Source organism: Notechis scutatus, chromosome 4 (assembly GCF_049901735.1).
Source record: "Notechis scutatus isolate UNSWTSFEM ecotype Mainland chromosome 4, rNotScu1.2, whole genome shotgun sequence".
Lineage (NCBI taxonomy): Eukaryota > Metazoa > Chordata > Lepidosauria > Squamata > Elapidae > Notechis > Notechis scutatus.
This window is the reverse complement of record NC_142012.1, coordinates 71,450,226-71,511,173: the sequence shown is the minus strand read 5'-3', so window position 1 is coordinate 71,511,173 and position 60,948 is coordinate 71,450,226. Positions and strand designations below refer to the sequence as shown.

Sequence of the window (60,948 nt, the reverse complement as noted above, 5' to 3'; positions counted from 1 at the left end):
GCTTCGCTATCCCCTGCCGTTGCCTTCTCAGGCCAGGTGAGGGAGGGGAGGGTGAGGGGCAGGACCAGCCACTTCAGGCAAGGTGAAGAGGCAGTGACCAAGCACGGGAGTAGAAGCCTGGGAACGGCGGCTCCCCGCTCAGCTGGCCCGAAGGGCTGCTGCAGGCATATCGCGACAAGGGGGGCGAGAAGCCCCGGGGACATCCGCCCACCCACCTGCTGGCTGGCTGGGCCGAGCTGGGCTGGAAGAGGCGCGTCTGCTGGTAGAAGGAAGAAAACTTGCTCCGGGAGGGAGGGAGGGAGGGCAGGCGGATGTCCCGGGACTGCTGCACATGCACATTGCATGTGTAGCAGTTGCACACACAGTGTACATGCCCGAGCTGCGTCACAGCCACCACATGGTAGGGAAAGCTAGGAGAGCGACCGGTTCAGCAACCCACACCAAATCACCGCTACTGGTTCACCTGAGCATATACAAACCAGTTGAATACCTCTGCATGAGCTGCAGTTCAAGTGGCCCCTTGTCCTCAGGGGCCCAGTCTCAGCCCAGGCGCTCTTTCTTTGTATCAGCCCCCTGAAACGGCTCTGGGAACTCTGTTGCAGCTTTCTCAGGTTAATTCCCTTTGGACTTTTGGCAGGGTTATTCGATATAAATATCTCATTGCTCTAAAGGCTGCTCAAATAAACATGCTTGGGAAGAGCAGCCCCATCTTGTTGGATTTCCAGATCTTTGTGGCCTTGTTTGAGTTCACTAAGTGCACTAACTCATCCCCCATCATTAAAAGCCCTTCCCTGGAGAAGCCCAGATGCAGGAGGTTTTGTAAGATGGCCCCGAACTTGTAAGATAGTCCTGATTCAAAACTGTCTTCTGTAAGGAGAGAACTGAAACCTGTAGGGGAAAAGAGGAGTTTTAAGCAAGGTGCAAAAATGTAAATCTATGCATCTGTTTTTATTTTGGATAGTCCAGCCTCCCTCCTTAGTGCTACATTTGGGACGCAGGGCACTACCTGAAATATTCCTCCTAGAATTTGGATTGCACCCTTTACAGAGGAGTAAATGAGGAGTATGGGGGCTGAGTACCAATGAGTAGTTGTGTGTTCATTTTCCCCACAACAACCCTGTGAGGTGAGTTGGGCTGAGAGACTGACCCCAAATCCCCCAGCCTGCTTCATGACCAAGGCAGCACTTGAACTCACAGCCTCTTGGTTTCTACTTCGGGGGCTTAATCAGTAGAGCAAACTGGCTCCCTTATATACTTATCAAGCTTGGCACAATCCTTCATCCAGTGCATCATTAATGTTCTTATATGAGATACTATAATTTATCGAATCCTAAAACCCAGATAGTTTTCTACTGCTTTTTAGTCATACAGTTGTTTTTAGGAGGAAATCATAAATATTTTTCTTGAAATTTGGTAATGTTTAAATAAGATAAAAGTATGTTTGCATGAAAATTGTTATAAATCTTGTATGATAGCGATTGATCAACCCTATTATATTAATGACAACATACAAAAAATTGATGACTTAACGACAAAATGTTGCATCTTCCCACTTTCATGACAAAGACTAAAAAAAATAAAGATTATTTGAGTACCATTTTTAAATGAGTTTTTATCCACTTAATTATCATACCATCCACCCCTCACTTAACTGGGTTTCTGATCACAGCACAAAATTGTTTCTTACTCTTTCCTGAGATCAAGTTGTATCAGCATATTTCCATAATATATTTAGTAAATGAAATAATATGTGAGGATGACTTGCATAGAGCACATGAGTTATATCCCCCCCCCCTTTCCCACAATCCATTTAGAAAGGGCAGTGATAGGAGGGAATGACTTTTGCGGGGTAGAGGAGATATTCTGCCTGGGGAAGAACCAGATAAGAGGAGGAAACCCACAGCTGCATAAAAAAAGGGTCGGTGGGAGATTTGTACCTTCTGATTCCCCAAATCCTGTCAGTGCAGCATTACAGCGAAGTGGGCCTAGCTCAGGTTTCCTGTCTGGGCTTCCTGGGAGAGGATTACCCTGACAATTTTCTTCTTGACAAATCCGTGTTTCTGATAACCAACCTGTTGCTTTCAGGGAGTTCATAAATCTTTTTTCTGTTGTTCAGCTATATTTAGTCAAAATCTATATTGTCGGGATATGATCGACAAATTTTTGTGAACTTTTTTCGTTCACTTGTAAGATAGTGGGAACACCTATTTTCCTAATGAAGCATGTCTGTAAATTAGGCAACTACAGAAGAAAGATTCAAATGTGAAAAAGCGTCTGGGATAAGAAACAAAGTTTTCCTGTTTTTAAAATTGCTGCATGTTCGCATTCTAGTTCCATCCTTTCCTGGAGAAGAATGAGTTTGTCAATATTTCAGACCTTAAACTCTACATGGACCCAAATGGAGAGGTAGCAGCAGATGTGGTCATTTCCAGCTTCTTGGTTCTTCCCAGGGATGATCCCAGGAGGGAAACCCTGGCGTATTTTGAAAGACAGAGACTTTCTATCAAGCAAGATGTTCTTTCACGGCTAAAGTTGCTCAACAAGGTAAGAGAAAGTTTGGTGTCTTTCCTCTGTTTTCCAAAGCCTGAGGTCCCATTTCAAGAGGACTGATGCTATTCCCCAAAGGTGGTTGACCTTCAGCAAGAATTGAATCTGGGCAGTAGAAACTGGATTTTTTCCCTAAGGCTGCTTGGAAGGCTTCAATATTGTTCCATTTTGTGGACCACGTACAATTAAGGGCCTCCATCAAATGGGTGAGAAACCCACAAGGGCTGGGGAATGTGTCGCTAGTAGCTTCTGGTTGTTTGCTCCTTGTGCCCAGAATAGCAACGAAGGCGGCAATTCTGCTGACCGGGGCCTGAATCCAGGCTTGGACCGTATCGAAGGGGATTGAATCGTGAGTGGACGGAGGTCCTTTTTGCCCCATTGGGGAAAAAAAGCTTCCTCTCCTCCTGCTTGGGGAAAAGTGTCCCCTAAAGAGGCAGATTCATAATCTGGGAGGCTCTTAAGGAGGCCAGACCTGGCCAGAGCTCTCCATGCCTCCCTTTCACCCTCCCTGGGATGGAGCAATGGGCCTTCTGCTCCTAGGAAGCAGCTCCAAGGCTTTCAGTTCACGTGAAATAATCAAGATTGTTCTGATATCACACCTTAAAATTATGGGTGTAAGAAGAGGGGAGAAATGCGTGTTAATGGGGTCATGAGAAGGAACCGGCTGGTTATCACTTAATGCTGAAATCTTTTCTCAGTTCCATCCAGGGGTGGGATTCAAATTTTGTAACAACCAGTTCTGTGGGCGTGGCTTAATTTGTGGGTGTGGCTTGGTGGTCACATGACCAGATGGACATGGCCATGTGGCCATGTGACTGGCAAACCAAATACAAATGGTCCTCGCTTAATGGCCAGTTGCTTAGCAAGTGTTCGAATTTATGACTGATCTCCCCAGAGCTCCTTGACCTGTTTTTGGAGTTTTGACAACCATAAACACAAACACACAAACACACAAGCACACACACACACACAGCCTTCTGACCCTGCTATTCTTTGATTCTGTAAGGATCTCCTGCTGGAGCAGGGGGTTGGACTAGATGACCTCCGAGATCCCTTGCAGGCCAGCCCTAGATTGCTGTGCTGCTTCAAAGAGTCTTCTGAAGCCAGGGTTTGTGTCCTTCCTTCCTCTCCTTTTTTTCTCTCTCCTTCCCTCTTTCCTTCCATGTATTTATCTATCCATTCATATATCTCATTCACTCTCTTCCCTCCATCTCTTCTTTTCTTTTTCTTTCCTTGTCCCTTTCTTCCATCTCTCCCTTTCTTTGTCTATCCCTTTTCCTCCTTTTGCTTCCTTTCTCTCTTTTCTTTCTCTTTCCTTTCTTGTCTCTCTCTTCCTCTTCTCTCATTCCCTCTATTTCACTCTTTCCTTCTCTTTTTCTCTCTTTCCCCCTCTCTGTATCTCTCTCTCTCTCTTTCTCTAACTTCCCCCACTCTCTCTCTCTCTCTCTCTCTCTCTCTGTGTGTGTGTGTGTGTGTGTGTGTGTGTGTGTAAAAGAGAGGCATGGATAAGTCTGACCAGGTCGGGTCTCTTTAAGAACTTCCCCCACTATGAACCGGCCCTTTCAGGGGACACTTTTCCCCAAGCAGGACGAAGCTTCTCTCCCAATGGGACCAAAAGGACCTCCACCCAATCATGATTCAAATTCATCTGAATTCAGGCCCTGGTCAACAGAATTCCCTTGTTCTTTGCTATTTTGGGCACAAGGAGCAAACAAACCTGAAGCTCTTAGTGACACATTCCCCAGCCCTTGTGGGATTCTCACCAGTTTGAAGGAGATACTAAACCATAGATGGTTCACAAAATGGAACAGTGCGAGAAGATAAGGGGATAGCAAAGTGGCCAGGTCCCTATCTTCCCCTCTCTCTCCCCCACTGTGTGTGTGTGTTTGTGTGTGTGTGTTTTTCTCAATCAAAGCTGTGGCTGGGCCAAGCCAGCAAGCTCTCCTTGGTGCTCTTCGCTACTTCTTTCATTTCTTCTTTTGGAATCCAGACAGGCTGAACAACAATCACCAGACCGCAGTGGAAGCATCCCTTCGGGCGACCCTCCTCCTCCTCCTCTCATGCCCAGCGGCCATGGTGGGGCCGGGAAGTTGCACTTGTGTGGGGAGAAGTTCGCTCCTCAAGTGAGCAGCCACCCACCCCATACCAGGTTTTGCTGTGCTTTGGCATTTGCGGAGCATTTCCCCGTGCGCCTGCACCCTCCTGGCCCCGCCACAACCGCCGGTTGTGAGAGGAGGAAAAGAAGGAGGCGGAGGAGAAGAGGAGAAGGGTCACCCAAAGAGATGCTTCTGGCAATCATTGTTCAGCCAGTCTGGATTCCAAAAACAAGAAATGAAAGAAGTAACGAAGAGCGCCAAGGAGAGCTTGCTGGCTTGGCCATGCCATGGCTTTCAGGGAGACACACACACACACACACACAGAGTGGGAGAGAAAGTCGGGAAGATAGGGACCCGGCTGCTTCGCTATCCCGCACTGTTGCCCTTACCTTCTCAGGCCAGGCAAGGGAGGGGAGGGTGAGGGGCAGGGGCAGCCGCTTCATCAAGGTGAAGAGGTGGTGACCAAACACAGGTGAGTAGAAGCCTGGGAACGGCGGCTCCTGAGGTGCTTTGAGGCGGACGACTTGGAGCGGCCAAGATCCAAGTGAGCATTGCACCACAGGTTCACCTGATTGACCACTTCTTTGGTGTTGGCTTTATGGAGCCACGGGGTGAGAACTGGGCTGACATGCGACAGCAGTGCCTTTAGCTGCGCTCGCTTGTAAGTGTCCAAATAATCTGGCGAAGACACTGGGGGAGATGCTCAGTTAGACCTCCCCCCTCTGCAGTCCTCCTCCTGCAGAAAACGGCTGTTCCCTGAGCTAAGAAGGCAAGGAGCTGTGGCTCGACTCATCCAATTCCTAGGACTACCCCAAATGGTCCCAATTCGGCATGGCGAGGGTGGCTCACCCCGCAATCCCCCTTACCCTCGGTGCGCTGATTTCCTGTAGCGCGCCTCCAGCCTGAATGCCAGGTCAGACCACTAGAAGGCTACTTCCCTGCTTCTCAGTGATGCTGCTGTGCTGGCCACTGCAGGACCCTCCACCTCTTTCCCAAAATTCTCCCTCAACTTCAAAATGATGACGCCTGTTTCCTTCATGGGTGCGTGGCAGGGCCAACCAGGGGTGATTGTTCCGGGTCCAACAAAAGGGCTCGACCCCTGCCTGGATTCACCGCAGCTGCTGGGCCTTACCTGCTGGGGGTTAGGGAGGTGGGTGGTGGCAGAAAAAGGCAAATGGGGTGGGGTGGGGGTAAAGGTGACTGGCAGTGGCAGGTAGGCGACTGGGCCCTGGAGCTTGCAGAGCCTCACTGACCCAGGGAGATCAGGCAGGGCCACAGTGGAAGGCATGCAGCAATGGCTGGCCTGGCGAGTGGACAAAAGCAGGCTGCAGGCGATGCCGCGTATGCACGATAAGGACTGACTGGGAGCGGAGGGGAGGAGCGGGCAGAGAGGGGCGGGGCCAGTCAGTGGTGTGATTTGCCGGTTCTCCGAACTCCACAGAATCATAACAACCAGTTCTATAGAACTGGACAGAACCAGTACAATCCCTCCACTGGTTCCATCTCTCCAGACTTTTCTATTTAATAAACTCCTTTTTTTTTTTTCCAATGTGAGATGCCCAAAGCAAAAGAGAGGAACTAAAGGAAGAATCTTCCAAAAGTTATATCTCCAACCATTTGTAAATAGTGAAAGATTTTGTATTTACTTTAGTGAAGACCAGAGGCTAATATCTAATACCTTGTCTAATATCCATTTTTACCTCCATTTTCCATGGACGGAGAGTCCTAACACATTTCCTTTGGCAATCCTATTTTTTTTCTGCTCAGTCCTTCCCTCAATCTGAATGTGTGGAAAGTTGTCGTCCTGGATTTGTCAAGAGGACTCGAGAAGGAGAGCCAGTTTGCTGCTATGACTGTGTTCCTTGTCCGGAGGGGACCTTCTCCACTCAGACAGGTGGGTGACACCAGAGGAAAATGGGAGGCCTGGTGGATCTGGATCCATCCAGAGCATTCTCATGAAGGTGTGAATTAAAACACACTTTGAAGCTTAATTGATTTCTTGTTTATTTCCAAAATGCCTCATTTCTTATCTAAACAGAAGAGCAAAAAGACTGTGAAAGAAGGGCTGGATAGAGAGAGGTGGCTGTGGCAGATTGGGCAGGCTTTATTACTGCCAGAGAAAATATTTCTTGTTTTTAGGTTGGATGTGTCCTTCCTTCCACATTTTCTTCTCTAGGAACACCTGAGTTCCTTGAAATGTGAAGAATGGTTTTAGGTCCACCTCCTGAAAGGAGGATTGCAATGCAGTCTACATGGTTTCCTTTTGAGGAACACTGAAAGGGTATTGATGATATATGATATACACAATGTAGTGGTATGGACAGTTATGCCTGTATGTGGCTGCACCCGTATCACCACTGCTCCAATGGCCATTCCAAATTGTTTGGAGGAATCACTTGATCCGCCAGCATCCTCTGAGGCAAGTATGACAAGAATTGTCACCTGGCAGGTAAATTTCTCTAGAAAGATTAATTGATTTGTTATTTACCTTTAGTAATGGAGGTTCCTATCAATATTCTGAACACTACAAAGGAAATCTTTCAAGTCCTAAGCCTTCCCTCAATCTCATAACCTATCAAAAATATTTTGTAGCTATATTTTTTAAAAAAGTGATGCACTTATTTTCTTTCTCTGGAGATATTAAGAAATCCACCCTGGAAAATGCTCCTGATAATCACTTGTTCCCAAAGAATGTACAATATATATTGAAATGCAAAGGACAAAGAAATATGGGGTTGTTTTTTTTCTCAGCTACAGAAAAATGCACCGTGTCCAGATGATAAATACCCAAATAAAGAAAGAGTCCAATGTATCCCCAAACTTATAATCTTCCTGTCTTATGAAGAACTTCTGGGCACCATCCTGGTCTCTTTTGCCCTATTCTTGTTCCTAACCACAGGCATTGTTTTAATCATCTTCATTAAGTACCGAGAAACTCCCCTTGTCAAAGCCAACAACCGGGACCTCTCCTACATCCTCCTGGTCTCCCTCCTGCTTTGCTTCTTATCTTCTCTCTTCATTGGTCAACCAAGGAAAGCCATCTGCCTTCTCCAACAAACAGTTGTCAGCATCATCTTCTCAGTTGTTGTTTCTTCTCTCTTGGCCAAAACCATCATGGTGGTGCTGGCCTTCCTGGCCACAAAACCAGGAAACTGAGCAAAGAGATGGTTGGAGAAGAGCTTGGCCAACTCCATCATCCTTTTTTGTTCTGCTGCCCAAATTATCATCTGCTCCATCTGGCTGGGAGCATCTTCCCCCTTCCCTGACTCTGACCTCCACTCCCAGCCTGGAGAGATCATCCTGCAATGTAACGAAGGGCCCGTTGTCATGTTCTACGTCACCCTCAGCTACATGGGCTTCCAAGCTGCCATCTGCTTCACAGTGGCTTTCTTGACCAGGAATCTGCCTGGGGCCTTCAACAAAGCCAAACTGATCACCTTCAGCATGCTGGTCTTCTGCAGTGTCTGGGTGACTTTTGTGCCCACCTACCTGAGCACCAAAGGGAAACACATGGTGGCTGTGCAGGTCTTCTCCATACTGGCCTCCAGTGCTGGTCTTCTGGTCTGCATCTTCATCCCCAAGTGCTACATTATCCTTCTGAGGCCAGACCTGAACACAAAGGAGCATCTCACAGCCAGAACAAATGTAAAAACATGAGATATAACATCATTATGATAGTGGAAAAATTGTGAATGTTTCTTTTATATGCTTGCCATTTAGATAGTAAGCAGGCATCAAAGAAAATGATATCTATATGTTTCAAAATGGGGAATTGTTGAATGACTGGAATTCTTGTAGTTCCCTCCCCTTTCAATAAATATTGCTAAAGAGACCTCTGTAAAATTCAGAGGAATTCAGCTCTTCAGAAACAGCTACTGAATGTGACACTTTATAAAAATTATTGATGCATTTGTTCCTACTGACAGCAGCTAAAAGTTTGTGTGAGAGAGATGAGTAGGAAAAGAGGTCAGGAGGAAGCTGTGGGAACCAAACAGCAGCCTAGATGCCTGTTCACCTCCCTGAGAATGCCAGAATGATGTGAAATGCCATGTTTGACCGGCTCTCATTTGGGGAGGTAAATCTTCATCCTTGTTGTATGAGTCTTTCTTGATTTCCTGATAAAACCTCCTTTGCAGAAAGAATTCAGCAGAACAGCTGTCTGGGATTTCAGTTTGGAATTGTTTTTATTTTGGTGTATACTTCACAGCAAAAAAAGAGTACATAAATAAATAAAGTGTATAAAGAAATTTCCTTTGTATATTTTTTTTTCTTTCATCCACCAGAAAAATAAAATAGCAGTTTTCAGGCCCTTTAATTTTCCACTCTACAGTTTGTACCTAAAGCCTTTCTCTGCTCCTGCTCCAAGCTTGACTTGTCTGTGAAGGGCTGAAGAAGATGTCCAGAGAAAGGGGTCCTTGGGACTCTTCCCAGGAGGAGGTTGCAGGGATCCTGTCTCAAGGCATTGACCAGGTCACAGTGCTGCATAATGTTCATCCAGATCTGCCCTATAGCACTTCACGGGCTGGCTAGTTGCCCCCCATCCAGCAAGGATCTCCCCCTCCGTGGTCCATCACCCCCCATCTCCCTCAGGTAAGCAGTCTAAATCTTCTGGGGTCCATTATTAAGTATCACAACTTTTCATATTATCATTTTATTATGTGAACAAATCAAGCTGAGAGATCAATTCTCTCACATAACAGATAACCTCATGAAGTACCCATTTTTCTTTTAACCAGGAGAGGATTTATACCTGAACATTTGTTTCATGTCATCATAAGATGTGAGGGTAGAGATAGTGGAGGGTGAGTGAACTGATAGATAAGTATATTCCAGACCTGTTATTGATTGTAACTTTTCCAGGCTCCTACAACATCAGGGCGAGAACCGCTGAGGGGTGCGAGGGAGAAGAAGGGCTATCATAGCAGCCATGGCAGGGAATTTCCTGCAAAGGATGAAAACAGGTGAAGCAAACAAATGGAGGTTGGATACAATTAAAAACAAGAGACTTGTTATCTACTTAACTTTAGCAGCAAGTGTGAAGAGTTTAGGTGCCAGAAATTTCAGCTGGCACCTAATATTTGAGAATGAAGAACCCAGATAAAGCTCTTGTTGTAAAAATGAAGGTCTGTGGAATAAAAAGAGGAAATTGGAGGGGGGATTTAAAAGTGCCCATTTCCAATGTTTTCTTGAAAACCTCCAGTAATGGAGCCTCCATTAAGAAGAAGCTTTATTATTGCCCTTCAGAAACTAATGTACCAGTTATATTTTATTTTATTTTTCTTCAATCCCCAGAAAAAGGTGTCTGCAAGTGTCACCAGAGCAACCAAGTGAAGATTTGGAGGCCACCATAATCATGGTGGAACCCTATAATCCCTGAATCCATCAACCCCAACATCACCATTGATGAACGGAGGATGTCAGGCCTTGCACGACAGTGTGATGGTTGGTAAGTTTTTGAACTAATTTGGTTGTCGGTTTTTCTTTATTTTTCTATTTTAAATATATTATTTTATTATTGTTGCGATTGTTATTTAACTCTTAATGCCTTTTGTTTTGCATTCCTTGCTTTGGGGTTTTGGGTAGGAGTGGTTGGACTATGGAAGCTAACAGGAAAGAAAACTAGGAGGCTTTAATATGATGGGTTGCTCAGTTTTATTCATTGTTTTGTTTCTTGCTTACTATTTCATTATTATTAAAATATTCAATCTGTGCTTCTTTTGCCCAAGGACAAATCACGGCCATGGCTGAAATCCCAACCATCACATTGTTGACCAGGGCTGAAGGTCTCACATCTTCTCCCATCAATGATGGTGATGTGGGAATTGGTAGATTCCGGTATGTAGGTTTCACGATGATGGAAGCCGCCTCACCATAATGGATAAGAGAAGAAGGATGTCAGGCATTCTACCTTGCAACAAAATCTTCCTCAGTCATTTTTTCTTATTCTTCACCTCCTTTTTTCATATTGCTTGACATTTTCTGGATTTATTTATTTATTTTGCTTCTGTCATCAAATTGATCTCTTCTCTGACAAATATCCTGTACTTTGGAAAAGGTCTCAATACAGGAATTTGGAATTAGGCCAAACATTATATATGAGCTAGGTATCTTTCCCATCACAAATCTATTCAACTGAAAGCTTTTTTAAATTTTTTAAATTTTTAAATTTTTTATTGATCTTCAGTTTTCTGAAATTGGCAATTATTTTGGCAGCAAGGTGAGTGGCTTTTACAGTGAATGAGCCAATTCAATAAACACAACAAACGTGATCGAGTTCATGCCATTTTTTTCATCCTAAAGATTGCATCAAAAGAAATTCAGGACCGCGTTATTGGGAAGAAAAAGAAATTTATTTGCATTTTTTTTTTAAAAAAAATCAATGAATAATTTACAGGATTTACATCATAACACCCCATCCAATTGCCACACAAATGCAATAAGCTGGAAAGGGAGACAGTGTGTTTGTTATACGCTTTCTCTGTCTTTGTTCAGATTTTCATTCAGACCCTCTTGGGTCTTCATAGGCTGAATTCACTCAGAAGCCGAAATTTGACTGAGGATAATAGAAAATAAAGAATTTTGCTAATAATTGGAGGGTTAAGAAACAATATCCCAACACCTGGTAAATGGTTTTAGAGTTCACCATAATCAGAGAAATAAGTTGAGGGGACTGGAAGATGACAATTGGTTTAGGAAAAAATCTCCCAATTTGTTAAATTTTACCGTTTTCAAGAATTTGATTTAGCATTTAAGAAATGCTAAAATAAAATGCCATTTTGATAGTGGCCAGTTAACTTGCATTAAAATCCCCCTCCTCTTGTAGTGACATCATTGCTTAGGGGTTATAGGAGTTGTAGTTAGCATGGGTTATGAGGTAAACCATTTCTGAGGAAAATTTCATGTGAAGGATGAATTCCTACCTTCACTGCAAACAGGGTAATAACTCAGGTTTCCATTGCTGAGCTGTATCAATTCAGCCAAAGATTCCCATACATGGTTTATCCAGATCCCTAAATGCTACTTAGGCATAAGCATTTTTAAAAAATCACACTGCATTTCAGCTTGGAAGCCGTAAGAGATAATTGATGGAAATTTGGGGAAAATGTCTTGGAAAAGCTGGCTGACTGTTGTGTGAATGGATTCTGTGTTTCAGAATTGAAGGAAATGGGTGCAGAGGGTTTATCCAAGCATGCCTGAATGACGAAGGCAAAGCTGATCTCCACTCTTCACGGTCAGTCATCCCTGGGATCTACCTACCATCCAGGATTTCTACACCAAGCCAACTTGCCTGAAATGCCATCTAAATAGGGCCAATGGAGATAAAACTTGGCAACCAGGCGCTGTGTGGAGAGCATGATCCCGTCCCCCCCCACCCCCCAGTCCCCCCAGTCTCTGTAGTGAAAGGGAAAGTATGGCAGCCAACCTGGGATGCCTCCTGAACTAGAGTCGGATTTCCCATCTTTCTTCTCCAAATGTTTTGGGATCTCCACCTACGATCAAAGAGGCCACAGTAGAAACCACCTCTTTGCACAGCTAGTGACCATTCAATGTTACAACGGCCCTGAAAAAGTGACTTATGACCGTTTTGCAGAGTTACCATTTTGCATCCCCATGATCAGGTGATCAACATGCTTGGCCTGTCAGCCTCAAGATATCTTCACCCCTAACTATCAAGATATCTTCACCCCTAACTATTGCTTATTTGTTGCTATGCTCTTTTTCTCTCTTTCGGCTGGCATGAAACGGTGGGAGGGGGGAATCTTGGAGGGGAAGAAGGCAGGAGGTGTTTGCATTCCTTTGCTGGGTTAAGAAAGGGAGGGGGGATTCTTTGTTTTAACTTTCCATTTCTTCGCTAGCCTCTGTCCTTTCTCTGCGCAGCTGCGAACTTTTATCAAAATATGTCAAGGTCACTGACAGTAGCCTCATCATCACCTGGAGATGACCACATGATCCTATTCAGAAGTTTTAATTGGAAGAATCATTTGATCTTTGGAGGGGGGAGCAATTCTATCCCTTTGTATATGCATTTTACCCGCCAATATCTCAGTTTCGAATTTATTCTGTTGCTACCATTCAATTTCCAGTAAAAGAATAATTCTGCTCTACACCATGGAGTCTGAGTATTTCTTTCTTGGGATTTAGAAGGAGCACAGTCTGACATTATTCCGAAACTCAGACATCGACCCACCCGGAGAAAACAGCAACTTTTCTTCTGAGGGGGTTTCATCTCATGTCGTCTCCAGCCAGCGATGAAGAGGACCAGGGAGCTGTGGGGGGGCAGCCAATGCTGCTACCAGAGATGCCGGCTGCTGACCTACTGGCCGACCTGACTCTGGAAGAAACCCCAGCTGAGATGCCCAGATGGTCGTTGGGGGTTGGTTGGAGAGATCGGGACGACCCCCCTCCTCCCAGAATCACTGTAAGACGGAGGGGTGCGAAGGAACGGCTGTGGCAGGAGGGGGAGGAGATGGAATGCAAGCTGGATCAAGGCGGCAGATTCCTTATGGATGTTTCTGAAAAGCCCGGCACGGCTCCAAGGTATGAGGGGGAAGAGGGAGCGAAGTCAGCCCGGGGAAGTCGAGCTACCCCCACCCCCCTAGCCCAGCCTACGCCGGCGCAGCCACCCGCGGCTGTCTGGGGAGCCCCAGAAATAGGTGTGCTTCCTGGAAGACGCCCCTGCCTCCCTTAGATGTGAAATTTGGAGGAAATCCCAGAGACTTGGGGTTTTTCCTGGTACAAGTGGGAAGCTATATGGCAGAATTTGAAAGGGAGTTCAATTCTGAAGCAGCCAAAGTGAGATGTGTTACCAGGACCCTGGAAGGGATGGCAGCAGACTGGGTGGTGACTTTGTTCAATGATAACTCCCCCCAACTGCGAAACCTCGATGTTTTCATGACTGCGTTGAGGAGAAGATTTGAGGACCTCCTGGCAGAGAGAAGGGCTAGAATCAAAATGAAAACCTTAACCCAAGGGGTTAGATTACACCCAGGAGTTCAGGCAGTTGGTCTCCTGTCTCCGGGGCTGGCCCCAAGAGGCCCTGGTGGAAACATACAAAGATGGCTTAAATGAAGATGTATACCACATGTGCATCTCCCGGAGGGACCCACGTGATTTGCAGTCGTGGTACTTGCTGGCGGAAGAGGTGGATATTGATCTGGCTCAAAGCAGACGCAGAGGAGGCCTTGGCTGGAGAAAACTACTCCCCCCACGTCTCCAAGAGACCTCCACTCCCCAAAGAGGAGGGATGGCGGCAAGGGCCAAGACCACAGCCTGCTTCCGTTGTGGGAAGGGGGGCCACCGGATGGCGGAGTGCCGAGTCAAGTTGGTCCCACCGAAGATGCAGGGTCCAGGGAGGAAGCCCGAAAAACCCTCAACCAAGCCCCGCGAGACCGGACTGAAGGCGAGGGTGGTTGTAGAGGTCGCCCTCCCGGCGGGAGAGGAGCTGGGACCTCCAACCCTACTCAACAAGAACGAGACCGATTCAGAGGATGACGCCTCGGTAAGTCCTACCCAGGGCCCATGACCATCCCAATAAAGTTAAGGGAGCCTACATCGGGGACCGAGGAGAGATGTTGGCCTTGTTGGACTCGGGTGCACGAGGTGTGTAATTAACATGAAAGTAGTTAAAAATATGGGCATCGGACTGAGAACTTTAAGAACACCCATAGCTTTCTGTCAATTGGACAGATCTGTGGCGGGAGGTTGCCCGGCGAGCTTTATAACGGAACCCTTAGAGATGACCATGGGAACTCACCCATGAGATCTTATGCTTTATTTTTTTTTAAATTTCTTATTTTTTTTAAAGGTTTTTTTTATTGATTTTAACAACAAACAAAAACACAAACAACATAAGACATGACATAAAAACATCATTATTCTTCATATATTTACAGACAGTGCATCGGTTGGTTTATCACTCCTTTTTGTGCATCTATTTCATAACCATCATAGTAGTTATATTACATAGTAACTCATATTATCAATCAACAATTGTATATCCTAATATTGTTATTAAACAATCATTTAACTGATTTTAGTAATTCATACTTAAACGAGATGACTATAATTTATTTAGCTTATCTTATTACGAATCATAAAATCATACCAGGTCTATCGTAGTGAAATATTCTAAAAAAATGTTATCAAAGCCAAGAAAAAAAAAAGAAAAAAAAGAAATATATATATTCATTATTTCCTAAGTTTCTAAGTATTCTATTATTATATTGCATTATCTAACCATTGGTAAAAAAGATCCCAAATTTCATAAAATTGTTTATCTTCTTGCTCTCTAATTTCAAATGTCAATCTACTCATTTCAGCACAGTTCAATATTTTCTTAATGATTTCTTCCTCTAATGGTATTTTCTCACTTTTCCAATTTTTAGCAAATACAATCCTAGCCGCTGTTAATACATTTACAATCAGGTACTTTAAATTTTTATTAAATGTATCAGGTAATATTCCCAATAAAAAAATCTCTGGTTTCAAATCTATATGTTCCTTTGTCATTTTTTCCAACCACATGCGAATTTTAGTCCAATATTTTTTTGCATCCTCACAAGTCCACCACATGTGGTAATATGAGCCAGGAGTCTGATGACATTTCCAGCATTTTTCAGATTTGTTCTTGAACATTCTTGCTATTCTTGTCGGGGGAAAATGCCACCTGTAAAACATCTTATACAAGTTTTCTTTATATGCTACTGACATTGTCATTTTATCATTTTGAGACCACAATTTTTGCCATTTCTCCAAATCAATCCCATATCCAAAGTTTTTCCCCAAGCAATCATTGTTTCTTTGACTTGTTCTTCCTCTAGTTTAATTTCCAACAAATGACTATATAGTTTTTTAATCACCTTTTCATCAGAACCTGTCAAAATCCTATCTAAGTCAGTCAATTTATCATAAAATCCTTCTGTTTTAGAATCTTTAAGATACCTTGAGTGTTTGCGCATATGAAAACCAACTCATCTTTATATCTTGTTCTTCTAACTTTTGCATCGTTTTAAGTTCACCCTTTTCATCCAATATTTCCCATATCTAACTGTTTGTTCCTTCTTATAAACTATAGGATAGGAAAAAGCTTCGATAGTTGATAACCAAACTGGTATTTTCAAATAACATTGTTTCTTAATTTTCTCCCAATTCAACCATAACGATTCCCGTATATAGTGCCTTCTAAAATAGCCCTGCGATTTAGTTCCTTTATACCACAAAAAGCGTGCCAACCCAACAATAAGTCATGTCCTTCCAATGTCAATAATCTAGTCTTTCTTAATGTTATCCATTCTTTAGCCCACATTAAGTTTGCAGCTTGATAATACAACTCCCAGTTAGGAAGGCCAAATCCTCCTCTAATTCTAGCATCCTGTAAAAGTTTTAATTTTATTCTCGTTTTCTTACCTTGCCATATGTATTTCAACACAATTTTATTTAATTCTTCAAAATAGTCCTTACTTAGCTTGATTGGTATTGTTTGAAACAAATATAAAATTCTAGGTAGAATATTCATTTTAATTGTTGAAATTCTACCTATCAAAGACAATTGTAGATTTTCCCACTTTTTCAAGTCGGATGCTATCTGCTGTTTAAGTTTGATATAGTTATTCTCTTTCAATGTAATACATCTTGAAGTCAAAATTATCCCCAAGTATTTAACTTTATTCGTAACTTGAATTTTCAATAGGTCTGCCAACTCTTCTCTTTGTCTCAATAACATGTTTTTTGTCAAAATCTTTGTTTTCTCTTTATTTATTTTCAAGCCAGCCATCTCACCATATGTCTCTATCTTTTCCAGTAATTTTAAAGCTGTCTCTAAAGGGTCTTCCAAAATAAAGACCAAGTCGCCTGCAAAGGCTTGCAACTTAAATTCCTCCTTTTAACTTTCATTCCTTTTATGCTTGTTTCCTCTCTAATATTTCTGTTTAGCACTTCCAAAGTCAATACAAATAGCAGAGGGGATAATGGACATCCTTGTCTTGTGCCTTTTTAATATTAATAGAATCTGTAAATTCTCCGTCTATCATCACTTTGGCTGTCTGCTTATAATATATAGTTTCTATTGCTTGAATAAATTTTCTAGCAAAACCCATCTGTTCCAGTAATAATAACATAAATTTCCAATTCACGTTATCAAATGCTTTTGGGCATCTAAGAATATCAAAGCCATTTGTTTTTCAGGATGTACCTCATAGTATTCCAAAGTATCCAGAATTACTCTCATGTTGTCTTTAATTTGTCTCTTTGGTAAAAATCCATTTTGATCAGGATGAATAAAATTATTTAAGTATTTTTAAGCCTTTCTGCCAAAATTGAAGCAAAGATTTTATAATCTGCATTTAATAAAGAAATGGGTCTATAGTTCTTAATTTGTAGTGGGTCAGCCCCTTCTTTTGGGATGAGCGTAATATAAGCTTCTGACCATGTTTTAGGCATTTTCTTGTTTATCATAACTTCATTCATAATTTCTAACAATGAGATACTCAACGATTCTTGTAGTGTTTTGTAAATTCTGCCGGAAAGCCATCTGGTCCTGGTGCTTTCCCGTTATTCTGCCTATTAAGTGCTTCAGTTAATTCCATCATTGTTATAGGATTTTCTAACATTTTCCCAGTTTCGTCCAGTATCTTGGGTAGGTTGGCATTTTGTAGGTACTGTTTGATTTTCCCTCATCAAGATCCTCCTGCTTATATAATTGTGCATAAAAGTCTCGAATAATTCTCTTTTTCTCCTTATTACCATAACAGACTTGGCCTTGTTCATCCATTAATTGTAGTATTTTCTTGGATTCTTTCTCTTTTCTCAATTTATATGCTAACCATCTACCTGGCCTATTTGCATCTTCAAAGTAGTTCTGTTTAGCACTTCTAATTTTTTGCTTAATTCTTCTTTCTCTGTTTGGTCCATTTTATGTTTAATTATGTCCATTTTGAATTTAATATCTTTTTTCTGCTGTGTTCTCTGTAATTCTTTTTCCAATTTTTTATAATCCTCTTCTAAATTTTTAATCATTTGCCTCTTTCTAATATTCTTTTTCTTTGTATAATCCATTATCAATCCTCTTGCATAAGCCTTCATTGTGTCCCAGACATTCTGCATTGAAGTATCTTCTTTTCTGTTTTCATTAAAGAAGAAGGCCAGTTCTTTTTCTATCCATTGTATAAAATCTTTTTCCTTTAAAATAGTATTATTTAATGTCCATCTAGATCTTCTTTTTTGTCCTTTCCATTTAATTGTCAATGGATTATGGTCTGCCTATGTACTTGTTTCGATGTTTATTTCTTGAATATTAGATAATAATTCTGTTGACGTCCAAAACATATCTATTCTGGACCATGATGAGTGTCTATTCGAATAAAAAGTGTATTGTTGGGTCTTAGTATTTCTTTCCCTCCATATATCTTTTAAATTTAGTTCCTCTATCATTTCGAAAAAAGATTTAGGGAGGGTCCTCCTATTTTGTCGTATTGTTTTTGCTGAATAGTCCAGTTCATTGTCTACAATTCCATTAAAATCTCCCATTATAAATTAGCATAGTCCAATTCAATTATTTTCATATGTAATTTTTTATAAAATCCATTTTGTTTATCATTCGGGGCATAGATTGCAACCAAGAGTATTTTTGTATTATTATCCACTATTTCAACCATTAGTACTCTTCCTTCTTCATCCTTATAGATCAGTTTTGCTGGAATGGTTTCTTTAATATACAAAACCATGCCTCTTTTCTTACAATATGTCAAAGAAGTAAACATTTTCCCTATCTTCGGTCGAACCAATAATTGTTGATGTTGTTCTTTAATATGTACTTCTTGTAAACAGATTATGTCAAATTTTAATTTCTCTATTTTATGAAAGATTTTCCTTCTTTTAGTAGCTGAATTCAGTCCATTTATATTCAAAGAAATCAATTTTTTTCCTCCATGATTATGATTTATATTTAGGTCTAACCGCTCTCGTTGATCTTACTTCACGTTGTTCTTTAGTCTCCGCTTGTCCACCTACTGCACCTTCTTCTTTTCCCATTTCTTGAAATTCGGTTGGAGTAATCTCTTTTTCTATCTCTGTTTCTCTTCTTTTAAGAAATTCATTGTAAAACGCTTCTGCTTCGTCAGTTGAGTCAATTCTGTATCTCTGGTCTTTCCATGTAACCGTTAATCCTTCTGGAATCAACCATCTGTAGTTCACCTCCTTTTCCAGTAATATTTTAGTCAGAAATCGATATTCTCTTCTCATCTCTCTAACTTTTCTGGGAACTTGTTTTAAAACCAAAATCTCTTTATCTTTATATTTCAATGTCTTCTCTCTTGCCACTTGTAATATCTGTGTTTTAATAGATTTTTAGTAAATCTGATATGAACTTCTCTTGGTAACTTATTCCTCGACGCATATCTTGTAAAAACTCGATATATCTCATCTATTCCATCCATCATCTTTTCATCTGTTATTCCCAGAGCTTCAGCCAAGATTTCTATCATTACTGCAGCAAGATCTTGTCCTTTTTCTTCCTCTATATTTTGAAATCTGAGATAATATTCTGATCTGTCCATCTCCAACTTCAACATCTCATTCTTACTTTGTTCAAGCGTGGTCACTCTGTCATCAATATTTCCAATTTTTCGTCTCTTTGGTTGTCTTTCTCTTCCATTTTTTGCAATTTCTCATCTCTTTGGTTATCCTTCTCTTCCATTCTTTGTAGTCTCTCATCATATTTCACCATCATTTGTTGGATGCTTTCAATTTTTTGTTCAATGCTTCCCGTACTCATTTTGAGCTCTTGAATTCCTTGTATAACCGTCGTTAAATCTGTTTGTGCTTTATCTTGCTTCGCCATTGTTGAAAGTCGTCCTCCAGTTGATGGTGAGGCAGGCGCAGAAGTTGAGGTGCCAGAAGGTAGAATTTTCTTACTCATTTGAATAGCTCAGAATCTTCCCACTCTTTAATCCAGTTGGCAGAGTGGTACTTGTAATCCAATTAGGGAAAGGAAAAACGTAAAAAAAAAAAAAAAAAAGAATAGCCAGTAAAAAATAAAAGGCCCAAAATTCAAAAAGAAAAAGGTTTCCAAAAAAAAAAAGAGAGAGATTTCTTCAGGTTCTTCTAAACCTTAATCCTCAGTTACGATAGTCAAACAAAAAAAAAAAAAAAGAGTAAAACCCAATAATATTAAATAATAATAATAATAAAGGAAAAAGAGAAAAATTCTTCAGGTTCTTCACACCCTAATCCAATTGCAAGGTCTCCAAACAATAAAACATAACCATAAAAGGAAAAAATATATGTATGTATGTATGTATGTATGTATGTGTGTGTGTGTATATATATATATATATATATATATATATATATATATATATATATATATATATATATATATATATATATATATATAAAAAACAAGAATCCCCTCAAGGAAAAGAAAAAAAAGAGAAAGGAAAAAATATTCTGAGGCTTTCCCTTTAGAAAAAAATAAATGAAAAATAATAATAATAATGATGAGCGAAAATGTAAGATTATTACAAAATGCTGTGGGGTTGAGGAGGAGGGTAAAAGCTAGCAACCAGTGAAGCAAAAACACACTGCATTTTATTTAAACGTCCAAGGCTCTTATTATGGCAAGCTTGAAGCCAGACTTCAAATATTCAGTTGATTGTAGAAACCCCAAGAGACACCTGTGAAAATATTTTTCAGATTTCTTCCTCTATCTTATCAACTCCGTGTCCTTGGGAAAAAGTTTCTCAGAGTTCTCACAACTTCAAATAAACTATCTTCAAGCCTCTAGTTGGCAGTGTTACAAAGTTACAAAGTTTCTCTACTCCACTCCCCCTTCTTCCTCCAAAAAAGACAAACCCAATAAAAATTATATATATATATATATATATATATATATATATATATATATATATATATATATATATATATATATGTATGTATGTATGTTGTGATTCCGGCATCTGCTACAGGTTTTTTGAATGACAGCTCCAGTGAGGAGGACTTATATGAATCAGCAAGTTCTAACGATGAGGAGGAGATGAATGCATTTGATTTGCAAGATCGGCTTGAACCTTCAAACTCCTCCACCCTTCAATAGGGTGGTCAGCCGGGAACGGGTGATAATGAGGAACCAATGATATCTTCAGGTGAACCCAGAAATCGAAGAAGTTGGGTCCTAAGAATGTGGGACCTTTTCCCATTGAGAGGATTGTAAATCCGTGACTGTTCAACTGACTTTACCAAAGACTCTTCACGTATTCATCCAGTTTTCCACGCAGTTTGTTGAAACCAGAACATACCAGTACCTTGAGACCGACTCCAGTCTGATCCCCCTGCACTCTGTTGATCGAGGGGGAACAACATTTCGAGATTAAAGAAATTCTAGACTCTAGGAAATGGAGGGGTCGTGTCCAATATCTTGTAGCGTGGAAACATTTTCCTCCATCCTATGCTGAATGGGTTAATGAGAAAGACATTAGGCCCCTGAACTGCTTAAGGAATTTTATGCCAAATATCCTGATAAACCATAGAAATGTATGCCAATGTTAATATATGATTGTTTTTTTCTTACAGGGACTAATGTCCTTCTTCTAGGGGGTCCGAATGTCAGCCTCAAGATATCTTCACCTAACTATCAAGATATCTTCACCCCTAACTATTGCTTATTTGTTGCTATGCTCTTTTCTCTCTTTCGGCTGGCATGAAACGGTGGGAGGGGGAATCTTGGAGGGGAAGAAGGCAGGAGGTGTTTGCATTCCTTTGCTGGGTTAAGAAAGGGAGGGGGATTCTTTGTTTTAACTTTCCATTTCTTCGCTAGCCTCTGTCCTTTCTCTGCGCAGCTGCGAACTTTTATCAAAATATGTCAAGGTCACTGACAGTAGCCTCATCATCACCTGGAGATGACCACATGATCCTATTCAGAAGTTTTAATTGGAAGAATCATTTGATCTTTGGAGGGGGAGCAATTCTATCCCTTTGTATATGCATTTACCCGCCAATATCTCAGTTTCGGAATTGATTCTGTTGCTACCATTCAATTTCCAGTAAAAGAATAATTCTGCTCTACACCATGGAGTCTGAGTATTTCTTTCTTGGGATTTAGAAGGAGCACAGTCTGACATGGCCACTGATTCACACTCAGGACTGTTGCTGTGTCCCAAGATCATGGGATCGTCCTCGGAGACCTTCTGGCCAGCAAAGTCCATGGGGAAGCCAGGCTCACCTCACACCAGGCGACTAACTTATTGTTGTGATTCACCGGCAGGACTTGGATGAAGGGCCTGTGTGGGATGCAGGGCTGGGGCCAGGACCATCAGGGGGTGAAGTGCTGCCTTACCACCCATCCCCTCCCACTTGTGGCTGTATGGCTGCAACTGTCGCTTGTATACTTACGATTTATATTGACTGTTTCCCAGTATGATTGATAGCTTATTGTACCCTATGACTATCATTAAGTGTTGTACCTTATGATTCTCGACTCCTGATGAATGTATCTTTTCTTTTATGTATACTGAGAGTATTTACACCAAGACAAATTTCTTGTGTGTCCAATCACACTTACCAATATTCTATTCTATTATTCTATTCTATTCTATTCTATTCTATTCTATTCTATTCTATTCTATTCTATTCTATTCTATTCTATTCTATTCTATTCTATTCTATTCTCACAGCCAGAGAGCTACCACAAATTGTACAGCAGAATGGTCATTATTAAGCACCCTAGCTGGGCTGCTTAGGGGTGTCCTCCTTCCACCCCTGTCTCCTGCAGGCTCTGCTCCCCACAAGTGCCCCAGTGGGAAAAGGGGAAAAGCTTTTTATCCAACCACACCTGGAAGGCCCAGGACCCCCAAACCTTCTTTATGATAAGGAGGAGCTTGGCAGGGGAGGGGGATTGGAAGGGAAGGTATCAAGGAGAAGTTTGCACCCCTTGAATCTCTTCTAAGAAAGCAGAGCTCCCATTTGGGGAAATGGAAAAGGGGGGTCTTTTGGGGGGGGGGTGTATGATCCTGGCAGGCAGAAACAGGTCTCCATTTGCATCAGCCCTTCTTGTCCCCATGGGAGCAAACTCTGCTAGGAAAGGTTCCTGAAAAAAGTAACTTACGACCATTTTGCAGAGTTACGACCTTGGAAGTTCCCCGTGATCCAGTGATCCACATCCAGATACTTGTCCACTGATTCACACTCAGGACCGTTGCTGTGTCCCAAGGTCATGGGATCGTCCTTGGAGAACTTCTGGCCAGCAAAGTCCATGGGGAAGCCAGGCTCACCTCACACCAGGCGACTAACTTATTGTTCTGGTTTACCAGCAGCAGATGCAGACGTCTGAGGCCTTGGAGAGTGAGGACTCAGATGAGGGGCCTGTGTGGGATGCAGGGCTGGGGCCAGGACTACCAGGGAGTGGAGTGCTGCCTTTGGAGATTGTGGAGGCTGGCAGCAGTGATGCAGGGGACTCCGAGGAGCCCATGCCCAGCGCGTGTGCATGCAGGGCTGCTTGAAGGAAAGAGCAGCAGCATGGGTGACTCCAGAGTAAGGCTGCAAGGTAACCGCCCCTCCCCAAGAAAATAAAAGCCAGTTGAGAAACTGCAGTCTTTGCAGAAGGCAAAGAAGTTTTACACTTGAGCCTGGCGGACGTTAGAATATCTGAGTTGGTGTTTGGAGACTCTTTGATTTATTGTTTAGGAGCTTTATCTGTTGTTCTTGGCAGCCTTGCAAAAATTTGGCAAGGCTCTTTCTTGTTGGAGCTGATTAGTTGGAAGCAGCCTTTTATCTGTGAAGAAACAGGATCTGTAAATGAAACAGGAAAAGGTTGTGCTGGTACCTTTGCCTTGTGTTTGCTCTCTTGGAACCAGGTTTGGGTCAGCACACTTATCAACTGCAGCGATTCACTTAACAACTGTGGCAAGAAAGGCCATTAAAGAGGGCAAAACTCACTGGACAAATGCCTCCCTTTACAACTGACATTTTGGGCTCCATTGTGGTTATAGGTCGAGGATTACCTCTCCTGTGGGGTGAACCACTAACAAGACTTGGTGCACATCCTGACCTCCCATCTTAGCAAAATCGGAGCCCTCTTTGCTCCTGGTACTAAATGTGGACAGAGAGAGACATCTCCATCTTGACTTTCTAGACCTCTGAAAATGTGGGGCGAGAGCTCCCTGCCTCCCCTGAGACCCAAAGTGACCCCAATTCGGTTTTCTCAAACTGACGCAAAGCAACGGAGAAGACAATCATGTCCACTGAAGGCCAATCATGCAGATGAGGAGTAAAAGTATTCCTTTCAATATTTTATTGAGGAAGCAGGGGAATCCCATCTCTTTGCTCACTCACACTGGACCAATGCAACACTCTTGGATCATAACAAGCAAATATCTGCATCCAGTGGCTACACCATTGCGACTCTTTGCTGAATGGGTGTTGCCCACTGTGAAACTGGGATGAAAAGGGCAGAGTTGGACCATGAAAATTGGGCAAATGAACTTGGATTGTTCTTGGCACAAACAAGTGATGGATTTTCGTTCTAGCTTTGTGGTCTTTGGAGCCATCCAAGGAATAAGGCGGAAAGACAACAGGCAGCTGATAGAAAAAAGCAGAAGGGCCAAGAATGGCAAAATGACTATGTGAGAGATTTAGTATGTGTTCAACTTACTGCACATTCCAAAAAGATAAAATATGAGCAGACCGATGACAAGATAGTTGTCCATGCTTGAAGCATAGAAAAACAAGGCTTTGTGTATATCTGGATGTCCTTCGGGTGTTGTGATGGTCAGATAGGGCTCACAGTTTAGGAGCAGACTGAGCTCACTTTCAAAGGTTTCCTTAAAACATGTGCATTGTCTAGATACACAGCAAACACACCCACACAATATGTCCCCTTCCCAAGAATGGTGACAGACCCACCATGGTATACTCAGAAAGAGATCAGGATATGTTTTAGGATGGGAGACTTCCAGGGGTGGGATTCTACTGGTTCTGTCTGGTTCTATAGAACCGGTTATTATGGTTCCAGGTAGTTTTGGAGGTGTTTTGGGAGGGTTGCGGCCTGGGGGGGGTGCTGAAGGCCCTGCTGTCCCCGTTGCACAGAGGTGCTTTGCTTTTGGGAGGACTGCAGCTGCACGCCACCCTCACCCTGCCATTCTTCCTTTTCCCGCCGCTCACTGATGACTGGAGCTCGCCAGACCATTCAGTTCATCCCAGGTGTGTGTGTGTGTGTGAGAGAGAGACGAAAAGAAAAGAAAGGAAGAAAGAGCAAGAAAGAAAGGAAGGGAGGGAAAGAAAGAAAGAAAGAGAAAGAAAGTGAAAAAGAAAGAAAGCCCGCCACAAACTCTCCAAGCCAGTTAAGACATCAGCTCAGCAATGGAGCTTCGGATCCGTTTTCCCCCCACAACAGCGGCGGGCGCTAACAATACAACAAGCCCTGGTGATTGAAGCAGCATGAGGGAACCGAGCTGGCCGGAAACCGTTGAGCTGATAGGGACGCCTGAAAGCAGGTTAACCTGGTGGAGGTGTCAGGGGTTCACTTAACGTAGCACAGCTTGGTGAGGGGCGAATTGTGGTGTGGGAACGGGATGCTGGCTAACTGTGGGGAGGGGCTGCTGGATGGGGGAAGGTGATTACTGGGTGGGATAAATGCTGGGATTGGTGAACGCTCAGCACTAACTTTATTTACAGATGCTCGGTGCTTCTTGCTACCACCTGTGATGGAATAAAACACTGATATTTCTTTGGATTCTGTGATTATTGCTTCATCTGTGTGGCTGGCCATAGAGCAGCTGAGAGAAAGAAAGAAAAAGCATGAAAGAAAGAGGAAGGGAGAGAAAGAAAGAGGAAGGGAGAGAAAGAAAGAGGAAGGGAGAGAAAAAAGAGAAAGAGAAAGAGAAAGAGAAAGAGAAGAAAGAAAGAAAGAAAGAAAGAAAAAAAGAAAGAAAGAAAGAAAGAAAGAAAGAAAGAAAGAGTAAGGAAGAGAAAGAAAGCAAGAAAGGGGAAGAGAGGGAGAGATAAAACTCTGTGCTATTATTTTTAATTGTTCCATTATTTATCATATATTAATATTTTACACTGTCCCTACACCTAGAGTGATTTTACTGCCTTTCTTTTGCCCAGGTATTTTTTAGGGTTTGCATGGATTCAATGTCTATAGTCCAGGGCATACATACAGGTGTGTTTAACAGAGTTGAAAGGGACTTTGGAGGTCTTCTAGTCCAACCCCTTGCTCAGGCAGGAAAATTCTGAGGGTGCCAAACTTTGAGTAGAGGTCCTGGGAAAGGTGTCAGATAACAGAATAACACTTAGAAGAGACCTTGGGGGGAGCCCTATACCATTTCAGAGAAATGGCTGTCCAGTCTCTTGTTAAATTTCTCCAGTGTTGGAGCACCCAGAACTTCTGAAGACAGGCAGTTCCACTGGTTAATTGTTCTCACTGTCTGGTGTGGTGGTCTCCCATGGAAAGAATGAGACACAAGCGTGTGTACTTGAGATGGGAGCCTAGAGCAAATTCCAGTGCTCCCTTTTATTGAGAATTTTGTACATAGTAAGCATTCACATTGTGGATTACAATAATTAGATATAGTACACAGAATTGTTTACAGTTGTCTGAGCTGCTTAATTGTTTCTGGTGTTTCCTTTTAATTTCCTTGCTTTATCTCGGTGACCTTTAGGCAGACATGTATGTATAAGGTCTTAGACTAATCATTACCCAATACTCAAGTCAAAGTTTATTCCCACATCTCCCCTGTTTTAGTTTTTTGATGATCGCGGATGCCTCGGTAGCTTTTCGCCATCTGCAACAACAGTTCTCCTTCCGTAGGCTTTACCCGACACATTCCTAAAAGTCCAGGGAGACATTGGATACAACAGCATACACAAAGAGAAAGTATAAAAAGCAATATCACTCCAACAATTAGGTGACGAATCCATGAACCATCTGGCAACCAGGACCAAAGTGCAGACCACACGTCCAGTCCCTCGTCCTCCGATTGTAATGGATTCTCATTCAGGGTTTGTTCCATATGCTGTATAGTAGCTGTAATGTTTGGAGAATAATCAGAGATATACATGCAACAATGCGTATGAATCACCGTGCAAACTCCCCCTTGCGCAGCCAAAATAGTGTCCACCGCATATCTGGTTTGCAGGACAAAGTCAAGGATTTTTCCTTGCTCTTCTTCAAGCAGCTTTAGCGTTTTAATGGTGTCTTTAAACATAGTAACTGTCCAATTGTTTAAACTATGTAAATCTCTATAGTTCATCATGACTCCTAAAGGAGGAATAACTCCCCTTGATATCTGTGTCCAGTAGTCATGAGTCAAAACAGAGTTTACTTCCGTTGCGGAACGCGCATTGCGGATATGAGCAGTCCCCAAAGATTTTTGAATGAAATGAGATGGGATTACTTTCCCAAAGGTGCAGACCCCTTTCCATCGTGCTGGCATGCGATCGTAGGCCATCCGTCCACACAGCAACCATAGATTTGCTCCCAGGAGATGACCAACCGTATTTGGTTCAGCATAGATTAATTGTGCAAAGGATTCCATTAACATAGCCAAATAAGTGGACGTTGGTGCGTATTTCCCATTCGCACATTTGTACAACTGGTTTTCTCTCGTGGTGGGACAACATGTGGCAGGAATATATGGACACCTATTTTCATTGATCAAAGATGTGATATCATATTGAGAAATGTTATGTACAAAGTAAGTGAGATTTTTAGTTTTCATGTCATTCGAATAAACCCGACTTCCATTGCTAATAACAATTGTTTTGTTGCAAAACGGATATGTTTAAGTAAGTCATATTTTCTACTCTCTCATTGTGGGTCCAGCAGATACCCGCCACCTCTTGGATTCGGCTTCCAAGGTGCAAGGTATTTATGTTACTTGTGGTCCAACTGTTAGACCACATCCCTGAACAACCATAGCATTGTCCCTTATACCAGTCACCTTTGGCCAGAGGTACTGCAACCATTGGATACCCTGATGTTTTGTGAGTTGGCATGTGCATACATATCCAACAATCAGTTTTATTATGAAGGTTTGCTAGCTTCCCCATGTCCTGGATCAACGTGTTTCTTTTCCATTCCCCCAAATCCATCCCCTTGCCCCTTTGGCTGATGATAAGGACGCACACAGCAAGCAGGAACCCAAACAACTGTCCCCTCATCTTCAACAGCAGCGTATCCTCGGCCCCAAGTTATCAGCGGGACAGGTCCTCTCCACGTTGGATCTGGTAGTGTCCTATATCGAACTTTCGGTCTTGGCGTACCTGCAGAAGGGGAGGAAGCAAAATGCCTACTGGCTGCCGTAGCAGCTGGAGATCCTGTCATGTTTAAAAAATTTAAAGTGTACAAGGTAACATTAAGAATGTTTTGTATGTAAGGCAAGCCATATCCATCCACTTCCCCCGTTTTTGTTTTTATGTGAAGGAGCGCTTGTTTGAGCGTCTGATTGTAGCTGCTCAGCTACCAATTGATGTAAAGCTGTAAGCTTTTCTTTTGGAAGTGGCCATTGGTCGATCCAGACTGGCTGAGAGGTTAACAATTGTAATTTTTCCATTATCCAATAACAATTTTTGTGCGAAATTGTGACAGCAAATCTCTACCCCACAAGTTTATATGCAGGGGCAACACAAGAGATTGAATCCTTGCAGTCTCACCAGTTTCTCTATGCAATGCCTTCAATCAATGTACACTACTTCTTGCAAACTGCATACCACCCACTCCACAAACAGCCAGAGAGTCCTCAAGCGCCCATTCATTTGGCCATTCCTTTTGGCGTATCACAGAGACATCTGCTCCGGAATCTATAAGGCCAGAAAATGATTTTTCTTGAATTTCAATTGTCATTTTTGGTTGGTCTGTAGTCAAATTTTTTGTCAGCGCTAGCAATTCTGTAGCAACTGGAGAACTGGCCATTTCAGTGGACCCAAAACTGCCAGTTCGTGGGATCCCAATTAAAGGATTCATAGGAATGTATGGAAGCAATAATAACTGGGCAATAGAGTCACCGGCCATTAATGATGTAGGAGTATCAGTGTATAATTGTACCTTAATAACCCCTTTATAATCTTGATCAATAACCCCTGGAATAACAAAAAAACCTTTTTCTGATGCAGAAGACCTGGGAAGTACCAATCCCACTGTTTTTTCTGGCAGTGGCCCATGCAAATGAGTGTCCTCAATGTACACTTGATTAGGAAAAGTCACATCAATTGAGTTCAACATTTTTAAACCCAAACCTGCACTCCCAGTAATTGCAGGCGATGCTTTTGTGACAGCCTTGGGAGCGGGGCTAGCTGCACGCCCCAAATTTAGTTTCCCGGATTTTGGTTCTGATCAGAGCGACATTGATTTGCCCAATGAAACCCTTTTTTGCATTTTGGACAGACTGACTTCAGGCGGATGTCCCTATTTTTATTTTTGTTAAATGCCATTCCCCCCCCCCCAGGGGCATGGCACTGGGCTTTAAAATGGCCAGGCTTCCCACAATTAAAACAATTCCCTGTAGGTTTCATCCCTTTTTGTAATGCCATAGCCAAAGTCTCCATGTTGTAAGCCTGAGAACCCACCACTGCACATGCCTTTAACAGATCAGCCAGAGTAACCTCACCTCTAGCCACCAAAGGCTGTAAGATACACTTGCAGTCAGCGTTTGCATTTTCAACTGCCAATTTCAGCAAAAGTTCTTTTGCAGCTTCCTCATTAGAGATTTGCCTGGTAATAGCCAATTGTAGCCTTTCCACAAAATCGTTATAAGGCTCAGATGTTGTTTGCTTAATTTGAGAAAAGACCGTGCGGGTTCCCACATCCTGGATGCGGGACAACGCCCAAGGACAGCTGCCATAACCACTGGAAATACGTGATCAGGCAAATTAGCAGCTTGATCAGCAGTGGATTCAAACAAGCCTGCCCCATAGATTTGGTCTGGCGTATATAGCCCCCAATTCCTTCCCTAGTGACAGCTTCCCTTTGATATTCTGAATCAAAAACCACATACTGAGTAGAGCTCAATATCATTCTCATTAAATCTTTCCAGTCACTAGGAATCATGCGTGAGGTAGCCAAACTTGTCAGGAGCCCCTTTGTAAAAGGACTTTGAATACCATAATCTTTAACTGCTTTTTTAATTTCCCTAAGAACTGCTAAAGGAATCAGAACCCATTCAGTCTGCAGATTGCCTTGAGCATCCACTTGCCTATTGACTGGAAACAAATTCATCTGGGGAATCTCATCAGGCTCTAATTTCCCCTCATTGAAAGCCTGATGCATCATTGCTTGAACTTTTCCCATTTTTGGTTGGATTTTATCATCCACTGGAGTAGGCGCTGTTGGGGGTGAGGAAACATACTCCAGTTTTGGGGTAGGAGGGTGCAACACAACTCCTTTATAAGGAGGAGGTTCTACTAAAGTTTTTAAAAGAGGTTGTTGCTGGGTCTCTAAAGCAGTCATAACAACCTTCCAATATATCAAAATTTCAGCTGTTGCCCGTGGCTCTTCATGAAGGATAGTTCCAATTCTCCTCCACGTGTCTAACTTTAAAGAGCCTCTCTCTGAATACCAGGGACATTGTCGCCAGTTCTCTTGCAGCAGCTCTTTCACATTACCTTTTGAAAGAACTATTTGCTCCCCCCCAGAGGGTTTAAAGATAAAGAAGTTTGTCCTGACTAACTTCAGCAGCTCACTAACATGCCGTTCCTGTAGCTGAGAGAGTTTTCCCCCCATGTTCCCTGAAAAAAATCCTATTGTCCAGCAATAGTTAAGTACGTACTTTACCTATTCCAGGCGAGGAAACACAGAGGTCCGGACACGTACCACCTGCAGTGGATCACGTCGGGGTCACCACTTGTGGTGGTCTCCCATGGAAAGAATGAGACACAAGCGTGTGTACTCGAGATGGGAGCCTAGAGCAAATTCCAGTGCTCCCTTTTATTGAGAATTTTGTACATAGTAAGCATTCACATTGTGGATTACAATAATTAGATATAGTACACAGAATTGTTTACAGTTGTCTGAGCTGCTTGTTTCTGGTGTTTCCTTTTAATTTCCTTGCTTTATCTCGGTGACCTTTAGGCAGACATGTATGTATAAGGTCTTAGACTAATCATTACCCAATACTCAAGTCAAAGTTTATTCCCACATCTGGAAGTTTCTCCTTAGTCTTAGTTTGTTTCTCTTTGTTCAGTTTCCATCCATTGCTTCTTGTTTGCCTTCTGGAAAATATATTGCCCCCCCTTCTTTCTTTTTTTTTTTTTAAAAAACAAGTTTTATTTTTCAAGACAAACAATACATAAATACACATAAACACAAAACATAAAAGTATAAAAAATCTCTTTTCTGAAAGTTGCTTAGTCCCGGGTTAAAACTCTTGGTACAGACACAAATTGAATTTCATATTCATTTTACATACCATTTCATATCTTCTTAACATTTTCAATTTTCTATATAACTTCTCCTCTCCTTTAAATTTTCTCAATTTTATTTCATTTTTATTTTTTTATCTCCTCTCAATTCATATCGTAATATTTATTATTCTTTGTCTGTTCTATTCCAGCCAATCATTTATTTTTCTTCTTTAAAAAAAAAGAAGAAGTACTTCTCCTATACACTATATGGAGTATGATGCCTTTGTCTTTTTCTTATATTTATAGTACTTAATATAAAATACATAACCTACATTGGGATTCTGTCTGGTACATTCTAAAATTATACTATATTATCAAAAATAATACAAATCTATTCATTAATATTGATATTCATTCATATCTTAGATATTTAACTCATTACTTTTCAATTAAATCACATGCTTTTATGAGAGCCCTATTTTTCAAAATTATCCCCCCCCCCCCACATCACATATTATAGCTCAATATTTCATTGAAATGTTCCTCCTTCTTCTACTTCAAATCTCATTTCACAAAAGGTTTGCTAATATACCATTTTCTAATTATTAATATTGACAATCATTTATATCTTAAACATTTTATCCATTTCAATTGAATGTCATGCCTTTGTGGGAACACTTGTGCTTTCCACGATTATTACCACCACCACCCCACATCACAATCTTGGATCATATTTCATTACAATACTCCCTTTTTCTTAACAAAAATTTCACTTGTTTATGTTAAATATTTTATCACATTTTAAACTACATATTATTTCTAATTTTCTATAATTACTTCTAAATACAGATATAAAAATGCAATCTTATGTACCTTCTAGAATCCCATTAACAATAAGACTTATCCATTATCTCTGAAAAACTTTTGCTTCTTAATATCTTGCTCCCCACCATCCTTTCTCCCTTGCTTCTTCTTCTCCTTGTCCTCTTTAACCCCTTGTCTCCCCACCTCCCTTTTATTCTGCTTTCCCCCTTTCTGTTGTTTCTTAACATAATATCCCTTTTCCACCTTATTCTTCTCTTTTTGGGCTGTTTTTCCAGATCTTAAAGACCTCCGCTTTTTCCCTTCTCCAATCAAAGTCCTTTTCTCATCAAAGATGGCTTCTCCTTCTTCTTTATCCCCATCATCCTCATTCTGCTTCACATAAATATAAACCGCCATTTCTAAGTATTGGAAAATAGTGCCAAGTCCATCTTCACCTCCTTGTTTTTCTCTTTCAAATTTTTGATATATAAGTTCCAATTCATCCATAGATGATGCCATTGTGTAGAGAAAAAGTTTTTCCAACCACCCAGATGATCCAATCAGAAATAATTTCCAAAGGTTCCAAAATAACCAAACAATCCAAACAGACTGTTTCTTTTAGATACCTTCTTCTTCTTGACCTTCTCCTTCTGGGGCCAAAGTAATCACAAATCCTTTTCAAGTATATTTTTTGGAAGTTTTTAAACTCTTTGCAATTCTAGGCAATCTTCTCCTTATTTTTAAATTTTGCTCAGATTTTTTTTCACTCTCCCTTCCCACTCACAGCCAAAAAGACTTTTTTTTTTCCGGTGTCACCCCAGGAAGGAGAGTCGAACAAAGAAAAAAAACCTTTTCCCTTTAGGGTATTCGCAGCCTGCAACTCTCGCAAGGAACAACGGACACTTAACAGCTTTCAAGGTTCCAAATAACCTTCTCCCGTCTTGTCCCAGCCAGAAGCAACCTTCACTTCTCTTTCAGCTCTCTCCCTCCTGCTCTTGCTTACCTGGCTGCAGCTTTCTTCGTGGCGGCCATTGCTGACCGCCGTTCCTCCGCCTCGGGAAAAGGGAGTTTAGCCAGCTGGGGAGGGGGTTTGCGGCACCCCCAAACCCCTTGCTGGATCCCCCTATCTTCCGCTGCCTCTACAGGGCAGCTGTGTCCCCCAGATCCAAATGGATCGGGGGAACCTTGGCGGTGAACGCAGCAGGGATCGCACAGTGGCAAATCCCTGCCGCCACCGAAAGCTAGCAAACCGGAAGGGGGCCCCCCTTCTTTCTGGCAACCCCTTAAAAGCCTGTTGCCTATCACACTCTTGGGCAAAGCATGTCAGCCATTTCCTCCTTTCAGTGGTCCATGAAAGGACATCTATAGTACGAAAATAATAAAGTCAAAAAAAAGGTGAACATTTTTACAGAACTATAGATAAGTTGAGGCTGGGTGACAAGGAATGGTTGGGAGGGGAGGGGCCAGGTGAGGCACCTCTTGACATGAGTGACAATGAGTTGGCCACGCCCACTCACTCACATGACCACCAAGCTATGCCCAGCCAGCAAGTCACACCCACCCAGTCACATGACCACCAAATTAAGCCACACCCAAAGAACCGGTTGTTAAGACATTTGAATCCCACCCCTGATGAGGCCAGGAATTTCTTCTAACAACTGGTTCTCCGGACTGCTTTGAATGTTAACAACCGGTTCTAGCGAATAGGTGCAAACCGGTAGAATCCCACCCCTGATTCTCACTAACTTTTCAGGCTGAGAAAATACCATTATTTTCTTATACCATTTCTGAGATTTGTTCTTTCAGGTTTGCAAAATTTTGTTAATGTAATACAATCAAGCAGAATCAGCACATCTGGATGTGTTTTCCATCAGGATAACCAGGGAGAAGATTAGCCTGACAACTTTCTTCTGGATAGATCCATGCTTTCTGGAAATCAACCTGTTGTTTTCAAAGAGTTTATGAATTATCTTTTTTTTCTGTTGATTTCATTTGTCATTTGCTCTAGAATGTTCCCTATAATTGACCAATTATGTCGATTATATTTTCGGTATATTTTGTCAGTGTATGCTTGACAAATTTTTCTCAAACTTTTTCATTCACTTAGGAAGATAATGGCAGTATTCGTGTCCTGATTAAACATATTTGGAGATTAGACAAGTGTAGAAGAAAGACTCAATGTGGGATAAGAAACCAAGTTTTCTCCTCTTCAACTTCCTGGATGTTCCCATTCTAATTTCATCCCTTTCTGGAGAAGAATGAATTTTGGAATATTTTCAACTTTAAACTGTACTTGGACAAAAATGGAGAGATAACAGCAGATCTATACATTGATGACTTCTTGGTTCTCCCAAAGGAGGATATGGTGGAGAAGATTCTGGCGTATTTTGAAAGATGGAGACTTTCTGTTGAACAAGATGAGCTTTTATGGTTCAATAAGGTGAGAGACATTTTGGTGTTTTTTCTCTGTTTTCCAAAGCCTGAGGTCCCATTTCCAGTGGGCCAAGCCTAGACTCTCCAGGGTGGTTGTCCTTCCATGCCAGTTGGTGTCTTCTAATGGAAGTTCTTCAAGAGACGGGACCTCAGTGGAGCGGCTTTGCAATGAAATATTTCAAGATCTTACTGGTCAGAGATTTCTTTCTTCATCACATTTTTATTCTATATTAAAAAAATATAATGGAATAAAAGTTTCCTAAATCTTTTACAGTAAACTTTATTCTCAGTTTTAATATGACTATATCATCATACTTAAATCTTTTTTTAACTTCCATCCCTCCAGACTTTATTAAATAGAAAGTACTTTATTGTATTGTTGAATTCCAAAAGCAAAAGGGAGGAACTAAATCTGCCAGTTGTTCTATCTCCTGCATCTATTTAAAAGTAGTCAAAGAATTCTTATTTACTTCAGTGAAGACCAGAGGCTACTTGTCTCCATCTATTTTTACTTCCATTTTCATGGACGGAGAGTCCTAACACATTTTCTTTGGCATTCCTTGTTTTTCTGCTCAGTCTCTGCCTCAGTCCAGATGTCTGGAAAGTTGTCCTCCTGGATTTGTCAAGAGGGCTCAAGAAGGAGAGCCAGTTTGCTGCTACAACTGTGTTCCTTGTCCGGAGGGGACTTGCTCCACTCAGAAAGATGGGTGAGACTGAGGAAAATGGGAGGCTTTGTGGAACTGGATCCATCCAAGACATTTTCATGAAAGAGCAAGTGAAAAGACAGATTGAAGCTCGCTTGTGGTTTTTTTTTTTAACCTACACAATTTCTGATCTAAAACAAAATAAATCAAAAAGGCTTTGAAGGAGGGGCTAGGAAGAGATGGGAGGAGGGGGTGCCAGACTGGGCAAGCTTTACTAACAGCAGAGGAAATATCTCTTCTGCTTTTTAGTTCGGATAGGTGCTGCTAAGTTTACCTTTCTAGGAACACCTGAGTTCTTTGGAACTTGGTGAATTGTTTTAGGTCCACCTTCTGAAAGACCTTGCAATAATTCCGTTTATTGGCCTCCTCTTGAGGATCCCTGAGAAGGTGTCCCTGGTCCATAATGTGGTGCTGTGGAGAGTTATGGGAGGAACTCATTACACAAATAGTCTGCCAGTTATGTAGATCAATCAAATCAATAAATCAGATTAGTTGATTGGGAGCTTGGAGGTCCCAAGCAGGAGACCTTATACCATTTCAGAGAAGTGACTGTCCAGTCTCTTCTTAAAAACCTCCATTGTTGAAGCACCCAAAACCTCTGAAGGCCAAATGTTCCACTGGTTAATTGTTCTCACTGATAGGAAGTTTCTCCTTAATTCCAGGTTGCTTCTAGGTGTTACAAGATACTGTAGGTTTCCTCCAAGTCCACTATATTAACTGCCATGTGGCAGGACTCAGGATGTTTCTCTAAAAAGATTATATGATTCATTGTTAACCTCTAATAACTTCTAATAGATTCCTATGAAGATTATACACATTACACTAGAAATAATTACCATCCTAGCACTTCCCTCAACTTCATATACCTAGCTACATTTAAAAAAAAATCCTTATGCTATTTTTAATGAAATTGTTAAGAAATACTTCTTGGGAAATGCCCGAGGTATCAGCTGTTATCCAAAGAAGGTATTTCTTGTAAGATAAAAGGACAGAATATTAAAGAAATATTGCTTTTTCACATTCTCAGATACAGAAAAATGCACCAAGTGTCTGGATGATAAGTACCCAAATAAAGAAAGAGTCCAATGTATCCCCAAAGTTATAACCTTCCTGTCTTATGAAGAACTTCTGGGCATCATCCTGGTCTCTTTTACCCTATTCTTGTTCCTAACCACAGGCCTTGTTTTAATCATCTTCATTCAATACCGAGAACTCCCCTTGTCAAAGCCAACAACCGGGACCTCTCTTACATCCTCCTGGTCTCCCTCCTGCTTTGCTTCTTGTCTTCTTCTCTCTTCATTGGTCAGCCAAGGAAAGCCACCTGCCTTCTCCAACAGATGGTTTTCACCATCTTCTCAGTTGCCATTTCTTCTCTCTTGGCCAAAACCATCACGGTGGTGCTGGCTTTCCTGGCCACAAAAACAGGAAACCGAGCAAAGAGATGGTTGGGGGAGAGCTTGTCCAACTCCATCATGCTTTCTTGTTCTGCTGTCCAAATTCTCATCTGCTCCATCTGGCTGGGAGTTTCTCCCCCCTTCCCTGACTCTGACCTCCACTCCCAGCCTGGAGAGATCATCCTGCAATGCAACAAAGGGGCCGTTGTCCTGTTCTATGTCACCCTCAGCTACATGGGCTTCCTGGCTACCACCTGCTTTCCTGACCAGGAATTTGCCTGGGGCCTTCAACGAAGCCAAACTGATCACCTTCAGCATGCTGGTCTTCTGCAGTGTTTGGGTGACTTTTGTGCCCACCTACCTGAGCACCAAAGGGAAATACATGGTGGCTGTGCAGGTCTTCTCCATCCTGGCCTCCAGTGCTGGTCTGCTGGGATGCATCTTCATCCCCAAGTACTACATTATCCTTCTGAGGCCAGAGCTGAACACAAAAGAGCATCTCCCTGAGGATGCTGGAGTTGCCATGGTGAACTCCAGCCAATGAGATCAGGAGGAGCCTCTGATGTCATAAGGCAAGGCTCTGATTGGCCTGGATGTGAGATTTGAATAATAGCCACCACTTGCTATTGGGGGCGGGGCTTATCCATGGATGAGATGACTCTTAAAGGGCCCTTCCCTCAGGATCCTGACTGGCTTCGGCTGAGCCCCGGCATGACGGAGGGGCTGAGGGCAGAGGTGGGATTCAGCAGGTTCTGACCAGTTCTGGAGAACCGGTAGCAGAAATTTTGAGTAGTTCAGAGAACTGGCAAATGCAGCCTCTGACTGGAGATTTTACAGTCTCCTTCCCCTGCCACACCCACCAAGCTACGCCCACAGAACCGATAGTAAAAAAATTTGAATCCCACCACTGGCTGAGGAAGAATGGAGGTTGAACCTGTTGGCCAATGGGCCCCTTCGCTTCTGGATGGGGCTGCCACCTCAGAGCTCTTTTCCATCCCATGTGTGCTTGTGTGGGAAGATCCCCTTCCCTGCCTCTGGGGGAGAAAAAGCAGAGGCCGTTTCCCTCCGCTGAGGAGCCTCTTCGCCCCCCGAAAACAGGAGCCTCTGGGGGATGCAGGCCAGGCACGGAAGGGCTCCTCAAGAGGCTTCAGGGCTTTTCTCGGGGCGCATAAAATAAGGAGCCGTGTCCAGTCAGCGAGCAGAGGATGGAAGGGCAGGAGGGGCTCCTGAACCCCGAGCAACTTCGGGGGAGGCTCTCCTCGGGCTGCCCAGAGGGAGAAGGCAACAGATCCAGGAAGAAGCAGGGAAAGAGCTTCGGGAAAGAGGATCTCCTGATCACCACATAGATATCCAGTCAGGGGGAAAAGGCAGATCCACACAGGGAGAAGGAGGGAAGGTCACTCGGGGCAGAAAAGCTCTTTCCCATGGAAGGAGGGGAAGCTGGCAAAGATGGAAACTGGGGGGTTTGGGCATAGCTGGAACTGTGTTTGGGTTTTTTGTTTTTCATCCTTTCCTCAACTGTGTTCTGTGCGTGAAACCTTTTTTGGCACCTTGAATAAAAAAAGTCCAACTTGGTTTGAGCCCCAGAGTTTCCCCCTGGCCTTCCTGATCCTCCTCAGGCCAGCTGAGCCCCTGACTCCCAAAGCCAGAGCTAGATGAGAGAGAGTCTCCCCTCTGACCCTCTCCTGGGTCCCCAGAAGGTGGTTGGGGGGGGGAGAAACTGGGCAGGTCACTAAAGGAGGGGGTGGCAGAGGGAGTCTCAAGGGACAGGTAGATCCTCTCGCCCCAGACGGGGGTCTCAGCACTGAACTGAACTGAACTGAAGGACCTCCAAGGAGGGGGAGATTTAAATTAGATCCCCTTTTCCCCGATTTCATGGGGCCAGGAGGGGGATATTGAAATCCCGGGGAATCTCTAGGAGTTTCCTCTCTTCTTTTTTATATCAAGAAAGATTTCTTTTTCTGGCCCACCAGCAAAGGCCATACAGCACCTGCAGGATTTTGATTTTGCTCCTAGAAATCAGGAGCGATGGATAAACTGAGCCAGACGATGGCTTGAAAAAGCACCTCTGGGTTGACTGAGACTCTCCATAGCCACTAGGGCAGGCAGCCAGCTCAGACATGACAAACTGCTGATATCCTTACAACACACTTAATCTGGTCCCTTCATTCACACTTGCGGTTTTTAAACATGGCTTGTTTTTTGAGGTTGAACCTGTTGGCCAATGGGTCAATGTACATTGCTCAAAAAATAAATAAAGGGAACACTTAAACAACACAATGTAACTCCAAGTCAATCACACGTCTGTGAAATCAAACTGTCCACTTAAGTAGGAACACTGATTGACAATCAATTTCACATGCTGTTGTGCAAATGGAATAGACAACAGGTGGAAAGCAGAGGCAGTTAGCAAGACATCCCCAATAACGGAGTGGTTCTGCAGGTGGTGACCACAGACCACTTCTCAGTTCCTATGCTTTCTGGCTGATGGTTTGGTCACTTTTGAATGGCAGTGCTTTCACTCTAGTGGTAGCATGAGACAGAGTCTACAACCCACACAAGTGGCTCAGGTAGTGCAGCTCATCCAGGATGGCACATCAATGCGAGCTGTGGCAAGAAAGTTTGCTGTGTCTGTCAGTGTAGTGTCCAGAGCATGGAGGCGCTACCAGGAGACAGGCCAGTACATCAGGAGACATGGAGGAGGCCGTAGGAGGGCAACAACCCAGCATCAGGACCGCTACCTCTGCCTTTGTGCAAGGAGGGACAGGAGGAGCCCTGCAAAATGACCTCCAGCAGACCACAAATGTGCATGTGGCTGCTCTAACGGTCAGAAACAGACTCCATGAGGGTGGTATGAGGGCCTGACGTCCACAGGTGGGGGTTGTGCTTACAGCCCAACACCATGCAGGACGTTTGGCATTTGCCAGAGAACACCAAGATTGGCAAATTCACCACTGGCACCCTGTGCTCTTCACAGATGAAAGCAGGTTCACACTGAGCACATGTGACAGACGTGACAGGGTCTGGAGATGCTGTGGAGAATGTTTTGCTGCCTGCAACATCCTCCAGCACGACCGGTTTGGCAGTGGGTCAGTAATGGTGTGGGGTGGCATTTCTTTAGGGGGCCGCACAGCCCTCCATGTGCACGCCAGGGGTAGCCTGACTGCCATTAGGTACCGAGATGAGATCCTCAGACCCCTTGTGAGACCATATGCTGGTGCGGTTGGCCCTGGGTTCCTCCTAATGCAAGACAATGCTAGACCTCATGTGGCTGGAGTGTGTCAGCAGTTCCTGCAAGACGAAGGCATTGATGCTATGGACTGGCCTGCCCGTTCCCCAGACCTGAATCCAATTGAGCACATCTGGAACATCATGTCTCGCTCCATCCACCAATGCTACGTTGCACCACAGACTGTCCAGGAGTTGGGGGATGCTTTAGTCCAGGTGTGGGAGGAAATCCCTCAGGAGACCATCCGCCACCTCATCAGGAACATGCCCAGGCATTGCAGGGAGGTCATACAAGCACATGGAGGCCACACACACTACTGAACCTCATTTTGACTTGTTTTAAGGACATTACATCAAAGTTGGATCAGCCTGTAGTGTTTTTTTTCACTTTAGTTTTGAGTGTAACTCCAAATCCAGACCTCCATGGGTTGCTAAATTTGATTTCCATTGATAATTTTTGTGTGATTTTGTTGTCAGCATATTCAACTATGTAATGAACAAAGTATTTAATAAGAATATTTCATTCATTCAGATCTAGGATGTCTTATTTTTGTGTTCCCTTTATTTTTTTGAGCAGTGTATTACAGGAATCCTGAATGCCATTAATTTGGTGGAGAGAAGCTGAACCATAGGTTATAAGTGAAATAAGCTGGGGCTGTTTATTCTCCTGCAAGGTTCATATTCACACAATGTACTTCAGCAGGCTGGGGAAATGTTCACACAGCCACACTTGAGACAAAATGCAGGTTTAGCTGCAGCCTCCTAAGAGCCCTTAAGAAACCATGCATGACAACAGCCATCCCTCTCCTTGCTCCTGGGGGCTCGCCTGGAGCAAACCCAGAAATTGAGGCGGGTGTCAGCTGCCACCTGATTCTTACAGTGCTGCACTGTTAGGCAGTGACAGACTGCCCTGAACTGTAGGGAGGGGGAATGAAAGACAAAATGCTTGGGAAACCTAAAGTAGGTGTTGGACCTGCTTGAGATGCTGCCTCAAGTTCACCCAGCTGGGAGAAAGAGGGAGCCACAAACCAACCTACCCTTGGACTGACCGATATGAAACCTTATTGCATGGGCTTGATTGGTTACATTGGAGTGGGCAATGAGAGAGTGATGGGGGTGGGGAATAGAATTTAGGGATTTTGGTGCACAATTCTCAGTTCTGACTATGCACTTGACCTCTAATAAAACAAATGGAGCTAAGAATCATTTCTACTTAGACTTAAGTTGTAGCAGGTCCAACCAAGGACAGGTGAAGTCAGTGCCCTGGATGTTGAACTATTTTCCTCCAGAATCACTTTCTGGACATGTCCTGACAGGAAGGACCACAGCTACCTCTGAACACACACGCAGGGGTATTTCTGTGTTTTTTCACAAACATGTTTTTCTTCAACTAATCCTTACATGGATCCACAAAGAAGTTCAGGGTTCCCAGGGGAAAAGTTACTTCTCCCAGTAATAATTATCCCGCTGTTTGAGAATTCCTCTGCTACTTCTCCAATACCTGTCTTCAGTGTAAACTTCAGACAAGCAAAGTGGAAGAGCTTTTCCTCAGAAAAGGATAAATTCCTTTTCTGTAGTTGACATTGGGTCACATTCTGGGTGGCAAACATTTTCAGACAGGCAGAGTCTGTGCTCTTGATTCTTTTTCTTTTCTAAACAAAGCTTGGTTTGTCTCTGAATCGGGAAACGCTAAGATTTCTATCTTGTGAGAGTGCTTTGAATTTTTCAAACTTGTCTTTTGATTAACAATTGGGAAGGGGATTGACTTAGTCCCAAGAACTATGGACCTCTTTCTTATGCTGCTGATGCTGCTGTCGTCCCAGCCAGTCTCTGGGAAGCTGAGAACGAAATGCCTGCTGAGTTTGGAGCACCAGGATGGAAAACAGCCATGGAGCTATTACAGCCCAGGAGACCATCTCATTGCTATGATTACCACTATGACAGAAATAAGGCGTATAGCGTTCCCTTTCAACAGTCCTCCTTCCAGTCAGTTTCATTCGTAAGTCATTCAGGGTGATGGAGTTGCATTCCCTCTATTTGCACCCTAACACTCTTTCTATTCTTCTTTCACCTAGTTCTATATTACAGGCCCTGTCAAATTTCCTGAATGATTTTGATCTCTATTGCCTCTTTTGTCTTATTTTATGGAAGAAACTCAAATCCAAAAAATGGGGTTGAAAAAATTGGTGGAATTTGAAATCATTTTCCTCTCCCTGCATTTGTCACTTAGCTATTGAACTAACTGATCTTTGATTTTGGATCAATGTTGGCCTAAGGCTTATGGAGACAAAGAGGGTTGCACTTTTTACAAAAGAATATGTTAGTGGTATTGATGATAATAACATGAACATTTTTTTACAGTAGGCTTTCTTTTGGATATTCAGAAACCCTACGGTTCATTTTTGCTGTTCAGTTTATCAACAAGAATTCCCAGCTCCTGCACAATCTCACACTTGGCTACAACATCCATGACAACTATTTGAGCACTTTCCGCACTTCAGATGCCTTGCTGGACATGCTCTCCACTGGAGAAGCCAATGTCCCCAATTATGTCTGTGGGAGGAAGGAGAACCTCCTGGCTCTGATTGATGGAGCTGCCAGGGACATCTCCATCCAGATGTCAACATTAGGAGGCACCTACAAAGTCCCACAGGTCTCTCTCTCTTTTTCCTCTATCTGTTAAAGGGAGTGTGTTGACGATGGGTAGCAATAGATGCAATCATATCTTCTCCATAGGAATTCAAGAACTGCTTTTTACCATCTTAGTAAACATGTCAACTATCAGTTAGCCATAGTTTAGTCAGTTATGGTTTTGTTCATGTTCAGATTCATCATAAATGGCCTGAAGAGCAATAAGGTCCCTGGAAAGGATTTTCCAGTGGATATTCAGATATTAAATAAATATTCCAAGTTGTAGGCTCTCTATTGACATGTTCATTTCACATATAAATAATACATCTGATATCCAGTCGGATTCAAGTTGGCAATAGTAGTGTCTCTGTATATAAATAAAATGAAATAAATAGGACTCTAGCAATAACAGATTAATTAGACTAATGGATATTGCGGCTAAAATATATGCCAATTTCCTCTTAAATAAATTTGACAGTGGGAAGAAGAAAAGTGCATCCCTGAAAGAAGAACAAGGTTTTAGGTAGAGTTAAAAGTTATATAAATTTGAATAACAAATAATGCATAAATTAATAATGTACTTGAAATATCTAACCACAAAGTATGTCTGTTGAGTAAATCACGGTTTTCTTGCTTTATAAACTCTAATATCAAACTGAAGTTTGGTGCTTAATATATATCACTTGTGGAACAAACCAAATTGCAGCATCTGAGGAGCATCCTGGAAGTAGACAAAAGGACTTCAGCTACTGCCCTCAGAGCTGAATTGGAACTTATACAATCTCTAAGATCAGTGTATAATTATAATTAGTATATACACTGTATTCAATTAAAGCAATGGTATCTGAAAGACTCCCAAAATTCTGTTTGTTAGAACTGTAAAATTTCAATTAAACACATTTTGGCTTTTTCAATTGACAAATTATATTAGGAGATGTGATCTTACTTTCTCTTGTTCAGCTGGAAAGCACCTCTATGCCAGTTGCTTAAGAAAGAGAGATATCTTAGACAGAACATCACACAAATAACCTATTGGGATCCATGAATTAAAAGAACTTATATCCTGGGCCATCAGAATTGTTAAAAATTACATATAATACATGCCATTATTTGAGCAAAACAGTACAGTTGAGATCTGGATATGTTAGTCTGATTATGGTTAACTGTAGGGGTGATTCAGATTTTTTAAATATTCTTTATTTTTATTCTTTCTTACTTAATTGATTCTTGCATTCTGTTTTATTCATAGATTTGTTAATGTTCTATATTAAGTGTTTTGATATGACTTAATGGCCGGTCAACAATAAATTATTTTAATATGTTCATGAGAACCAAGAAGGAGTTATTAAAATGCAATATTTGGGACTTGATCTGACCCCAAATGACCCCAGCCTTCTTCATTGCTTTTTCAGATCAGTGCTGAACCCGTTTCAGAGACCCTGACTGATAAAAGCAAATTCCCCTTTTTCCACCTGTTGCTCCCCACACAAGCATTCCAGTACCCAGGAATTGTCCAAATTGGTGCGTAGAAGGTTTTCCTCTTGTTTAATGTGATAATTGGTGCATTCAGTCTTTATCTGGTGGCATACATTTTTGTATTGGCTTTTGAAATTGGCAATGTGACCAGATTTGTTTTTCCACCAGAGTGATCTCTTTTTGGATTGACGTTTCCTTATTGTTATGGGTAATCTGTTTTGTTTTTGTTTTGTTTTGGGAGTTGTTGTTGGTACATATAGTTTGATTTTTGACTTCAAGTAAAAAAATTTGACTTTTGACTTCAAGTAAAAATATGTTGTAACGGTCTTCAACAGTATTGCATCCAGGGAATAGAGATTGCCAATCAAAGGATGAGAGATCGTTGTCTATAAGATCATAGTTGCCTTTTTTGAAGTTATAATTGGGGATTACGTCATTGTGATGATTTTTGTGTGGGCGTATGTTGAGACAAAAGTCAATCATGCTGTGGTCACTGTTGGAAAAGGGTTCTTTAGTTTGTATTCCATAAATTAAATTCAAACTATTGCAGGAGATGAGATCGAGGCAGTTGTTAAGTCTAGTGTTGTTGGTTACTTGTTGTTCTAGTCCCAGATTTGTTACGGCATTGTAGAAGTTTGCATGTAAGGGTTCAATTGTATATTTGTTAAGGGTCCAGTTAATATGAGGTAGATTGAAGTCACCAAGAAAGATAAAAGCGTGTGGGCAGGATGCTGCCCATGTTAGTTGTGTGTTTAGCTTGTTTACATGTTCGATGTCATAATCAGGTGCTCTGTAACATAGTAAGAATCGAAATGTGATATTTAAGGATAGTTCACAGATGATGGTCTCAGGAAGAGCAAGCTCCTGGGTAACTTGGATGTTTTTTAGATGTAAGGACTTTTTATAGAAGATAGCAACACCACCTCCTCTACGGATTTCACGATCTGATCGGTAAATATGATAGTCTCTTACTGTGGTAATGGAGTCAGGGAGAGGTGCATTGAGCCATGTTTCACAGACAAATATGACGTCGAATTTAGCCGTACTTAGTAAGAGGAGAAATTCAGGTATTTTATTCACAAGGCTTCTTGCATTGAGTAGCTTGCATTTAAGGCCAGCAGTAGTTGGAATTGAGGTAGTTAGGGGCGTGCGTGCCTAGTCTTGGGTGATGGTGGATTGGTTGAAGTAGGGTTGTGGTTGAAGGTTAAAGCTGAGTTTGTGTGACTTACTTTTGATACAGTCAGCACGGTAGTCAATGTACAGGTCCTTCTCTCCATTGTCTATATGTTTTTTGAGTTCAGTACGGAGTACACAGGAGCGGGCACATTGCTGTATGGTTAGGTCAGGGCAAGAACAGAGGTTCTTATGATTGGTGTTGCTTTTGGCAAGTGAATTTATAGTATAAATGAATTTATGTTTGCTTGATCCATTTTTGCAAATGACCCTGCAGAAGCATGGGGCTACAGAGCCGTCTCTGTTTTTGAGCTCTTGGCCAATGCAGGAAATGTCAAGTATTTCATCAGGGGAGATGGTGGATGCTTGATAATCACTGATGATGTTTCAGACAGTTGTGATGTCACCATTGTCATTGATGTCCTCTAGACCAAATAAGATGGTGTTTGGACGTTTCTGTTCACGCTCAACAGCTTCTCTGATGAGGATTGGGATATCATTATTTGTCTAATTTATGTTTTTTTGTGGATTGGGTTGTGGATTGGGTTGTGGTTGTTGGGTAGAGATGTGGTTTGTAGCTATTGGATGTTCAGGTTTTTGCATTGTGTCTTTTTTTTCAAGGTTGGATAATCTTTCTTTTAAAGTGTCCAGGGATGCTACTATGGTGTCAAGGGATGTTATTTGTGTTTCTATGGTATCAACTCTTTCAAACAGATCCAGTTTGGGTCTGCATGATTTCAGAAATATGGAAACTCATTGGATGATTCTAGGTATTGAATCATTTGCTCGGGTAATCCCAAGCAGTCATGATGAGCGTATTTGTTACATAGAGAACATTTGATGGCATTTTCATTATCTTTTAGAGTTTTGTAGCATTTAAGCATGTGCAGGAGTCTTGTGGTTCATCGGGTGGGATTACTTTCTCTTTAGGTTGTGGTTTGGCATTGGATTTTTTTTTCTTGGCATGGTAGGTTAGTTAAGATGGTACGTTGATTAAATTACTTAATGAAACAATTTTGGGTAGTCAATATAGCCAATATCACATCAATCAATCAATTGCAATAATCTCTCTAGTCAAATAATTTTGCTAAGCAGCAATCAGCCTAATCAATTAATTACACTAATCACTAATCAATTAATTACAGTAATCATTAATCACACTGTTCAATTAAATTCACTAAATCAATAATTTTACTAATCAATTAAATTACATGAATCTTGATCTTTTAAACTAATCAGTAATCACACCATTTGCACTAAACACTCTAATCACACTAATCAATTAAAACAATAACTCAATTAAACCATTAATAAAATATTTTATAGAAATTGATTATCTAATACAGGTAATGAGGTAGAAAAGTTGTAAGTTTTGAGGTAATGAATTAATCAGTGTTTGATTAAAGTAATGAGGTAGTATTGAGAATCTGCAAGGAAAGGATTAATTGTTTTACTAGCAGCTGTTATTTACTGGGTGGGAGGAATTTATTGCTCTGATTGCTGCTATTACTCTGTAAACAATAGGCTGTAACAAGATGTTCAAAGCATGTTGGATTTTTAAAAGAGAGCAAAACTTGCTGAATTAAAACACTTTAACTACAATCAATATGTCTCTGAATAAGGTTGTTTTCCAATAGTTTTCTAAAGTTCTTCAAGTTGAGTAGTAGTAAAAATACAGTCCAGAAATTTGGGTTAACCAATCCAATCCAATCCAATCCAATCCAATCCAATCTGTCCTTTACTTTTAAAGTTACTTCTAGCTGCAATACCATTTTTTTAAAAAACTAAATCTGACAGTCACTCCAGATCGTTAATTGGAGCTATTTTCCTCCTTTTAGTCCCACTTTCCAAGAAAAATTCCACAGCAGAATTTGGAGTGATTCTTACCAAGACTAAGCATGCTGTTATAAGATCTTTCCTTTCTTTTTCACTTCTGTGTCAGCTGCCTCCCTGGCTTCGATTCAGCCATGCTGGCAAATTGTTTATTAGAGAGTATGTTGTTTGTCTCTAAGTGGAGGATAATGGATTGGTTAATAATTGATTCCATGACTTTACAGGTGATGCAGCATAAGGAGATTGGTCTGTAATTTTCAACTAGGCTGGGGTCTCCCTTTTTGAAGATGGGGATGACTGTGGCTGGTGACCATAGGTTCGGCAAGGAGCTGGTCCTGAAAGATTTTTCAAAGATTATGCTTAGAGGTTCTGCTATGGAATATATATGTGTTTTCAGACTTGCAAGATTCAGTTAGCATAGCCTTGCAATCAATTAGAATTAGCTCCTCTGCTCCTGTTTCCCACCTGTTTACCTGGGAGAAGTTTAACCTGGGAACTTACTTCTAGACAAATCCATTTTTACTAGTAATCATCTGCTTGTTTTCAAGGAGTTTATAAATAATCTCTTTACTGGCTTGTTTGTTCAGTTGTGATGTGATTGCTCTACAGTGTTCTATATATTTGACAAATTTTGTCAGCATCGTTTTATCAATATATGATTGATAAATTTTGCTGAATCTTTGTTTTTCATTTTTGAAGATAGCAGCAATTCTTGCCTTCTCAAGTAAGAATACTTGCAAGTCAGATCTTCATAGAAGAAAGATTCAAATGTGAAAAAGCTTTGACCTTATTATAACTTAGATATAAATGAAATGTTATCTGAGAAAGGTTGTGTAGCTTTAATCCCAAAGCACAACTCACAATGTCTAGTTAGCTTTATTTAAATCAAACCTTTCCCCTTTTAGAATATTGTGTATAATGTTCTTCCATCTCCCACTTATGAGTCCATATTATTCATATAATCCAGGCTCCCCTAACTGTTGTTCTACAAGATATTAGAATTGAGGGGGTGGGAATTATCTTTGCACATAGTGTTCACAGTGATGGGGGATATTTTTACATGCTGCTAATCAACTACCAGCACATCACTTCACTGTTGTTGTAAACATGATTGTATAGGTTAAAAATAAATGGGTTTTTTGTGTTTTTAATTCATTTTTAATGAAATGTTTTTTGGATGGTTCCTCCAAGATAAAGGGGTTTAGAAAGGCTGGTGTTGAAATATTTTTAAGACAAGTTTCAATTCTATGCTTGATGGAGAATAAACTCAGATGGCATGTGGGATTTCTCATGGATCTGGTTTCTTCAATGTCAGTATATCCACAGATTTTTCCAGTAGAATTACCCTGAGAATGTTCTATGAGTTGATGCCTTACTTCTGGTTGCTGAACTGCCTTATTGGTTTAAGATCACATGTGAGAAGAAACCAAAATTTTGGCTTTTAATATTTCTGGAGTTTCCATTTTAGTTTCATCCCTTTCTCTCAAAGAATGAGTTTTGCAACCTTTCTACAAAGGAACTGTACTTGGACCAAAATGGAGATGTAGCAGCAGATCTGGTCATTAGGATCTGGAAGGTTCTTCCCAGGATGGATTTCATCTATCAGTACTGTTCTGTAAAGTCATTTACATACTCGCAAGCCCCGCGTTGCGATTGGCTAAAGCGCGCGGCGACCGGATTGGTCGAGCGAGCCGCACTGATTGGCCCGTTATGAATCCCCCGCGATTGGTGGAAACTAATCGCGGGAGATTCGAAGCGGTGCCATTGGCCGCGGCCGCCGCGGCTTGGGAATAAAAAGCCGCAGTTTTTCCCTCCAAGCTTAAGCTGTACCCGGAGCACAATAAAGAGCTGAAACCAGTCACTGACTCCGAGCTTCCTTTCCTGCGACGGACATGACACTGGCGACGAAGGTGGGATCCAGGGAATAACCACCGAGCACGTGTCCCAAGGAAGACAAAGACCGACTAGATGGCCAGCATCGCCCGCGCCGTTCAACCCGGCTACTGAGGACTGGGAATCGTACACGGACCGATTCCTAATGTTCCTCGAGAGTAGCAACTTGAAGGATGCGAACGGACAGAAGAAAAGAGCCGTCTTCCTGACGCACTGCGGGCCCACAGTGTTCAAGATGGCCAAAGCCCTCGCAAAACCCGTGGATGTGAAGGCGATGGACTGGGGCGACCTCGAGCCATTACTTCGAAACCACTACGCCCCCGCCGTGCCCATCCTCATCCGGCGGGACGAATTCTACCGGCGGAACCAGCGGCAGGACGAGAGCGCCAGTGATTTCATAGCTGACCTGCGGGACCTAGGGGGCATGTGTGAGTTCTGGGACTTGGACGATGCCCTCCGAGACCGCGTGGTCCTAGGCCTCCGGGACCAGGCACTGAAGAGCCGACTGATGGCAAAGGGCGACATCGACCTCGCCGATGCCCTGGCAGAAGCCTCCATGGCCGAAGCCACCCGAAAGTCAGCAGCCCGGCTTCGGAAGGCAGAAAATGGGGACCGCACCGAAAACCCTGAGGCGAGCCGACGAGAGACCACCACACACCACGGGGACCTGGACTCTGCCTCAGACACCATGGAAGAGGAGGAAGACATCCATCGGCTCCAGGCAGGATGGGACCGACGAGATCAACGAGGTCGTAAGTCGGGGCCCCGGTGCGCCGGGTGCTGGGGCAGCCACCCTCGATCAGAATGCCGTTTCATCGACGCGACCTGCCGGCATTGCAACAAGAGGGGCCACATCGCCCGAGTCTGCCGACTCAGAAAAACATACAGCCCCCGCCGCCGAGACCCGAGCAACCGGAGGCGAGACGACACACCCCCCAGACCCAGAGACCACCAAGCCGAAAATCGCTGGAATCGAGACACCTGGGGGCGATGAAACGGGGAAGGCCGCCAGAGGGAGGAAACCCACCAGACGGTCACAATCGGCCACGCCGAAACCACCGATGCCCGAAAAGTCTACGTAGAAGTAGACATCGAGGGCGAGCCATGCCGGATGGAGGTGGACTCCGGGTCCTACCTTTCCATGATCGCCTGGAAAGAAATCAAGCGGCTGGTGCTAACCATCCAGAAAGGAGGACTGGAGAACCAGAAGTTGGTGATCAAGGACTACCAGGGGAACCGCATCCCCGTCATCGGGACCGGACAGTTTGAAGTGACCTTCAAGGGCCGCACCGCAAAGCTTCCACTGACAATCGTGGACCGAAACCGACCCAGCCTCTTAGGACTCCAATGGTTCGCACCACTCGGCATCGAGGTTACGGGCATAAACCATATCGCGGAAGCCGACTGGGAACAGCAACTGGCAAAGGACTTCCAAGAAGTGTTCGACGGAACCCTAGGCAAGTACCGAGGGCCCCCTATCTCCTTCAGTCTAGACCCCAACATCGCCCCCATACGCCTAAAACCAAGGCGGGTGCCTTTTGCACTCCGGAAAAAAATCGACGAGCAGATTGACAAGCTCGTCAAACAGGGGGTCTTGCAACCAATCGACCACGCCCGATGGGAGACCCCAATAGTCACCCCAGTTAAGCCAGATGGGTCAGTAAGAATCTGCGGGGACTATAAGGCCACCCTCAATTGCGCCCTGCAACAAAGCGCCTACCCCGTCCCAGTAGTGCAACACCTACTACACTCGCTGGGGGGAGGGGGCAAGGTCTTTGCAAAGCTCGACCTGGCACAAGCCTATCAGCAGCTGCCGGTCGATGAAGAAACCGCCGAAGCGCAAACAATAGTCACCCACCGGGGAGCGTTTCGTTGTAACCGACTCCAGTTTGGAGTCAGCGTGGCCCCGGGAATTTTCCAGAGCCTCATGGAGAGACTGCTGAGAGGAATAAAAGGGGTGGTCCCCTATTTCGACAACGTACTAGTGTCGGCAGCCAACCGGGAAGAACTAGAGGGTCGCCTAAGGGAGGTACTAGAAAAATTCAAGGGGGCCGGACTAAAAGTGAAGAGAGAGAAATGCCAGCTATGCACAGAGCAAGTCGAGTTCCTAGGGTACCTCCTAGACCGACATGGCATCCACCCAACCGGAGACAAAATCAAAGCCATCAAGGAAGCCCCCACACCCAAGAACAAAACAGAGCTGCAGGCATTTCTGGGACTGCTCAATTTTTACAATGTGTTCTTGCCCCAAAAGGCGACCGCGGCGGAGCCATTGCATAGGCTCCTGGATAAGACGGCCAAATGGACCTGGGGGAAACGTGAGGACACCGCATTCAGGAAAACCAAGGACCTGCTCACCTCGGATGCCGTCCTCATACAATATAATGAGACCCTACCCCTCGCCATCACATGCGATGCCTCACCCTTTGGCATCGGCGCCGTCCTCAGCCATACACTCCCGGACGGAAAAGAAGCACCCATCGCTTTCTTTTCAAGAACACTCAGCAAACCAGAAAGGAACTACAGCCAGTTGGACAAGGAGGCCCTGGCCATCGTTGCAGCAGTAAAGAAGTTCCACAAGTACCTCTACGGCCGCCGATTCACCATTATCACAGACCACAAGCCGCTGCTGGGAATCCTGGCTGGGAACAAGGCCACTCCAAACATCCTATCCCCCAGAATGACAAGGTGGTCCAAGTTCCTCGCCGCCTACGACTACCGGCTCACACACCAACCCGGTAAGACGATCACCCATGCAGACGCGCTGAGCCGCTCGCCACTACCCGACCTAGACGCCGACCCAGCCCCCACGACCACCACCCTCAGCATAGAGGCATTGCCCAACCTACCCATAACTGCGTCAGACATTGCCCGAGAGACTAATAAAGACAAACGTCTGGCGCGGGTATTACATTGGGTAGAAAAAGGGTGGCCGGAAAAAGACAACGATGAATCATTCAGGACATTCCGAAACCGGCAAACAGAACTGTCATTACAGAAAGGTTGTTTGTTATGGGGGGACAGGGTGGTCATACCAGAAAAATTGCAAGGGAAAGTATTAAAATTGTTGCACGAAGGGCACCCGGGCATCGTGAGGACAAAAGCCTTGGCCAGAAGTTACGCTTGGTGGCCAGGCATGGACAAGGAGATCGAGGCTTGGGTGGCCAAGTGCTCACGCTGCCAAGAAACCAGACCAAATCCTCCCGCCGCGCCAATCCTAGAATGGGAAACCCCCAGGGGGCCATGGTCCAGGATCCATATAGACTTTGCCGGGCCCACAAAAGGAAACACATTCCTCATCACGGTGGATGCTTACTCCAATTGGCTGGAGGTAAGCAACATGAAAACCACCACAACAGAAGCTGTCACCAAGGTACTCAACAAGCTCTTCGCAACGCACGGCCTCCCTGATGTCATCGTGTCAGACAACGGGCCCCAATTCACCTCACTAGAATTCGAAAAATTCCTAGCGGAACGGGGCATACGACATGCACTGACAGCGACGGCACATATGGCGGCCAATGGTAGGGTGGAACGGATGGTTCAATTTACAAAGAAAACCCTCCAAAAAATCGAACACGGGGACATACAAGAAAAAATAAATAAAATGCTTCTAATACAACATATAACCCCAAACACAACGACAAACAAAAGCCCAGCAGAATTACTGATGGGGAGGAAACTAAGGTCCCCACTTGACAGACTACACCCCACATACAACCCGGAAAACCCCCAGACTCATCAAGCAAGCACCGGTTTTTGCACCAGGCGACGCAGTCTATGCAAAGAACCTTACCGGAGACCCACTATGGGTACCGGCGACCATAACCCAACTGACAGGCCCCCACTCCTACCGGCTGCAGACAACTGACGGACAAACATGGAAACGCCACATCGATCAATTAAGATCAAGGACAAGAAACACAACCGACACGCAATCAAACACAGATGACCCCATTAACACAAACCAAGAGGGGAGGGAATATACAGGGGATCAAGAAAGAATAGAAAATAACCAGCAATACTCACCGGTTAACAGCCAGCTTGAAGCCTCACCAGGAAGAAACAGCCAGGCCAGCTCAACCAGCCCGGAAAGACTAGGCGGGAGCGGCGAGAGTCGCAGCTCGACCAACCCGGGTAGACCAGGAGGGAGCTGCAACAAGAGGCCCGGCAACACCTTCCAGGCGGTTCCATCGACGAGACCAAGAGAAACAGAGGTCCCGGCCGAACCGGCTGAGAGCCAAACAACAACTAACCTGCGCAGGTCCAGTAGGCAAGTACGAAGCCCCGCCTACCTACGGGACTACGTTACGTAGGACTGAACCAAGAGGGGAGGGGTGTTCTGTACAGTCATTTACATACTCGCAAGCCCCTTGTTGCGATTGGCTAAAGCGCGCGGCGACCAGATTGGTCAAGCGAGCTGCACTGATTGGCCCGTTACGAATCCCCGCGATTGGTGGAAACTAATCGCGGGAGATTCGAAGCGGTGCCATTACTGACGCGGCGGCTTGGGAATAAAAAGCCGCAGTTTTTCCCTCCAAGCTTAAGCTGTACCCGGAGCACAATAAAGAGCTGAAACCAGTCACTGACTCCGAGCTTCCTTTCCTGCGACGGACACGACAAGTACACAGGGAGTTTTGAAAGAGGGAGACTTATTGTCAGCCAAGATGCTCTTTCACAGCTAAAGTTGCTCAACAAGGTGGGTTTTCCAGAGCCTTTTTCAAGTGTGCTCAGCCTAGTCACTGTGGTGGAGCGCCTTCACTGAGGATTGAACATGGGGAATGATAGTTTTCTTAAACTGCTTGGAAAACTTCAGTAGTAATGAAGAAAGTTTCTTTCAGATGCTATAATATGGAACAATGTTCTAAGCTGATTCAGACAACCTGGAATTCAGGGTGACAATTCTTTAGGGCATTAGATGAGGGTCCTTTCATTTCCACTCTGTTATTTATTATCTCCAGGAACCTGGTGAGAGAGGCCATCAAGGGCTGGGGTTCATGGTACTGATAGCCTCAAGTTCGCTTGTTCCTTGTCCTCAAATAGAAGGAAAGAGGATGGAAAATCTGTTGATCGGTGCCTGAGTTCAGGTTTGGACTGGATGCAATAGAAGTTTATTCAAGGCTGGCTGGAGGTCCTGTGAGTCCCAATGGGAAATTAGCTCTGGAATTGGAATTCAGCTTCTCCAAATTGATATGCCACCTGTGTCCTTGTCCAGAGTGATTCTGGATGACAATAGTTAGTTTTTATACAATAGTTTGTATAATGTTGGAGAAAACTGAAGTATGAAAATGTCCTTGATCCAAGGAAAATCCCTTCCTGATATCAAATGTAATGAGGGACAAGTTGACAGAAATGCTACTTAGATTTGGTCTTTGGCTATTAAGAGGGCTCCTCATCTGAAAACCCCTGCAGTGTCATTGTCTATCTTGAGTTTCTCTGGGGAGAAAAGGAAGCTCCAATTTTAACTAGTAATAAATGTGGGTCTGTCTATCCAGGCCAGTTGATGTTACCTAATTCTAGTTCTTCAACAGAAAGGACTTTGTCTTGGATAAACAGGTGCACTTTAGAAAGATCCCTCTGTGACACAGGACTCATGCTCATGTCCCATTATTTGCAGCAACAGACCTACCCTTTTTGAGGGACACATCCTCATGACTTTACCTCCATCTCATCCAGGGGTGGGATTCTACCAGTTCACACCTATTCGCTAGAACCGGTTGTTAACATTCTAAGCAGTTCGGAGAACAGGTTGTTAGAAGAAATTACTGGTCTAATCCTGTAAGGAAGGCAGGAAGGAAACATTCTGGTGTTGCTTACAGAAACTGCCTCTCCGTTAACCCTTATTGCATTCTTGGCAGGACTGGATTTCCTGTCTCAGGAACTTCTCTGGAGTTTTTTTCCCCTCCTTTGCTGGTACTTTGCTTGTGTGGAGGGACAATTCAGAGTTACAATGGAACTGAAAAAAGTGACTTATGACCATTTTTCACACTTACGACTGTTGCAGCATCCCCACAGTCATGAGAGGCCAGGCGAGGAGATGCGTGCCTCAATGTGAGTGATATTGAGTTGGCCACGCCCAGTCAATAACATGATCACCAAGCCATGCCCACCAATTTAGCCATGCCCACAGAACTGGTTGTTAAAAAATTTGAATCCCACCCCTGATCTCATCTCATTACAATTCTAGAAACAAAAGAGTCGTTTTATTCTTGTTTCAGCAGCACAGCTGAACTGAATGAATAAATATAGAAACAAGCAAAGAATATATCCTTTAAAGATAACAGTCCTAATTCAAAAGGAATTTCTCCTTCCTGTGTTAACTAGGAGACTGTGTGGAACTACTTTCAAATGTCTTCAATGTTTTATGTACTCAAGAAGAAATCTCCTATTGGTTAAAGGTTTCTTTCTTTCATCAGTTTACCTCTATTTTAATAAATCTGGTATAGTAAAAATTTAAGAAATCTAAAGTTTAGAATAAATATTATTAACATGCATTCCTCCATTCTTCGTATACTGTTATTTTACAGAATGATCATCTACTCATATTAAATTTTAGAATAAGTAGCCTCTTGATGGCCTTTTGCTGAAGATGCTTTCCTCCCATGCAGAAGGCTGAGAATTCAGTCTGGGGGTGTGGGGGTGGGTGGGCAGCTGTTTCTTTCCAAGGACAGAAAGAAAAAATATCCACTTTGGACTCCGTGTCGCATCAGGAAGCTGCATCTGGCCAGTAATTGCTCTGCTCCATCCAGTCACCCTGACCTTAACCTGAAATAAAGGATTACAGGTTGGTTAAAAGAGGGGATTAAATTTAGAATAAATAAATGAAAATTTTAATATGAATAAATCATCATACATTAAAATTATGGGTATATGGAGAATGGAGCAGTGTGTGTTAATAGGGCCTGAAATCTTTTTCCAATTCCATCCTTCCAGACTTTATTAAGTAGAAAAAGCCTTTCTTGCAAAGGCAGGAACCCTCTGAATTTGAACCTTGTCAAGAATCTGACAGTAGTTGAATCTCCTAACACAATTTGGAACCAGTCAGACATTTCATATTTATCTAAGGGAAGCATAGAGGCTACTTGGCTAAGATCCATTTCCACCCCTGTTTTCCATTGACAGTTAATTGTAACATTCTTTGGCCTTCCTTCTTTTTCTGCTCAGTCCCTGCCTCAGTCCAGATGTGTGGAAAGTTGTCCTCCTGGATTTGTCATGAGGGCTCGAGAAGGAGAGCCAGTTTGCTGCTACGACTGCGTTCCTTGTCCGGAGGGGACCTTCTCCACTCAGGAAGATGGGTCGCACTTAAGAATTAGGGAAGGTCTTGTGGAAATGGATTTATCCAGATCTGTCTGAGGAAAGTACATGTTAAAAGACACTTTGAAGCTCAACTGTTTTCTTGATTATTTTCAAAATGCACGATTTCTTATCTAAAGGAAAGAAAAATCTTGAAGGAGAGGCTAGAAAAGATAGGAAGGTAAAGCAGCTTGCGAAAGCTTTACCATTGCCAGGGAAAATAATTCTTCCCTTTTTTTAGCTTGGATGTATCCTTCCACATTTAACTTTCTAGGAACATCTCAGTTCTTTGAAAGTTTGGGAATTGTCTTCTGTCCATTGCTAATTCTTATCTGAAGCAGATTTACATCACGTTATTCCCCAAAATTGTTGCATAAAAAGTTATATCAAGCAACCAATTTTTATTAAGGTCATCAATCACCATAAGCAGAAAGTTCTTGAAGGATCACGAAGAAAGAGGCTTTGGGCTTTTTGAGCTTTTTTGTTATTGTCAGTATAGTGAAATATGAAAAACTATAGCCCCAACCTAAAAGAAATCCAGTCATGGTTCAAAAGGGGGGGAAATCCCATAATGCATGGTTGTCATTCAATTGAAACAGAACGAACAAAAAGCATGGGAAATGGAGAATTAATAAAAATGACAATCTGTACAATCCTGATTTACATGGAACCAGTTCTTCAACTTATGGCTAAATCTAGACAGAATGGAACCAAATTGCTTCATCTGCTGATTCTTAGAATATGAAGACTAAGTCAATGTAGCAGCTTTCTAGGAAGGAAATGAAGTTCGTAATTAATAAATATTTATAGATGAGTAAAAAAATTATCTCAAAATAAGCCAAAACAGTGTGCAATTCAGAAAAGTTATTCTTCCACAAGAACAGACATGTTGAAATGCAAGCACAAAGGTAAAGCTGAATATCTAATAGCCAACATCCTAGACAATAAGCTCAAGATCCAGATGGATCTTAACAGACTTGAACACTGGGCCCTATCTAACAAAATGAAATTCAATGTAGAGAAAAGTAAAGTCCTACACTTAGGCAAGAAAAACCAAAAGGACACATATAGACTGGGTGAAACCAGGCTTAATAGCTGCAACTGTGAGAGGGGTCTTGGAGTCTTAGTGGGCAACCAATGAAATATGAGCTGGCAGTGTGCAGCAGCAGCAAAAAAAGCCAATGCAATCCTAAATTGCATTAACAGAGAGATACAATTGAGATCAAGTGAGGTACTAATTCCACTCTATAAAGCCTTAGTAAGGCCACACCTAGAGAACTGCATCCAGTTTTGGTCACTATACTATAAAAAAGATGTTGGGGCTCTAGAAAGAGTGCAGAGAAGAGCAACCAGGATGATTAGGAGGATGGAGGCTAAAACCTACAATGAACAGTTGCAGGAACTGGCCATGGATAGTCTAGGAAAGAGTAGGACCAGGGAAGACAGGATATCAGTCTTCCAGTATTTGAGGGGCTGCCACAGAGAGGAGAGGGGTCAAGCTAGTTTCCAAAGCACCTGAAGGCCAGATAAGGAATAATAATGGATGGAAACTGAACCAGGAGAGATTCACCCTGGAAATAAGGAGACAGTGAGAGTAATCAATCAATGGGACAGAAGTTGCTTTCAGAAGTTGTGGGAGCTTCATCACTGGAAGCTTTGAAGAAGAGACTGGACAGCCATCTGTCAGAAATGGTATAGGGTCTCCTGCTTTGGAGGGGTTGGACTAGATGACCAACAAGGTACCTTCCAACTCTGTTAATCTTAATCTACCAAGCTAAAGTGACCTTCAGTGCAAAAGGACCTCCCATTTTCCCCCAAGACCTTTGAAAATTTCAAATATGACTCCTTTAAGTCACCTTCACGAGACCATGAAGAACTTTAGGTCCTAGGACTTTCCCAATTTCATACACTTTAGCTATATAGTTTTTAGAAAATAATGTTCTCAATTTTGTGCATGGATTTGTTAAACAATGCATCTGGGAAAATGTCCCTCTTAATTGGTGTTGTCTTAAAAAGTTATTTCTTGAAATGCAAAAGACAGAATATTAAAGAAATATTACTTTTTCACTTTCTCAGATACAGAAAAATGCACCAAGTGTCTGGATGATAAATATCCAAATGAGGAGAGAATCCAATGTATCCCCAAAGTTATAATGTTCCTGTCTTATGAAGAACATCTGGGCATCATCCTGGTCTCTTTTGCCCTATTCTTGTTCCTAACCACAAGCCTTGTTTTAATCATCTTCATTAAATACCGAGAAACTCCCCTTGTCAAAGCCAACAACCGGGACCTCTCCTACATCCTCCTGGTCTCCCTCCTGCTTTGCTTCTTGTCTTCTTCTCCCTTCATTGGTCAGCCAAGGAAAGCCACCTGCCTTCTCCGACAAACGGTCTTCAGCCTCATCTTCTCAGTTGCCGTTTCTTCTCTCTTGGCCAAAACCATCATGGTGGTGCTAGCTTTCCTGGCCATAAAACCAGGAAACCGAGTGAAGAGATGGTTGGGGAAGAGCTTGGCCAACTCCATCATCCTTTTTTGTTCTGCTGCCCAAATTATCATCTGCTCCATATGGCTGGGAGTTTCTCCTCCCTTCCCTGACTCTGACTTCCACTCCCAGCCTGGAGAGATCATCCTGCAATGCAACGAAGGGGCCGTTGTCATGTTCTACGTCACCCTCAGCTACATGGGCTTCCTGGCTGCCATCTGCTTCACGGTGGCTTTCCTGGCCAGGAATCTGCCTGGGGCCTTCAACGAAGCCAAATTGATCATCTTCAGCATGCTGGTCTTCTGCAGTGTCTGGGTGACTTTTGTGCCCACCTACCTGAGCATCAAAGGGAAATACATGGTGGCTGTGCAGGTCTTCTCCATCCTGGCCTCCAGTGCTGGTCTGCTGGGATGCATCTTCATCCCAAAGTGCCACATTATCCTTCTGAGGCCAGACTTGAACACAAAGGAGCATCTCACAGCCAGAACCATTGTAAAAATATGAGACATAACACCCTGATATTAAAAGAGTTGTAAAATGTCATTTTATTTGAAAGGAGATATTCTTTCCATTTAGTGTGCAGGAGTCAAAGAACATCATATCTACATGTTTCAAAATGGAAAATGGTTGAATGACTGGAATTCTTGTAGTCCCTTCCCTTTCAACTCAATAAATCTTGCTAAAGAAAACTCTGAAAATCTTTCAGAGGAATTTGCTGTTCAGCAACAGCTACTGAACATGACACCTCATAGAAAATAATGTGGGCCCTTATCCCTATTGACAGCAGCTAAAAGTGTGTGTGTGTGAGAGAGAGAGAGAGAGAGAGTGAGCAGGAAAAGAGGTCAGGAGGAAGCTGTGGAAACCAAACACCAGACTGGTTGCCTGATCCTCTCCTTGAGAATGCGGGAATGATGTGAAATGCCATGTTTGACTGGCTCTCAGCTGAAGAGGGAAATCTTCATCCCTCTTATATGATTCTTTCTGGATTTCCTGATAAAAGCTCCTTTGCAGAAAGTGTTTAGCAGAACAGCTGTCTGGGATTTCAGTTTGGGATTATTGTTGTTGTTGTTGTTGTTGTTGTTATTTGTAAATCAAGTTTTTTATTTATATATAAATATTTTGAAGACAGTGTATTGTCCAGGCATTTTGTTTTACAGAGGAGAAAAACTAGAGATACTGTAATAATAGTGATAATACACATAATAATTACAACCATATTTATAATTATTATCAATTATAATCATATTAATGCTACTAGCATGCTTATAATTATAGACAACATTCATATTTTACTTACATATAACAATAATCTCATCTAATTTCTACCTATCTCCAACCATTGATAAAACCTAGTCCACATTGAATAGTACTCTGTGTGTCCTTTATCTTTTATTTTCAATATTTTCCAATTTTTTTTTCCGTCTGGTGGCATGTTCTCGTTTTTCAAATATTGTGCAAATACAATTCTCGCTACTGTCAATACATGTAGCATTAAGTATATAGTCCCTTTATCATAACTTTCTGGTATTATGCCTAATAAAAATATTTTGGCTTTCAATCTATATGCTGCTTAATCATCTTTTTTAGCCATGTGTGAATTTTTGTCCAATATTTTCTTGCTTTTGTACATGTCCACCACATATGATAATAAGTACATGGGGTCTGATTACATTTCCAACATTTGCTGGACATGTTATGAAACATTATTGCTAATCTTGCTGGGGGCAAATGCCATCTATAAAACTTTTTATAAAGATTCTCCTTATATGCAGTAGCCATTGTCAGTTTATCATTTCTATCCTAAAGTTTTAGTTATTTATCTAGTTCTATAGTATAGCCAAAAAAATTTGCCCATACTATCATTGTTTTCTTTCCATCTTCCATTTTAAAGCGTAACTATATAGTTTTCTTATCAGTTTTTCATCTGTCCCTAACAATATCTTATTGAGTGTTGTTGGTTCTTTATAGAAACCCCACGTTTTCGCATCTTTCTCATATCTCAATTGTATTTGCATGGGTTTGTTTTTAGTTTAGTGTGTCCCTCACACCAAACTAAAAAAAAAATAAACTAAATAAAAAAAAGATAAAGTGTGTAAAGAAATTTCCACTGTATATTTTTTTCTTTCATCAACCAGAGAAATAAAATAGCAGTTTTCAGGCCCTTTAATTTTCCACTCTACGATTTCTACATAAAGCTTGTCTTGTCTGTGAAGGGCTGCACAAGATGTCCAGAAAAAGGGGACCTTGGGACTCTTCCCAGGAGGAGGTTACAGGGATCCTGTCTCAAGGCAGCCGCATCATTGACCGGATCACAAATGTTCAGTGCTGCATAATCAGTGGTGGGATTCATCTAATTTAGCAACCAGTTCTCTGCCCTAATAACTGGGTGGGTGGGCGTGGCCATGGTGGGCGTGGCCAGGGGTGTGACAGGCAACACATGGCCTCCTGCACCCCCTCTAGGAGCAAAAATGGGCCACAGCGAGGTTGCGCCACATCCTCCCACACCCTGTTTTGGCCCTAGGAGGCCTCCATGCAGCCTCCTGGGGGTAAAAACAGGCCATGGGCAGGGCCCTCACCCTCCACCCCCACCCCCTGGGCTCCATTTTGGGCCTAGTAGGCCTCCCTGCACTTA

General features: G+C 42.7%; 1 long non-coding RNA gene across 1 annotated transcript; it reads left to right on the top strand.

Moving 5' to 3' along the window:
- Window positions 1-2,335: 2,335 nt before the first annotated feature.
- LOC148130775 (uncharacterized) lies at window positions 2,336-36,320 on the top strand. The gene is made up of 3 exons (XR_015749623.1): window positions 2,336-2,544; window positions 6,411-6,537; window positions 35,940-36,320. It is a non-coding gene; the product is annotated as an uncharacterized LOC148130775 (long non-coding RNA).
- Window positions 36,321-60,948: the final 24,628 nt, after the last annotated feature.